Source organism: Cannabis sativa, chromosome 2 (genome assembly GCF_029168945.1).
Source record: "Cannabis sativa cultivar Pink pepper isolate KNU-18-1 chromosome 2, ASM2916894v1, whole genome shotgun sequence".
Classification (NCBI taxonomy): Eukaryota; Viridiplantae; Streptophyta; class Magnoliopsida; order Rosales; family Cannabaceae; genus Cannabis; species Cannabis sativa.
The window spans coordinates 18,858,367-18,930,455 of NC_083602.1; the positions used below are offsets into that span (position 1 = coordinate 18,858,367).

Sequence of the window (72,089 nt, forward strand, 5' to 3'; positions counted from 1 at the left end):
GTGAAAATGGGATTCGGAATCCGACTGTGAAAATGGCATTCAGATTCCCACTGTGAAAATGGCCTTCGGATCTGGGGAAGAAGGCCGGCCCGATGGGATGCAGGTCGGTCCGATGGTCCGATTGTGCGTCCGAGTATTGGTCTGATGGTCCCTTTGGGGTCGGGTCCGATGGGGTGGGGGTTCGGAGTGATCTGTATGGGCAGGGAGTTATGCCCGATGGGTCCGATCGGACTGATGGCCCGATGGGTACCCTATCGGGCCAATCGGACCCATCGGACCCGAGATAATTTTTTTTTTAAAATATTAATGATTTAGTAATTGTTTTAGGTATTAATTTATTATTATATTATTTAGTGATTGTTTTAGGTATTAATTTATTTTTAATTACTTAATAAGTATTTTTTAATTAATTATTGTTAAGTAATAATTTTTAATTTATTATTAATTATTAATTATTGTTTTAATTTTTATTGTTTTATTAATTATTGTTTTAGTATTAATTATTAATAACTATTTAGTGATTAGTCTATTTTTTTTTATTAATAATTATTTTATATTATTTATTAATTATTGTTTTATTATTAATTATTAATTTTAGTATTAATTTTTATTGTTTTATTAATTGTTGTATTTTTATTAATTATTAATTAATGTTTTATTATTAATTATTGTATTAATTTGTATTGTGTTATTATTTATTATTTTTTTACTAATTATTAGTTATTAATTAATAATTTTTATTAATTATTAATTAATATTTTATTATTAATTATTAATTATTGTATTAATTTGTATTGTTTTATTAATGATTATTTTTTTACTAATTATTAATTATTAATTATTAATTTGTATTATTTATTAATTATTATTTTATTATTAATTATTAATTTTTGTATTAATTTTTATTGTCTTATTAATTTTTTATTATTTATTGATTATTGTTTTATTATTAATGATTAATTATTGTATTATTTTTTATTGTTTTATTAATTATTAATTATTGTTATATTATTGTTTTTTTATTGTTTTATTAATTATTGTTTTTTTTATTAATTATTGTTTTATTATTAATTATTGTATTATTTTTTATTGTTTTAATAATTTTTAATTATTGTTTTATTTTTTATTATTTTTTTAATAATTAATTATTGTTTTATTAATTATTAATTATTGTTTTATCTTTTATTGTTTATTACTTATGAATTATTGTTTTAGTATAAATTAGTAATTATTTTTTTTTTTAATTTTTATTGTTTTATTGATTATTGTTTAATTATTAATTATTAATTATTAATTATGAATTATTGTTTTATTTTTTATTGTTTTATCAATTACTGGTTATGGTTTTATTATTAATTATTTATCGTTGTTGGTTTTTTTTTTCAGGGAACTGCACATCTTATAATTCCAGTGTCGGACCACTACACAGGCCGTGTGACATGGCGCGGGGGTAGTTACTACTACCCGAAGATTAAGGCTAAATTTGAAGAATTCAACCTATGGGACAGAGTGAGGGAATCTCCTTTCAAAAAAAAATTCGAGAGAGCGCCCATCCAATTCTCAGGAGCATTTTTTCATCAGTTGATGCTTCACAAAATAAAATCTGACAAGCCGGACGAGGTGCATTTCTATGTGGGAAGGAAGAGATGTAGATTTGGGAGGGTGGAGTTCGGCTTGGTGACCGGGTTAAACTTGTTGCCCGGCCCTACTGAGGAAGACATCAAACAAAATGGAAGCTCTGACCGGTTGATTCAGGAATATTTCAACGGTAGTGCTTCGATCAGCTTCGGCCAACTGCGCAGAGTTTTTGAGAGCTGCACAGAAGCTGATGATGTCTACAAGTTGGGGATGGCCTTGTTTGTTATGGGCGTCCTCACTGGTAAGGAGGAGAAGACTGTCGTTCCTCCTTTTGTGATAAGAATGGTTGATAACCTTCCATTCTTCTACGAGTACCCCTGGGGAAAGATTTCTTACACCAAGCTGATGGAAACTTGTAACAAGGATTACTTGGATGTGAAGAATAAGATGTTGAAAAAGATTGAGAAGGGAGTCACTCAGAAGGAGGCAAAATACTCAGCCTACGACTATGCTGCAGCGTTGCAGTATTGGGCATACGAGGCCATATTACAGCTGGGCAACGAGTATGCAGTGAGGAGGTCGCATCGCTTTCCGAGAATGGTCAACTGGGAGAGTAAGCCGAACACTACACTCGGGAAGGATGAAGTGACCAGATTATTTGCTAAAAATGTAAGTTTGTTACGCTTTATGTTGAATTCATGTTAATTTCCATATATTATATTAATATATTTGTTATATTTTTCAGTTGACAGTGTACTCCATGTTATGTCCTCGGCCGAACGAGATTGAGTTTGTGAGTTACATAACCGGGGGTCAGCCTCCGTTATTTGTTGACTTGGAGGAACTTGTGTTGGGTGAGGATGGGCAACCAACACAGGATGCTTTGCGAAGCCAGGCCGAAAAGCTTGCCTCCACATTGGAAGAACGAGCGGAGGCAGCCCGAATATTTAAAGACTCTACACCACCTCCACCGTCTCCACCACGTGCACCGCCTGCAGTTCCAGATGGGTCTGGTGTTGACCCATCTCCAGCTTCAGTTCCTGATGGGTCTGGTGTTGACCCATCTGCAGCTTCAGTTCCTGATGGGTCTGGTGTTGACCCACTTGCAGCATCACAGGATCCTCCTGTTCCCCCGTCAGCTTCTATTCCCAGCACCTCAGAGGCTCGCGATCCAGTATACCCTGCCATTTTGGTAAGGTTGGAGATTGTGGAGAGGGGGCAGGCCGCTCTGCTAAGAGGACAAACAGCGATTATGGATCAGTTGAAGACCATAATGACGCTCCTGCAAGATCCTGGAAGGCCGGCAGCAGCTTCACAGCCACAGCCACAGCCACAGCCACAGCCACAACCGGAAGAGGAGGCTCGAACACCGGAAGATGACTTCATTCTCCCAAATGATTACCAACCGGATGATGATGACATGTTCTGTACAGCTGAGAAGACGAATATCACCAGCATCGGGGATACTCAGGATTCTGAGGTGCAGGTGTTAGAGACAGCTCCATAAGTCATGGAGAACCGGAGGAAGAGAAGGCGGCCTAGGTGGTTCGCTGAGTACACTGAAATGAAGAAGAAGGCTAGGGCTACTTCGACACTCGTGAATGCGGACCCACTTAGAGTGGTTGATCGGAAGCTGCTCAAGACTTTTCACAATTGGGTACTCGGCCAGATTGGGAACAATTACTCGAGAGAGTGCTTCACCGGTCGATACCATTCGTCTTGGTTCCTCGAACTGCATACTCCGAAGTTTTGGCTTGGGAACAATGTAAGTTTTTTAGACTTTTTTACTGCTTTTGTTTTTAAAGACTTTATCTAACTCTTTTTTATTTAATCTCTGACATATTTAATTTTCATGTTTTAGCATTTGGATGCGGCATTCCATTTGATGAGGAGGCGGCGACACTTTTATCCCGAGGCCTACCCAAATAGATGTGTCATCATGCCGTGTATTTTCCCAGCAGGAGTTATTGCTCGGTGGAAAGCTGCGGGTGATGACCAGGCTAACTATCAGTGGGACGAGAGCATATTAGATTTGATTCGAGGGGATGAAAGTCAATTCTTGGCCAGTTGGAAGAACAAGGAGAGAATATATATGGCCCTCCACTTCGATGGAGCAAAGCATTGGGTGGCACTAGAGGTAGATTTGGATCATTGGTTGTTGAACATATTTGACTCGAGCCTCAGATCGATTTCCCCGAACGAATTGAACCGTCACCTGGCAATGTGGGAAAAATTACTACCGAATTCGCTGCTGCAGGCTGGCCTATTCGAGACTCATGACATGATCCTCGTGCCTCAACTTACCGCCTCAGAGAGCCAGGTCAGAAATTTCACTTCAAAAGTCATGGATCGGGCCGTTGTTCCACAGAAAAAGACAAGGTAACTTAATTACAATTGATTTTTTTTTGTTATTTAACTTGAACTTATTTTGCATACTTTTATTTATTTACTTTTTATTGTCTCATACAGCGGTAACTGCGGGATGTACGTGATAGAGCACATCGAGCATAGTATGCTGGAGACTACGTTTGATAATGTGCACGATGAGAATATGAAGAAATTTAGAGAGCGGTGGTGTGTAGATTTGTTTTACCAGAATTTAGCATGAACAAATGTGTTTTTTATTTGGTATTTATTAAGATAACAATGTAACTGGTTTTTTTTATTGGTATGTTTATGTTTTTTTAAGAGTTCATACAAATTTTACGCCTTTCTTTCATGCAACAAATTATAATTATTATGTAAACATAAAATATCACAAATTCTAATGTTTAAAATAGTCCAACATTAATTCAATAACAATACATAATAGTCCAATACATCACGATACAAATAAACTAAAATAACATTTTTAACCTCGGTAGTTGCAAGTGCTTCTGTTGTGCCCCTTGTCACCGCACTTGCTACAATTTCGTGATTTGATAATCCTTTCACCGTTATAAGCAGTTCGGTTGTTCTTAATTCTTCCAACCTTTTGCTTCTTGGGTCGCCCTACTGGTTGCTTCTCAACAGGCACTCCAACTGTCATGTTCTTGATGTCATCGGGCAATTCCCAATCATCCTCGTCACCAACTGCCATAATTGTTCCTTCATATGTTCTCCTCCAATATTCAGTCGTGTAATATGGCGAGCATAGTGTGTACGCGCTAATACTTCGCTCCTGAGATGCAGCACATGCATGAGGACAAGGAAACTTCATGCACTGGAACAAGCCGCAAGTGCAAGTATGTTCCTGCAAGTCCGCTACGCCACCGGTCATAACTATTCCTCTAGGGTGAACCTGCAACGTGTAAGGCCCGCATGAGTCAACGTTCAAATACCGACCTTTTTCAAAATGCAATGTCAAGTCCTCCTCCATTTCTGGTGCTAGGGGTTTCGTCCACTTGTCAGCTTTTTCTTTTCGTGAAGCAAACCACTTCTGGACTTTGGACCTCAGGAATGCTACAGCAGCAGTGATCGGGAAGCCTCTTGCATCCTTAGTTGTGTTGTTGAAGCTCTCAGCCCAGTTGCTCATCATTACATTGTAACGTACCCCTGGAAAGTACGACCGGACCCATTTTTCAAATCCAATTTCCTCAAGATATTGTGCAACCGCTGGATTCATGGCCTGAATGTTCTCAAATTCTTTGTGAAACTCTGATCTTGAATACGTGTAGGCACACGTGTAAATGTGATTCGTGAAGACGTCAGTCTTGAACTTGTGGTTGACGTTCATAATAATGTGGTGGTAGCATGCACCGTGGTGTGCATCAGGGAACACGATATCCAAAGCACGAACAATGCCTTGATGCCTATCCGAAACAAAAGCTAAGTTCTCAACATCACCAATCGTCTCTTTCAATTTTCTCATAAAATAGGTCTAGGAATTGTGGTTTTCACTGTCAACTATAGCAAAAGCTATCGGAAAGATATGACTCCCTGCATCCAAAGCCACTGCACACAACATTTGCCCACCATACCTAGTCTTCAAGAAAGATCCATCAACGCATACAGCAGGTCGACAAAACCTAAACCCCCGAATAGAAGGACCCAGAGAGAAGAAACAATACTTGGAGCGACCATCTTCTACCACAAAATCCGTGATGGTACCTGGATTCCGCAACTGTAGCATGTGCAAGTAACTAGGTAATTTCGAGTACGAATCTTCAGGTGTACCCCGAGCTAGGTGTAGTGCCTTCTCTCTGCACCTCCATGCCTTTTCGTAACTCATTTGGATCCCGTAATCCTTGTGCATACTTTTTCTTATATCAGAGGGCAACTGATCCGAGCCGTCAGTTGCGAACTTATCCTTAATTAGATGGGCAACTATTACAGGTGATGCTTGACGGTTATCTTTTCCTCGAAGATCAAGGGAACATGTATGTACATTATGAAATGTACTCACCTCAAAGATGTTAGAAAGTACGTTCTTCTTCGCTCTTTATCTCCACCCACAATCTGTATCCTTACATGTGATGTACCAAATATCAGTACAGGACTTCCTAACGTAGTAGTCAAACCCTTTCTTCATTGCATACAGGCCAACAACCATCTTTAAATGCTCTTTGTCTCTAAAAAACTTTCCCACATGTAACTCCCCGCCTGGTGTGCCACCCGTAGATATATAATGACTATGATCCTCGATGTCTTCTCTTGTATACATTTTCTCCTTGAATTTACCGTAACTTGTCGAAGAAGAAAATGGATCGCTCCATCCAGTCACATTGGTACCTCGAGCATCAGTAGGACCACTAATATCATTGGTCTCTCTACCATTATTAGAACCTGTACTTTCAGTAGTTCCTCTAGCATGACTGGTTTCGCCTGGACGACTACTACTAGTACCAGGTGTTTGGCAATTTTCTCTACGGGGCATTCTTTTCCGTGTCGGTAGCCTCGGTGGTATTTGGTACGATAGTGGAGTCAAGTTCAAAGGTACAGCAGCAGGGGCCTCTGTACCTTGGTCGTCTCTTACGCCATCATTGTGTTGGAAATTATTTTACCAGGATCTTAGATCTACTCACAAGTATGTTTATTAACATCCTAAATATGAACTTTCTAAAACGATAAATTAAACACATATAAAGTTAAGAAAACCTTACATTGATGCAGCGGAATTAATGTCTCCTTCCACTCAGATCTCTAACCCTTGATTCCTTTACGTAGCGAGTATAATCAAGATCTGAGCCCGAATGTCCTTCTTCTTCAAGTTTGATCCTTCACAGTCTTCCAATCTATGATTGAGTTACTGCTTGCTGTGTGTGGGCACTTACTCTTTCACTAGGGTCACGAAATTGATGAAGGGAAAAGAGAGAGAGGTATTTCGGCCAAGGTATAGAAAGTGGGGAAGGCTCAGTTTTTCTGAAGAGAGAAATTTCTGTCAGAAAGCTAATGAAAGCATTTTATGAGACTGAGCCATCACTTTCTATTTATAGGCAACTACTAGGTCTAGGTTTAGAATTATTTGGCATTAAAATAATGAAAATATTAATTTGAAAAATCAACATTAAGTGGCCGGCCTAGGTGTTGTAATGGGCCTCACTTAATTTTGCAATTTTATCAAATTTTATCTCTATTTTCTCAAAAATGCCAATTTTCTAATTCTAACCTTTTAAATGCCAAAACTAATTATTTAATAACTAAAATAGATTATTAAATAATATTGTCATTTAATTTAATTATTAATTAGACATATAAAGTCCATTAATAAATAAATAAACCTAGAAAACTCTTTTCTTTACAATTTCACCCCTGCTTAGTGAAAATTCATAAAATTAGACATAGTCTAACTTTAGAATTATAATTGATCAATCACGAATCAATTAATGAGTCTTACAAGCAGAATGTTCTCAACTAGAATGGGGACCATGGATCTATATGCTGAGCTTCCAATAAGTGAACCAAATTTACTAAGTAAATTCCTACTTATTAACTCTTCGTTGAATCCACTCTTAGAACTTAGAATTGCACTCTCAGACTTATATAGAGCATATTGTATGTTTCACGATACCAATATACTATCTCATTTAACCATTGTTATAATCTTATTGTGATTTAAAGATCCTCTATATAGATGATTTACATCGAGATGGGATTTCTTTACCGTTATCACCCCTCAATGTATTTTGCCCCTTAAAACACTTAGCTACCTGTAAATGGTGTTTAGTGATCTAATAATTAGTCAGTTAAACAAGAGCTCATCCATTTACTTCTATTTGCTAAGCTCGAAGGGAATCATCACTTGACTTCTATACACCAGTAGAAGCTATAGATTCCATATTTATGTTCAGCACTCCCACTCAATCATACTATCATGTTCTCGAAATATACGTATCACCCTGACCCGAAAGTAGGCTTAACTAATAAATCTAAGAACATGAATAGCACTCCTGAGTTGAGCCTAAGCATATTAGGAATTAGATTCTTTTAATCTTAAGATCAACTACTGATATTGACTTGGAAAGATATGTATAACGGTAAGTTTGTAATATCTTAACTTAGTTGCAATATCGGTCCAGTCCAATGTATACTCCATACATTCGAAACTAGCATACTTTACTAATGTCCTGGAAAGAACATAACACTTACTCCAAGTGTAAGTACACATCATCGCTGATTATCACATTAGTGTAAATCCAATAACACTGATGAAACACGGACCAAAACTTTTGATTCATATGATCACAATCACATTCCACTGTGTTGACGATACTGTAATTGTGAATAAACATATGATCTGGATTTAACTGATTTTGTGTGTATGAATGTAATAAACATATTAAACCATTAGCATGTAAAATTCATGCAAACATCAATCACTTCAAATTTCTTATATTGATAACTAATCAGATTGTAAAGAGTTTTATTTAGGGCATAAAACCCAACAAACTCCCACTTGCACTAATATAAAACAAACTGTGCAAATAGGTCAATCTGATGTCTTGATCTTCAGATCAAGTGTAGTATATTTGAATCCACCCAAACTTCTGGAAACTAGTTCATAAATACACTTATGAAACATCCTTTACTATATGCTTTACTCATCAAGGGATACTGAAATCTTTACTGTTTTAAAAGTACATCTGAATAAACAGAAGACATATCTCTCATATTTTAAAATATGTAATTGAGATAATACAGTGTAGACTTTTCTTCAGTGATATAACTTTCTGGTATTTTCGAATAGACCAAGTTATAGTTCTTCTCTGGTAGAGCTTGAATTATTATACAATAATTCCTCCACCCCCAAAGTAAGCACCATCTCATATAAATCGAAATTAGATGGTGAGATACAAAGACAACTGATACACAGTTCCTTAATATTTGACATATAGATCACTTTCATAAATCTTTCTTGAATATCTTCTAATATTTGATTACATCTCAGATAGCTCCCACTCAATAGCAGATGTCTTGTTAAATAATACTATTAACCTCTGATTGTTTAGAGAGTTACCTAGTTGTGACTTTTGTATTAGTCTTAAAACTTTAAGTTAAGACTAAGTCATCAACATAGCAGACTAGTATTTGAAGTGAAAAATACATGCCAGAGATAAAGTAATCAAAATTAAGATACCATCAAATTTTATGAGGATTAAGAATTCTTGGTTCAAGTCATTCGAATGGACTGAACTAGAGTTCTTTATCTTATTCTCATAATTCTGATAAATAGTGTTCTTAAGTACCTATCACAATTATCAACCTAATGAAGATGGGTATAGAACTTTAAAATTCTCCCACTCAATTAAGGTAGTGTGAAACTTTAACAAAGAACTTTCAAAGGTATCAAACTTTTACTTACAATAGTAAAAACGAAATGGAACATACAATCAAGATCAAGAATTTATATTGACAATAGCTGACTCATTATATTACTTCTATGTTTAAACAAGATATGTGTTTCATAGGGAATTGTGGAATGGACTCCACCCCTAAGAATATACATATAGGGTACTATGGATAACCTCCACCCCTAAGTATATAGAGATTATGATCCACCCCTAAAGGCTGTAAAGATCATGATTCTCTTAGTGTGATAGAGTTTATGTGGAGTTGAATACTATCCAGAGTTCATTAGATATAAAAGATCGTTGAACTACATAGTTTTCTTAACTTTTCTCCACCCCTATCAGATCATAAGATCCTTTTATTAAACAAATTCTTAATAATTGTATGAGAATGAACAATTATTGATAAACATAGAAATAATTTCTAGTGTTTATATAATATAACTCTATGAAGAGTTGTAAATATTATAGAATTTGCATCAATAATAAAAACACTTACACATACAAACATATAAATATAATGTGGTAATAATTGATGAAGATAAAATTAAATGAAGCTCAATCTCATAAATTGCAATAGGGAATTTCGAAAATAAAACTTTATTAATAAAAAAAATGTATTGCAACAATATGAGAGAAACAGGGATAAATATCCCTAACTAAAATTTGAAATCCAAATTGTCTTTAAACTAAAACAATTAATTCAAAAAATTGAAGAGCTTCATCTTCATCTGGACGATTTCACCCTTGGTCCAGCTTTCTGATCAACTCAATTGAGTTCAAGTAGCTTGGCCTATAAGAAGAAGAAAACAAATAAACAAAGTTAGTCCAGAATCATAAATCCAATTGGATAATAATTCACTAAAACTCTTAAAGTTTATAAATGGAAATACCTTGTTTCTTTCCAAGAAGTTTAGGACACTGGGGTTTCCAATGACCTTTTTCATTGCAGTGGAAACACTTTCCTTTAAGTGTAGCATCACCAGAAGGAGCAGCCTCTTTCATGGCTTTTGTTCGCTTCTTGGTGTTCTTCCACTTCTTCTTCGATTTGGGCTTTGAAGCAGAGGCAACATTTGCTTCAGGTTTTATCGTCCCATTACCATTCCCAGGATTGTGAGGTTTACTCCCTTTCTTCTTGGGTCCTCCAATCAAATTTTCATAAGTTTGAAGGTCATTGACTAATTCATGAAAGTCAATTTCCTTCTTATTCATGACATAATTTGATGTGTATGGTAGAAATGCTGGAGTCAGGCTATTCAAGATAAGACTAACTTGAGTAGCACTGTCCATTTCAGCACCATGATCCTGGGCTTCTTGGAAATAACTGGACATGAGGAGAACATGATCACGCACGTTTTGATGAGGTTCCATCCGTGCATTAATGTACTTCTTAGTCGCGTCAAAGCGTGACTGAAGTGATGCCTTACCGAATAGCTCATTTAACTTCGTCATAACTTCAGCAGCCTTCTCAGTTTTAGAAAACCGAGTTTTGAGGGTGTCAACCATCCTAGAAAGCATAAAGTATAGAGCTTTGTCATTTGCTTTCTGCCAACGCTCATACTTTTCTTTCACAGCTTTGGAAGCATTATCCCCAGGCACTTCAGGTGACGGCTCAGTTAAAACAAACAAGACACTTTCTCCTATGAGAGCAATATTAATGTTCTCATTCCATTTATTAAAGTTAGATCCATTCAGCTTATTTTCAGTCAACAGTGATAACATGGTATTCATTTTGATAATACAGGATACTACAAAATAATAGAAATCAACAAATAGAAATTAATAATGGTTTAACACACAAAATCAATTCAGAAATTATAAGCACATAGCAAGTAGGAATGATATGAGAAAATACTTAAAAAATTCAATCCTAAATAATTTCCAAGGTTTTCAACAAACTGATATCAGTGTCCCGTTTAGGCGAGAGTCAAAGCTACCATCCATTGAATAGAGTTGTCAGCTCATCTAAAATGTTAAACATTCTAGCAACCTTTTATTCGATCAAGATCAGAATCCAGCGTTGTCCCGTTTAGGCGAGAGTCAAGGCTATTCTATCTCATGAGCTTCTACCATTGTTTCGCAATTTGCAAGTCAAATATGGTCGCCACCATTAGGGTGATCTATACCATATAAAACACTTACAAACCACTTATCATGCGAGATTAAACGGTGCGAAATTGCTAATGAACGTTCCTCCATTAGGGAGGATTACTCACTAAAACAAACGCGGTGTAAAACCCACAATGGAGATCGAATATCTTAATAATAATAAAGCTCATTGTTTAAAATGTATTTTCTTTATTATTCTAATAAATAAATCTCATTAAATTCTATTTAAGAATTAAAATTCAAAATAAGAATTTAATATAATATTTATAAAATTATACTTAGATGGTGATTGAAATAAAATTAATTATTTCCATCTTAGTAATAATCTTAAATATAAATATTAAGGAAATTAATTTAAGTTGAATTAAATAAATAATTAGCAACTTAAAAATTTCCTTTGAGAATATATTTATTGGGTTCGAAAATTGAAAGTATATAAAAGAAATATACTATTTTCGAAAATAATAAAAATAGAAAAGAAATACTTCAAGCAAAAATATCACCTATCTAGGTATTCTTTTGACTAGTTAATTCAATTTCTAATAATATATATATATTTTAAATTTATTTATTTAAATTAATCAATTAAATGAAAAAATCATTGATTTGAGTTGGTCCAAGAATTAATTAAAATAAATAATTAATTTACAACTCAATCTATTTTTCAAAATAAAAAAAATTCGAAAATATTGCATAAATAAAATGCAATTTTCGAAATTGATTAATAAAATAAAGAAATATATATATATATTTTGAAAATTATTTAAATTTAAGTTGAAAAATTAAATTTCAACCTAAAAATAATTTTCTATTTAATTAAGTGTCATGAAAAATCAATAAATATTTAAGTATCATGATGAAAATCAACTTAGATATTTAGATTCTTCAAGTTAATTAAATGTATTAAATTCAAGAAATAATAATTAAGTGTAGAGAAGGCTTAATTATTTATTTCTAGTTTAATACTAGGAAAAATATACTCAATAAAAATGTACCAAAATACATATTTAAATAACTAATTTCACAAAGTATAATTTTCCTATTTAAATATTAGAAATAATAAGTAGTCTAGAAATTACTATCTAGAAAATATCTTATTTGACTAAGTATCTTTTCAAAATTTGAAAAATATCTAATTTAAGTTAGATAGAAAAAATCTAAAACTTAAATAATTTCAAATTTAGATTTAATTAAAATCAAAAATTAAGTTGTAATCACTTAATTTGAAGATATCTTTTAAAGTTAATATTCGAAAAGATATTAACCTAAAAAATATCTAAAATATTCCATTTTAAGTTAATATTTGAAAAGATATTAACTTAAAAAAATATCTTAAGAATCTTTAATAACTAATGCCTAGGATTCCTCAACTTGATTTAAAATTTAAATCAAATATTCAAATTTAAGTTAGTTAAGAAAAATCAGTTGATACAACTAATTTATAACTTAAATAGGAATATTTAATTAAATAAGCTCCAGAAAGAATCTTAGTTAGTTAAAATTCTATATTTAATTAAATACAAGAAAAATACAAATAGTTTGTCTAGAATTAATATCTAAACTAAAAGTGTTTTTCTTAAAATTAATTTTAAAATATTAAAATGAAAATAAATTTTCATATATTTTAAAAGTTAATTATGTTGCTAATTCAATTTTATTAGGTCAAACTAATATAATTAACCTAGTACAGTTATTCAAATCAGGCAAATGGGCCTTCACAATTGGGGTAGTTCATGTGAGGGGGTGTTGGGTTCAGTATGTCGTACCCACTTCTATGGCTCCCAACTCTCACATAAGGCCCAAAAGAGAGGAATTTAACCTTAAAATGAATAACTGTTATTAATTGAATAGGTCCAATAACTAAATGGACCTAAATAAAATCTATCATGGTGTGACATTTTATTTAGCAACAACCTATATGTATCTATATTAAAACAAAATAAACATATAGGCTCACACAGGCACACTTTGGATGAATCCTATCATGTTGCTAGGTCATACACAGATGAAAGAAGATTGTAAAATTTACCTGTTACAAATTATTAACTTGACCAAGGGAGCCTAGATCATTAGATCTGGCAAAAAGTAACCATGGCTATTTTTTTTTTTTTTTGAACTAAAGGAACTTTATATTCAAAAACCAACCAACAACAAACAAGGCACAAGGCCACACCAGCACACCACGGCTGCTGCACCAGAAAACCAGCAGCAGCCCAAAGAAACAACCTACCAACTATTTACAACATTAGTTAAATAACTGTGTCTCTTATCCTCCTTAAAAGGACCCTTACACACTACTCTCAACTGCACGATCTTTCTCACTTCCAAACTCAATTTACTAGGAACCATACAACTATAATCAAACACACATTTATTTCTGTTCTTCCACAAAAAATAAAAAACAGCAGCCATGACAGCATTTAGAATACGCTGAGTCAGGTCCTAACCATGGCTATTTGCAATCAAGTAATAATAGGTTTTTAAAAACTTACACACAAGTTTAAAACCACATACTCCTGCAACAAGGTTAGCTGGATAGTTGGAAGTAGGATTTATTTAATTTTAAATAAATAATTTCGAAAAATAAATAAAAAAAATATTTAATTAATTTCGAAAATAAAGTTTAAAAAAAATTTAATTTCGGAAAAAAATTTAAATTTCGAAATTTCTAAAAAAAATATTTAAAATTAAACCTACTATTTTGAAAAATTAGGTTTCAACCAACCTAAATATCATTTCAAAATTTGCTAACTACTTTTTAAAAAAAATTAAATGTTATTTTAAAAATAAAAATTAGAAAAGATAAATGAAATATCTTTTCAGATTTTTAAATTTAATTTAAATAAATAAAATAACAAAATTTAAAAGTTAGCAAAATATCTTATATCTATTTAAAATTACATGATTATAAATATCTTATTTTAAATTTAAATAAGGTCAAAATATCTAAAAAGATTTAATTTTAAAAAAAATCTTAAAAGATAAGATATAATTAAAAAATATCTTAAAAGATAAGATATTTTAAAATATCTTAAAAGATTTTATAAATATCTTATAAAATCTGACCTTAAATTTTCAAAAAAAAAAAGATATAATCAAATTTAAAAATAAGATAGATTTTTTAAGCAAGAAGATAGATACTAATTCTATTCAAATTCAAATTACACTAATATCTTGAATTAAATTTAAAAAATATTAAATTAATTCAAAATGATAATTAGAATTGAATTAGGAATAGTAATAGTATATATACAAAACCATACAAAAAATCGGAAGTTAATTACATGAAAAAGCATGAAAAATCGAAGAAAAACGAAAAAAATTCGAAACTGTACGGACAGATTTGCGATCGTAGGAAAATATCAGCACAGCCCCGATTTTTTCAAATCTTCAAAAAATCATAACTAATTCAAATAAAATCCAAATTAAGTTCTGTAAAAGGTTAACTTGCTTAAGTTTTTCCATACTATCCAATAAAAATAATTCCAGAGATAAAATTGCAATTATGTTTCACGAAAATTTAACAAAAATCAATCAATCATCAAATAACACTCAATACAACATGATACCATCCAAAGAACATACAAACAATCGTTTTAAAGTCCAAATTTCATGTAAGTAAATCAATTACCATGGCTCTGAGGCCAGTTGTTGGGAATTATTTTACCAGGATCTTAGATCTACTCACAAGTATGTTTATTAACATCCTAAATATGAACTTTCTAAAACGATAAATTAAACACATATAAAGTTAAGAAAACCTTACATTGATGCAGCGGAATTAATGTCTCCTTCCACTCAGATCTCTAACCCTTGATTCCTTTCTGTAGCAGAGTATAATCAAGATCTGAGCCCGAATGCCCTTCTTCTTCAAGTTTGATCATTCACAGTCTTCCAATCTATGATTGAGTTACTGCTTGCTGTGTGTGGGCACTTACTCTTTCACTAGGGTCACGAAATTGATGAAGGGAAAAGAGAGAGAGGTATTTCGGCCAAGGTATAGAAAGTGGGGAAGGCTCAGTTTTTCTGAAGAGAGAAATTTCTGTCAGAAAGCTAATGAAAGCATTTTATGAGACTGAGCCATCACTTTCTATTTATAGGCAACTACTAGGTCTAGATTTAGAATTATTTGGCATTAAAATAATGAAAATATTAATTTGAAAAATCAACATTAAGTGGCCGGCCTAGGTGTTGTAATGGGCCTCACTTAATTTTGCAATTTTATCAAATTTTATCTCTATTTTCTCAAAAATACCAATTTTCCAATTCTAACCTTTTAAATGCCAAAACTAATTATTTAATAACTAAAATAGATTATTAAATAATATTGTCATTTAATTTAATTATTAATTAGACATATAAAGTCCATTAATAAATAAATAAACCTAGAAAACTCTTTTCTTTACAATTTCACCCCTGCTTAGTGAAAATTCATAAAATTAGACATAGTCTATCTTTAGAATTATAATTGATCAATCACGAATCAATTAATGAGTCTTACAAGCAGAATGTTCTCAACTAGAATGAGGACCATGGATCTATATGCTGAGCTTCCAATAAGTGAACCAAATTTACCAAGTAAATTCCTACTTATTAATTCTTCGTTGAATCCACTCTTAGAACTTAGAATTGCACTCTCAGACTTATATAGAGCATATTGTATGTTTCACGATACCAATATACTATCTCATTTAACCATTGTTATAATCTTATTGTGATTTAAAGATCCTCTATATAGATGATTTACATCGAGATGGGATTTCTTTACCGTTCTCACCCCTCAATGTATTTTGCCCCTTAAAACACTTAGTTACCTGTAAATGGTGTTTAGTGATCTAATAATTAGTCAGTTAAACAAGAGCTCATCCATTTACTTCTATTTGCTAAGCTCGAAGGGAATCATCACTTGACTTCTATACACCAGTAGAAGCTATAGATTCCATATTTATGTTCAGCACTCCCACTCAATCATACTATCATGTTCTCGAAATATACGTATCACCCTGACCCGAAAGTAGGCTTAACTAATAAATCTAAGAACATGAATAGCACTCCTGAGTTGAGCCTAAGCATATCAGGATTTAGATTCTTTTAATCTTAAGATCAACTACTGATATTGACTTGGAAAGATATGTATAACGGTAAGTTTGTAATATCTTAACTTAGTTGCAATATCGGTCCAGTCCAATGTATACTCCATACATTCGAAACTAGCATACTTTACTAATGTCCTGGAAAAAACATAACACTTACTCCAAGTGTAAGTACACATCATCGCTGATTATCACATTAGTGTAAATCCAATAACACTGATGAAACAGGGACCAAAACTTTTGATTCATATGATCACAATCACATTCCACTGTGTTGACGATACTGTAATTGTGAATAAACATATGATCTGGATTTAACTGATTTTGTGTGTATGAATGTAATAAACATATTAAACATATTAAACCATTAGCATGTAAAATTCATGCAAACATCAATCACTTCAAATTTCTTATATTGATAACTAATCAGATTGTAAAGAGTTTTATTTAGGGCATAAAACCCAACACATTGCCCTCAACATAACATTCAGGGTCTGGACCATTAAAAAAACCATCGATGAACGGCATTTGTGCTACAATATCAGCACTCGGCATCATATTGTTTAATTCAGGTAATACATCTGCAACCAACACCTCTGGATTTGTTTCTGGAACAAAACTCCCAACCTCGCTACGATTATCCTTAACAGAACTTCGTGTGGGACTAGGATCGACGCAAACATTCTTCTTTAACAAAGTCACAAACAAAAGAGTAAATTCATCTGGCTTCTTCGCAAGTGTAGATAAAAAGTACCTTGCACGCTTATCATTTCCAATAACTTCAGGGCGATACTCAAAGCCTTTCTTATACTTGTAATGTACTTCCAATTTCAAGTCATACTCCACTTTGTCGACATCCAGTTCTTCGTACAAAACATCAACCAAACCTGAGTAGCTTAGGTTCTGATCAATGTCAAATGTCAAATTGTCGCCCCGTTTATAAACCCAATCTCTACCATCAAACTCCCAAACACCATTATACATAACACACGCATTAACAGTTGAACCTGTCACATACATTTAAAAAAACACAGTTATAATTTACAACAAAAATCTCACCGAAAAAAAATCTTAATTAATCATTAATAACAAAACAATAATAATTAATTGATAATAAAATAATAATTCATAATTCATAATAAAACAATAATTAATAATTTATAATAAAAAAATAATTAATAATAAAAAAATAATTATTAATTGATAATAAAATATAATTAATAATTATTACTCAAACCATAAAAAATATAACAATAATTAATAAAACAATAATTAATAATAATTCATAATTAATAGTTAATAAAATAACTAAAAAAAATTAATTCTTAAAACATTAACTAAAATAATAATTAATAACTAATAATTATTAATAAAAAAATAATTAATAACACAAATAATAAATCAATATAAAATAAATTAATAATAATAAATAAAAAATAATAATAAATTAAAAAAAAATCCCGTAGGGTCCAATTGGTCCGACCATCGGACCCCACCGATCGGACCTTATATTAAAAAAATTTTAAAAAAAATAAAAAAATTCAAAAAAAATTGGGTCCGATGGTCGGTCGGACCCATATGGGGACCATCGGACCCGTGTTCCGAAACATAAAAAAAAAATAAAAAAAAACCATCGGACCCGATGGGGGTCCGACCATCGGACCCAGTGATGGACCATCGGACCATCGGGTCTTCGCCCCTGCCAACAAAATTTTTTCCCACATCGGGCCAGCATTGGACCCCATCGGGCCCAACGAAAAAAAATGCAGAAAAATAGCAAAATTCCAGTTGTCACATGCAGCAAAAATTATAACAGAAAAAATAGCAAAATAACAGCAACAATCCACAGATCAATCATCTAACACAACATTCTTAATTAAATATGACAACAACAAACAAGATTTAAAAAAAAAAAAAAAATTAATTGCTTACCCATTGATGGAGCTTGTATGTGTTCTAGCTTCTAATGTGGTGGATTAGTGTGGTGGCTTGTAGTGTGGAAGGTTGTAGCTTTTAGTGATGAGTGAAGAGAAGAAAAAAAAAATTTGGTGGTTGTGGAAGCTTTCGGGTGGGGAATTCTTGTTTGTTGAATTGATGAGAAAAAGGGTTCGAGTGAGTAGATGTAAGTGGGGAGGGTATTATGGGGAAAATACAAAAAGTGTCATATATAACTAATTATGCATAATATTAGTTTAGGGGACCAATTTATAGGTTTATTAAGCATGGAAATTCAAATTTCCCTTACACTATTTACAAATTAGCAATAAGCTCTTACATTATTTTCATATAACATAATACTAACCAAATCCATTTAAAATGAAAAACCATTAGATTGAAAATAATAAATTGCCATGGCATTAATAAACTAAAGGGATTTAATTGAAAACTGAGTTACAACAACACCAATTACAATTACAGATTATCCCAAATTAGTGTGTAGTACTATTGAGTGTTTTGTGATTATGTAAAGTGTTAAAACACATCAAAAGTGAAAAGCTACGTACGTACACTTATATCATCCATTTAATCACGTATATATAGTTTTAAGGATATATTAAATTGAAGTAACTCATCACCGAATAATAATAATAATAATAATAATAATAATAATAATAATAATAATAATAATAATAATGAAAGAGGGAAAAAAAGTAAAAGTAATGTAGCCCTAGAATGTTTCAATAGCAATTTTACCTAAAAATTGCTAAAAAATACTACTGGTGTCTAGTACTCTCTTTAATGTCATACTGCTATTGGTGTAATTAAGTATCAGATCCTATATAACTTTAAAAAATAGCTTTTAAAAAATATCACTAACCAATCGTAAAACTCCACTTATAGAAAGTGTTGAACGATATCCAATAATAATGCTCTAATTTTTAGGCTGCGCATCAAGTTTAAAGTTTCAATTCAACGAATTAGTTATGCAAGAAGAGATATTGAGTTTTTCGTTTATAGAAAATTATATAAATTGTTATTTTTGGTAAAAAATTTAAGTTTATTTTTTACATTTTTATGGTATTCTATAAAGACATAAGAAAAATAAAATGAAAGTAATAGGAAAACAATCAAAAAAACATAAAAAATAATATACAAATAACAAAAAATCAACGACAAAATAATAAGAGTATAATATAAAAATACATTAAAAAACTTTATTTTATGTAAATAAAATTTTAAAAACGGTTAAAGTATTTAAAAATGCTTAAGATATTCGTACAACTCTATTTTAGTAATTTTTTTGTTCTTTTTGTATTTTTTTTTTTTTTTTTAAATTATTCCTATCATTTCCATACAGTTAGCTTTTTTTTTTTTTTTGATTAAGAAAAAAAATATCGATACAGTTAGTTTACTTTTATTTGGAAATATTTGTTAGATTTCTTGTTATAGTATTATTATAAAATATACGAGTCTACTAGCAGAATTGGGTCCATAGCTCAGTGGTAGAGCATTTGACTGCAGATCAAGAGGTCACCGGTTCGAACCCGGTTGGGCCCTTTTTAATTGATGTTCTTTTTTTTTTTTTTTTTTATACAAATATCCATAATTTATATCTTATTTTTTAAAATATTTTTCTTTTGTGAATATCAAACAGTCACGTTTCTTAATATATATTTTAATATAATAAGTTACTTAATCCTAATAGAATTCACATAAGTCAATTTAAACTAACCTTTTATATCTCTATATAAATACTATATTGTGAACATCGAATTCATATTCATTATTCTTCAGTTCATTTCCTAAACTATAGTTGAACACATTTGATTAATTAACCCTAATTATAAGTTATCCAGAAGAAACCATTGTTGGTAATACCATTTACCAAATAATACCATATCATTTTGAATCAAATCCAATAAGACAAGAATCACATAATTCTTGTTTCTTTACCATTAAATTAAATGTCAAGTTCACTCTTACTATAGATGATGAAAAATCTTATGTACTCGATGATGATATAGAAAACCCATATGTTTTTATACAATGTGTTGGGCGAATTTCATATGATACATTGATGAACAACAACAATACTCAAGCCCAAGTTACCATTCAAGACATGCTTGTTACCATTCAAGATATGCTTGTTGCGGTCTTACTTCCTCATCTCTCTTTTCTTGCTGATGAAATCATTGATTGCAGTAGAAAGATGATGAACAACATAAATTATTATAATTCAAATGAAGAAATCGGTGTTAATGTTTATATTGAAGTTTATGTTGATGAACTACCTCAACTTAATTCGGATTATAATGATGACTATGATAATGATGTTCCTATAGGTCACCGGTTCGAACCCGGTTGGGCCCTTTTTAATTGATGTTCTTTTTTTTTTTTTTTTTTTTTTTTTTTTTTTTTTTTATACAAATATCCATAATTTATATCTTATTTTTTAAAATATTTTTCTTTTGTGAATATCAAACAGTCACGTTTCTTAATATATATTTTAATATAATAAGTTACCTAATCCTAATAGAATTCAAATAAGTCAATTTAAACTAACCTTTTATATCTCTATATAAATACTACTGTGAACATCAAATTCATATTTATTATTCTTCAGTTCATTTCCTAAACTATAGCTGAACACATTTGATTAATTAACCCTAATTATGAGTTATCTAGAAGAAACCATTGTTGGTAATACCATTTACCAAATAATACCATATCATTTTGAATCAAATCCAATAAGACAAGAATCACATAATTCTTGTTTCTTTACCATTAAATTAAATGTCAAGTTCACTCTTACTATAGATGATGAAAAATCTTATGTACTCGATGATGATATAGAAAACTCATATGTTTTTATACAATGTGTTGGGCGAATTTCATATGATACATTGATGAACAACAACAATACTCAAGCCCAAGTTACCATTCAAGACATGCTTGTTACCATTCAAGACATGCTTGTTGCGGTCTTACTTCCTCATCTCTTTTTTTTTTTTTTGCTGATGAAGTCATTGATTGCAGTAGAAAGATCATGAACAACATAGATTATTATAATTCAAATGAAGAAATCGGTGTTAATGTTTATTTTGAAGTTTATGTTGATGAACTACCTCAACTTAATTCGGATTATAATGATGACTATGATAATGATGTTCCTATAGGTCACCGGTTCGAACCCGGTTGGGCCCTTTTTAATTGATGTTCTTTTTTTTTTTTTTTTTTTTTTTTACAAATATCCATAATTTATATCTTATTTTTTAAAATATTTTTCTTTTGTGAATATCAAACAGTCACGTTTCTTAATATATATTTTAATATAATAAGTTACCTAATCCTAATAGAATTCACATAAGTCAATTTAAACTAACCTTTTATATCTCTATATAAATACTATATTGTGAACATCGAATTCATATTCATTATTCTTCAGTTCATTTCCTAAACTATAGCTGAACATATTTGATTAATTAACCCTAATTATAAGTTATCCAGAAGAAACCATTGTTGGTAATACCATTTACCAAATAATACCATATCATTTTGAATCAAATCCAATAAGACAAGAATCACATAATTCTTGTTTCTTTACCATTAAATTAAATGTCAAGTTCACTCTTACTATAGATGATGAAAAATCTTATGTACTCGATGATGATATAGAAAACCCATATGTTTTTATACAATGTGTTGGGCGAATTTCATATGATACATTGATGAACAACAACAATACTCAAGCCCAAGTTACCATTCAAGACATGCTTGTTACCATTCAAGACATGCTTGTTGCGGTCTTACTTCCTCATCTCTTTTTTTTTTTTTTTGTTGATGAAGTCATTGATTGCAGTAGAAAGAACAACATAGATTATTATAATTCAAATGAAGAAATCGGTGTTAATGTTTATATTGAAGTTTATGTTGATGAACTACATCAACTTAATTCGGATTATAATGATGACTATGATAATGATGTTCCTATTTGTTTTGTGGCGGCGAGTGAAGAGTCAATTAAAAAATTAAAAAAAATGGAGGTAAAAGATAATCTAATTTTTTGTTCGATTTGTTTGGAAGATGTTTCGATTGGTTTGGAAGCTATTAAGTTACTATGCAATCACACGTATCATGAAGAATGTATTGTTAAGTGGCTACAAATTAGTAAATTTTGTCCTAATTGTAAAGTTAAAATAATTTAACAATCATCTACTTAATTTTTTTTAGTCCTATAAATATATATAAGTTATGTTTGGACCATTTTCATTATATATATTCTCATTATCTATTCCAACCGTATTGTTTAATGGTAGAGATTGATCAATTCAATTATTATAAAAGATTCATTTTTTAATTTCTTCCTAAATATTATAATTGATTATTGTGAATTTTAATTGTATAAATTTGGTGTTTTTTTTTTTTGAAAAATGCAAGTAAATGGTCCTATTTTTAACTTTATAGATAGTTAATATCCATTTTTTAAAATAATAAAGCAAATGTCTTTTTTTTTTACTTTTTAATACCTAAAATACTCTTCAATATATAAAAGGTATTATATGTTTTATTCATTTAATAGAAATTATGAAAAACAATAGATTGTTGTAAAATAATATAAAGTAGATGAGAAGAAAGAAGAAGAAGATGAAGAGAGAAAGAGAAAGTGAATGAGAATTTCTGAGTTGTTTATTCCAATGGGGTGAACCCCTATTTATACAGATACAAGAGTGAGATATTAAGAAACTAAGAAAAATGGAAACTAAGGAAAAGATGAATGTTCATTACAATTCATGGTAATAAATAAAAGATTTGGACATCCACATAATTATTAATATTTATAACACTCCCCCTTGGATGTCCATAATAACTGTCTTATTAAAAATCTTGCTGAAAACTTGATCAAAGAAAAAAGAGTATAGTGTAAACTAACTCCCCCTCATTTAGGCATTTGTGGAGATCTTCTAATCGACGAATTTTGATCTTGTCTGCCATCTTCTCAAATGTTGATGTTGGTAATAACTTTGTGAATAAGTTTGTAAGATTGACACTTGATTGAATATGTTGAACACCAATATGCATTTTCTTGAAGCGTATAAAGAAGAATTTCGTGGAATGTGTTCTAACTCTATTTCCTTCAATGTACCTCCTTTTAGTTGAACGATGCAAGCAGTATTATCCATAGAGAATTGCTTGGGTTGATACTTCTTTATTGAGTGCAATCCATATGTTTCCCGAATATGCTATGTCAATGATCTCACTCTCACACATTCTCTACTTGCTTCATAAAATGCAAGTATGTTAACATGATTTATAGTTGCCTCGTTAAAAACCTTGCCAGAAAAACCCAGTGGGACAAAATCTGAGCTAGGGAAAAGAGTACAATATATATTTCATATTCATAATTATTTGCAAGTTGCCTCGTTAAAAACCTTGCCAGGAAAACCCATTGGGACAAAACCTGAACTAAGGGAAAAAGAGTGCAACATGAATATGTCTCCCCCTCATGCACATATGATCCATAATTCTTTTGGTGATAATATATCTCATAAGATTATTGTTATCACTTTTAAAATATCACCATATATAATCTTTGATCATATATTTTCTATAACTCTTCCAGAGTATGTATGGACTTCTAAATTATAGATGAGGGGTTCGTGGAACATTAATATTTACCCAACTAATTGTATCATTCATGTGTATATACAATCTTGTTCATACTAAAATTTAACATTTCAAGTAGATATGAACATAACACATTAATGATAATATAAATTTCATTTGTGACAATGATGGTACTCCAATACCATATATTTGTTCCATCTTGTTGTATGATCTTAATTTTCATATCAAATGATCATATATCTATAATTCTTAATACATATGAAGTACTTCAGGACTTCAATACTAATGAACAAACTTTATACATTTAATATTTCTCGATATACAAAAGAAATAAAAGTTTGTTCTTCAATTAATCAAAAACTCTTCGAGAGTCTATCACAACGTATAATTTACGTATTTATACTGCATAGACAACCATACGTATTTTTTAAACAATAATTTACTTACATGTCTTTATATCATACAAAGATCTTTGTCATATAGTGCGCGCGACTTAGAATTTATATCACTTAAGACATGTATTAAATTCTTCTAGAATTTTTAGATAAGACTTATTTCAAATACTCACTATATTAGGAGCTCCAAATAAATAATCTTTTGTTGCAACATTTATGTGACGCTTATAAATCCTCATAAAATATATTCCAGGCTATAATCAAATCATGATTATATTTTCTCAATATTTAAGCCTTACTTCAATCAATCTCATGTCTATGCAAACTTTGTACAACAATTCATTATGTACAAATACATATATGCAAATTTCTCATTAGAAATATTTATTTGCACACCCTACAGGTCTTACTTCACTTTATGTGAGTAAATTTGCCTGGATTGCGTCATAATATTTTGGCCAAAAATCAAAATGTAAGTCAATGATTCTCGACAAATCTAATACCATGATCCTTGCTATCTCATGTTAGTTTATTGCATATGCAAACATTCAATATTTATTGTCGACAAAAATTTCAATAAATGATAATTTCCTCCCATATTGACATAACTTATAGAGATCTCCTTAAATTACATATTTTTCAAATATGTTTATCATTTATAGGTACCTATAACGAATCACTTCAGGGATTCAATTATGATGAAATGTGTTATGTCTAACTTCTCTTGGGAGTCTTTTCGAGTACCGTTTTCATCACGGTTATCATTTTAATACTTTATAACATTAAGGTATCTCCATGAGTACCTCTAGATTTAACAACTTCAGGGCAAATCAAATGAACATTTATTAATAATTTCTATATTGTTCATTTACGCTTCAGGCGTTTTCAACTCATTCTATCTCAACTTTGAATAATATTGATTTGCAGTTGGTATATATCATTTTGAACTATATTGTTCTTATATACTTTGTGCAAGGATCATTTTTCAAAAATTATCATCGATCCCAACTGCTTCTCTCCCCCTGATCGAGAGATTTTTTAAAAATTGTGATATCTAATAATATTAATACACCTGTAGGGATTTCAATATATCACAATGAATCAATATTTGTTTAAACTCATATATACTATATGACATTGAACTTTAGGTTCAATAAACTTTAGTTTCAAGTTCAATCCTTATGAACTTAATTCATTTCTAAGAATGAGTCATACGTGTATAATTAGAAATACATAAATTTACACATTTTGTAAATGCATGATTATATAATCTTATCACATCGATAAGAAACTATGCAATAAAAATCTAACAATAGCTCAAGATTGTTAAGGAAATATAATTTAAATATTTTTTATGTGCAAATATATGCACATTCTTCTTTTGAGCCTTATAAATTAACAATGAGAAGAATCTTCTGGTTCTTCAATAAAATTTAGTCAAATTCTTTGACAATTTATTGCATATGATTGATCATGTCAAAATAATTCAATTCATGAACTTCAGGTTCACTATAATTTGTATTTCAATGAAACTTTCACAAGGTAATGTAAAATCACTACAACATATAAGTAATCATAAAAAGTTTCATTTTTATATACACGAATAATATAATTATATTATTCTCCAAAACATATACACTCTTCAGGAGTCACTATTATGTTTATCAAACTTTATATTTCTTCAAGAATCACTATCATCAATTCAATGATGTGTATAATTTAAAAGATACATGACAACTTCATCATGTTATTGTAATGGTCAAATAGATATAACCATAATATATCATTCATTTTTCCTGGTATCTTTTTAACAAGTCGTCTAATTTATTAATAGACTATTCATCAGTCTAATTATCATGACTTGATATATTATATATTTAAATGTACAACCAGTACATATAATAAGTTATTTCTTATCACTTTTATAACTAGATAAAAGTTATACATCTAGGTACATACACATATATTTTACTACTCTAAGTAGCAATTGTATGTAAGACTTCTTCAGGAAGCTTTTCAAATAATCATTTTGTGATTCTTTATCACTTTGATTATATTGGATCACTAACAAATATTAGTAAATTATATATCCACTTTTGGGAATATGTAAACTGAATTATATAGTAACTATATATATACATATCCTGTACTAACAATAGTTTGAAACTATTGATTTCAAGAAATAATAAAATATGTATATATTAATTTGCTTCTGGCATTACCAATATATGTGAAATCTATATTCTTTGAAATAGAATTTCATGTCTATTCATTCTCTTTAGGTAATGATATTTAAATATTCTAAATGTACAATAAGTTTGTACAATTCACATTCTATTAAATAATCAAGTATACTTTTATCTTGATTATAAGTATGTCCGTACTACAGGTACGCGACCACTATTATTCAATTCCACACATGATATATAAATTTCATGCACTTTGATTATGTGTGGTATCTCATCTTTTAGTTGTTTCCACTTTTTCTGGAAATATTTGAGTAGTAAATAATGTCATTGATTATTTAAAATCATTACATTCACTTCGGGGAATGACGTTGAACAAGTAGAACATTATTATAAATTTCTTAAAAATTTATTACTTGTTCATCCATAAAAATATAAGAAATTATTCAACAATTTCTTTTACGATATTTCAAAGAATATATGAATGCAATTTTTGCATAGTCTCCAAGATGTATGCAAAATTTAATCTTTAACATATGTCAAATTCAATAATTTTCAACATTGCAAGTAATAACAATGTATAATAACATGACTAATACGAGGAATCTTTAAAAGTGATTGACTTCAATTCGTATCATTCTCTGCAGGGAATGATGAACAATAAATACTGCCTCATGTATTTAAATAACATTAGTCATGCTCATTGTTATTCTTATACTTTAATGTTTCAATGCAATTTTCTTAACATTCTTTTTAGGCATTCAAAATCCACCATAAAATTGCATCAATAATAATCATTTTTAATGATTCTTTAGTTGTATTCACATAAATACAATCATTTTTTTTTGACAAATATAAAACATTTACTTCAGGAAATGTTTGTCAAAATTTTTATCGATATTAGATTACTTTTCATTGTCCTCAAAGAATACAAGAACATATATATAAATATGTATTCATCTCTTTCATTATATATCCATCAACTATATAATGAATATTACGTTTGCATAATCTTCAGGATATATGCAAGATTTTATCGAGGACGCATAATCATCAGGATATATGCAATATTTTATCGAGGATGCATAATCTTCAGGATATATGCAATATTTTATCGAGGATGCATAATCTTCAGGATATATGCAATATTTTATCGAGGATGCATAATCTTCAGGATATATGCAATATTTTATCGAGGATGCATAATCTTCAGGATATATGCAATATTTTATCGATGATGCATAATCTTCAGGATATATGCAATATTTTATCGATGATACATAATCTTCTGGATATATGTATAATTTATATAGATTTTCTCTATCATATCATAGGCACACATATATTGTAAATATTATAAATAATAAGAACATAATATATATATGTGAATTTTATAAATAATAAGAACATAATATATACATATATGAAATCAATAATAAATATATAAAAACATATACATACATATATAATATATATATAGATAAAAAGAAAAAAGAAAACAAAGTATTCTTGAAATTGTTTCAATCAGATAAGTATATATATAAATATATATTTAGTGTATCGTGACTTTGAAACAATTCAAGAACTTTAACAAAATACTTACATTGGGACTTGGGCAGAGACTCATGCTTGAAGTTTGGGCAGAGACTCGTGCTGATAATGTGTTATAAAATAATATAAAGTAGATGAGAAGAAAGAAGAAGAAGATGAAGAGAGAAAGAGAAAGTGAATGAGAATTTCTGAGTTGTTTATTCCAATGGGGTGAACCCCTATTTATACAGATACAAGAGTGAGATATTAAGAAACTAAGAAAAATAGAAATTAAGGAAAAGAGGAATGTTCATTACAATTCATGGTAATAAATAAAAGATTTGGACATCCACATAATTATTAATATTTATAACATAGATCAAAATTTCTCTACTGAATTTTTGTCAACTATTTTTTCATTATATAAAAGGTATTATATGTTTTATTCTTTTAGATTTTGTTGTTGTTGTTGCTGTCTAATATGTTATTTAAGCATATAATTAGTTTTATTAATATATCGTATGATATACAAACAATATAACTTAAACCAATATACATATATCACAAACTTAAACTAATATACTATTAAATGAATTATTTTCCAGAATATACAGTAGCACACAAAAACTTATACCATAATCATAGAAAGATATACCATAGTCAAAAATTAATATACCACCAGCATAGTGAAAAAAAATTATATAAAAAACTTAATTTAATATTCTACAAGTTTTTTTTTTTCTTGTTCTTTCCTTCATAAAATACCAATGAACATAAAATCAATATACCTCAGTCAAATATAACTATACCTCATACTTAAGTTAATATTTAAAAGTTTTTTTTTCCTTTCTATCATTCACGATCATATCACATACAAATAATATACCTTAGACCAATATAAATATACCATAAACTTAAGAAATTTTTACATTAAAGATACAAAATATTAATTTTATTACCAAAAAACCACTACACGGTTACCCAAACATTTATACCCTTTTCTTTTAATTTTTTACATTTGTACCACATGCACACACAATAAATGCTTTCTTGATTGACACGTGAGATTGATGTACCACATCAATCTTTCTATATATCATTTCTCTCTTTTTTTTCTCTCTTCTTTTTTCTTTTTATTTTTCATTTCTTTTCAGTTTTTTTTTTTTTAATATTAACCTCCATAGCTAAACACTTCCCCCTCCACGATCCCAACTCGATTTCCCTCTTCTTTTTGTTCTTTAATTTTTTTTCAACTCCCATTACCAAATCCCATAACTGTAATGATTAAGATGATGCTCAGGAAAAAATTCATCAAGATGATGCTCAAAAAATGATTAAGATGGAGCTGGTCTTCGATCTCAGGTTTGTTTTCAGTTTCTTTTTCGTTTCCCCCCTTTTTGAAATTTTTTTCGTATTTGACATTATTGTGTTTTGTGTTTATCGATTTTACTATTTTAGGTTTTTCATTTTAACATTTCTTTTAGTTTTGTTTAGTTTTTTAGGGCTTCTATTTTTTAGTTTAATTTATTTGTTCTTTTTATGAGTTTTTCATTTTCGTTTGTTTAGTCTTAATTTCTGTTTTTTTTTTTTTTTTTTTTTCTCGTTTTTGTTTTTTCGTATGTTTTATTGTTTTTCATTTCAGTTTCTTCATTTAATTATTTCTCATTTTGTAATAGTTTTTTCATAGTTTTTTAATAGTGTAAACACCTTCTGTATGTATTTTTTTTAAATATGTTTTTTGTCTAGTTGTTTCTTGTCCATTTTTATATCATCAATGGGTAACAATGAGATTTATCATGGATGTTGATGTTCAAAGAGTTTTTCCTGTATTTTAGTTTGTATACAGTTGTTTAGTAGTTATTATAGTTTTGCTACTTGCATATGTTATTTCATTATAAAACTAATATGCAACTATTTCATTATAACTACTATTTTTTGGTCCCCGTCAAATTAAATTCATGCATAATATATAAACTATAATAAAACGATAATGCAACTATAAGCCAACCAAAACAAAAAATAAACAGACTTATACGTAACTGGTTGTACCTTAATTCGAATTTACTCTTCTTATTGTGTTTCTAAAAAAATATATTTATATTGGAAACCAGTAATCAATCAAAATGCAACTGTATATAACGTACATGTATTATTCATGAGGTTTTTTTTTTTTAAATTTTCACATCATACATTGTTTTGGATTTGGTGGGAGCTTCAGATCTGTTTGTTACAGATCTACATTTCATGAATATAGATTTCGATATTAGGGGGAGTTATTTTGATCGAATAAAACAGAAAACAAATGTGTAATTTCAGTTTCTTCACAGTTTTTCTGATTTTTTTTTTCGTCATTTTCTGTTTAGATCATTGCAGGTCTTCTTTTCCAGTTTATTTCGCCAGAATTAATAGTTGTATTTTTATCGTTTTGGTTTCATTTTGGTTGTTTTGCAGTTTTGAAACGATCGCGGTATTTTCACCTTCATGGTTCGCTCTGTACAGCTGAAGACTTAGTGCATGTGGTATTTTTGTAAATATTTATATGTGGACTGTATAAATGTTTAATGGGCCGGCCCAAAGTATTTTTGTAATTTTTTTTTCCTTTTTTGTATTTTTCTGTTTTTTTCGCTAAACTTAAACTAATATACTATTAAATGATTTTTTTTCCACGATATACAATAGCATATAAAAACTATATTCTGTAATCATAAATATAAATATTATAGTGAAAAATTAATATACCACCAGTATAGTAGAAAAAATATATATATATACCAAAAACTTAATTTAATATTTCATATCTTTTTTTTTTTTCCTTTCCTTCATGATATACTAATGAATAAAGACAATATATCCTACTGAAATATAACTATACCTCAAATTTAAACTAATATTTCACATTTTTTAATTTTCGTCTTTCGTTCATTATATATTATAGCGCATTAATAATATACTACAATCTTAAACTAATATACTATCTTTCAGTTATTTCAAATATATATATACTACAGTTTTTTTAATATATTATTGCACATAAAAACGATATATTATTGTACAAAATAACTATACTAAATACTTAATTATTCAAGGTTATAATTATAATTTCATTATCAAACTTTTATCAGAATGGATATTTTATTAATTTTTTTTTTTTAAAAAGAGACATTTATTTGTCGGGTTGTTTGAGTTTTCTCAAGTGATTCTCTCTGTTTTGTATATTGGGATATGATTTAGTTATATTGGGATAAGATTTAGAAATTGTTTGTATTGTTATATTTTTTTTTTTTTGAAAGAACATATTGTTATATGAATATCAGAATATGTGTTAAGTATAGGAGATTTTTTTTTTTCTTTCATGTGAAATGGTATTTAAGTACTGTGTTTAACTTTAGGATAATTCTATATGTTGGTGTTGATGAAGTGTTTGGTGACATGGAGAAACTTCTCTCCAAATAAAATCTTGTAATTTATGTTGTGTTGTTGATTTTCTAGAGATATTTTGTTGTTTTAATAGGAGAAAAAGAAAAATAGAGAATGCTTCATTGAATAGTTACCAATTCATTTGCATCTCTTCAGCATTTTTGTTAGTATTTGAACATGTTTATGTGAAAACTAACACAACGAATTCTCTTAGATAGACATTTATTTTATGGGTAAGATATAGTGATGGATGCAAAATCTTTGGCAAAGTCGAAAAGAGCTCATTCTCAGCAGCATAGTAAGAAACATCATCCCAATCAAAAGTTGAAATCTCCATCAACTGATGCTGTTGGAGCGGCGAACAAACCGTCTCTCAAACAAGTTAGAGAGAAAAACCTTCAGTCTAAGGCTGCATCTGCACTACCTTCCAATTGGGATCGGTACAGTGAAGAGAATGATTCTGGTTTAGAAGACCTATCAAAGAAAAACCCAGATGTTGTTTTACCAAAATCCAAAGGCGCAGACTTCCGTAACCTAATTTTTGAGGCAGAGTCTCAATCTCAATCGACTCTTTATTCGGATTCCTTCCTGTCTGTTGATGATTTTCTTGCTGGTACTTTCTTTTTTCGTATTTGTTCTTGATATTTTCTTTAATTATTTTCTAGGGATTATCTGGTTTTTTTTTTCTTTTTCTAAGAGTTTAATTTTTGATAAATTTAAAGGCATAATTGATCATTGACTATGAATGTAGAACTGGACATGAACAAGAGGATTTAGGATTAGTAATTAGGGTTGCCACAGATGTGGGTGACTACCCAATATTGCAATCACCATCATATTTAAATGAACCGATTTTGGAGGCAAATATAAAGGCACATGAACTTAATTAAGAACAAAATTAAACTTTATATTGAAAAAGAAACAGAACAAATTTGATTTTGATAATCACTGATATTTTTCTCTATTTATTGTTTAGCAGAAGTATTTTGAATTTATACTAATTGAACTGCGATATCGGAAATGTTTTTGCAACTTTTGATAGGTGAATTTAGAGAAGCAGTTGGGTCTTTGCTTTCAGTCAAGGGAGAGGGCATCTTGGCATGGTCTGGAGATGATAATTTTGTTGTGGAGGATAAATCAAGGATGCAACCTGAGGTAATATATTTTATGTATTGTATTCTAACTCCTCAAGTTGATAATAGCTAATTCCCCGGTGATGTCTTTATAAAACGATTATTATACCCAAAGATCTATCGAGATGCACATGGAAGCTCTGTCTACCCACTGACTCAACTTTTTTTGATTTGTTTATTTCAATGCTGAGAATTAATAGAAATTTGGTTCTCTATTCAGGCATCATTTATCTCGATGAATCTGCACCGTCTTGATGAACAACTTACGAAAATTGACTTATTGCAGAGACTTTTCATCGAAACAGATCTATTACCATCAGAACTGGTATGCTTCTTTCCAAGTTTTATTGGTTGTGAATTTTCTTTCTTTGCTAATGTGTTTCGATACCAACTGATTCAATCCATCTGCCTGTACTAATAAGTTCAGCAAACATATACATTTTCCCACTGTTTCTTGCTGAGAAAGATGTTTCCTTTGCTGCTTATGTTATCCTTGAAATAGTTTTATTGTTCAAATCTTCAAATTTCAAAGTAGGGTGTACCATACTTATCATAGTTTGTTGTACAGCGTGCAACGGAGATATCAGAAGCAAGCAGCTCTCGGGAAAGTGACCAAATTCCTGCAACCAATGATCGTTCAGCACTGAAAGAAATATCTGAAGATTTAATTGATTCTTTGGCGAATATTGCTGAGGTTAAAGCATCTGCCAGTCTTCATCCGTCTCTGGGATTTTGTGATTCATCAAAACAGATTGATGTTGCCAAGTACAATCATCAACCGGAAGTCTCTGAATTCACACCACGAAACACTGTAAATTCCCAGGTAGCAGTGGCAGAGGCGGAGCTCGATATGCTTCTTGACTCACTAACTAGCGTAGAGATTCTCGATTCAACTCGTTTAAGTTCAGCTCACCCCATAGAAGAAGTATCTGCAGCCAAGTTTCAACTTCCGAAAAAGAACCTGGAAGATGACCTAGATGACCTACTTAATCAGACGCCCGGTTTGATGAACCGAAGCAATAATTTATTTGAATTTAAGGTAGGAAAGAGTGAGAATTTTATTCAGTGTAATGTCTCTCAGTCTCAGGTTGGAACCAAGTCTGAAGCATTGGATGACTTTGATGCTTGGATGGATACAATTTGATTATGTTCTAATTTAATTTGGTTTTAAGTAACAAAAATTATGTTTTAGGAAGGATGTGTCATTATGTATACATATGTTTATAATTAATTTTCAAAAGGTTATTTTTTACATTTAAACGGTTTTAGTCCTTTTTTTCTCTCTTGTTTTCAGTGCCTATTATATTATGTGACCCTTTTTTTAGGATGTATTATGTGAATTTTTGCTTTTAGTTTTTTTGTATTCATTCTCAGCTGCAAAATAATATGTGCACATAAAATTCACATACAAACTTGACACACTTATGTGGCAACTAATCATTTTTATTTATGATTGGTTCCACTTATCAAAAGTTACTTACCATATTAGTGTGTGATTTATGTGTGCATATATTTATTTTTGTTTTTTAAATTAAATTATATATTTTCATTTACTTGTTTGTTTCCTATAGATTGATATAAGCTTTCTTTAGACTCTTATTTGAGTTTCAATTTTGTTGCTATTTTGATGAATGATATTAGTACCAAAGAATATAGTAATATAGTTTTGTGTTGTAGAATTTCATCTAGCTCTGAATTTTTGGCATTGATTTATATTACACATAGACTAATAATTTCAGTCATCCTTGATTTTTTTGTATGAAATATAAAGAAACTCTAATGAATCAAATTCCCAACATTCACATGGGAAACTTCGATTTGTTGTATAATTTCTCATCGCGCCTCGACAATTATTATACTTGTATTGCATGATGGGGGCTTAGGCGAGGAAGAATGATCTCCCTCCCGCAAATTTGTGTTAGTGAAATAGGCTGGCGGTTTAGGTTGAGGCAACACACTCTTATCACTTAACATAAGAACAGCGGTAGACATATTAGGCCTATCAACCAGTTTTTGTTGCACACACAAAAGGCCGATGTGGATGCAACGCAATGCTTCTTTCATGTTGTCGTGTGAATCTTTCAACAAGCACTTGTCGATGAGCTTAAATGTGTTGTCTTCTTTCATCAAGATCCATGCCTAATAAATATTACAAAATTATATTTAGAGAAAGGCAAGAGACTCAATTGTAACATTTAATAAAGTTTCTTTTATAATGTATGTACACTTACCAATCCGATGAGGTTGAGAATGCTATCTTTACCGTAAAGGTCTCTACTTTTCTTTCCACTTAAAATTTCAAGCATCAATGTACCGAAGCTAAATACGTCTGATTTCGTTGAGAAGAGGCCATTGAAAGCATATTCTGGTGCCATATAACCATTACATTTGCATAACATTTAATTATTTGCATAAAAATGGATTTAAATCAAAGAAACTATTTTTTTCAAGATGACTTACTAAATTCCTACAACTTTGTTTGTGTTTATTCCTTCTATTTGATCTCCACCAAAAGCTCTAGCCAAGCCAAAGTCTGAAATCTTGGGATTCATATCTTCATCAAGTAATACATTACTAGCTTTGAGATCTCGATGTATAATTCTCAATCTCGAATCATGATGAAGATAGAGAAGCCCCTTAGCAATTCCACATACAATTTGGAAACGCTTAGGCCAATCTAATAGTTTGTTTTGCCTTTCATCTGCAAATGTTGGCTTCAACTTTTATTAGAACAAAATTAGCAAATTACATATGTAAAACATTACATTTGTATTAAAATAGGTGAAAATTGTTACCAAAAATGAAATAATCAAGGCTTTTGTTGGGCATGTACTCATAAACCAATAGTTTCATTTCTCTATGAATGCAATAACCGAATATCTTTACAAGATTTCAATGTTGAAGCTTAGCAATTAGTTTAATTTCGTTTTTGAATTCATCAGCTCCTTGTCTTGAACACATTGATAGTCTCTTCACAGCGATTTCTTTACCTCTGTCTAGCATACCCTAATATGTCACGACGAAGATAAATATTTCGCTATCCAAATTGGGAAAAGAAAATGTTCTAAACATGTTAATGTGAACTTACTTTTTATACAGGTCCAAAACCACCATCTCCAAGCTTATTAACCTCTGAAAAATTATCAGTGGCAACACTAATTGTATGTAGATCGAAAAATGGAAGCTCCAAGTCGTCGTCTTGGCTTTTGTTTCTCTCTAAAAACAAATGAAAAACAGAACATACAATATGTTTAAAGACAATCAAACACAGCAACATACACGGTTCGGTCACCAAATCACGTTCACTAATCACATAGTACGATGAGAAAATCCTCTCGAAACTCACTCTTTACAACCTCTAGCTCCTTTTGTACTCATGTTTGTCATTGTTTCAAGATTTATGTATGTTTTATGGACGGATGATAAAACATAATTTGTAACCACGGTTTTTCTCTACCATAAGTGAGGCTCCCGAATAAAGTTTTGTAGGAAGTCAGTCTAAGATAAGTGTGTTAGACATTTATATGTATAAACTGAAACATATATGTATGTGTATATAAAATGCGGAATTAAACAAATATATACACTATATAACTTAAGGATCGAAATACCTCCAGCCATTGATTCTTGAGCTTTAGTCCCACATAAGCTTTGATCTGCAAAGGAAACTGGTTGATGTGGGTAATCGGGCTTCCTCGCTCTCTCAACTCTCTTTAGATGGAATTTGCTGTTATGAACAGAATGAGTGAGGAGCTCGGGGACCGAGACCCTATATTTATAGGTGAGATACTCCATCAGTATCTGTGCCACATTAATTGTCAGAATATTTTTACAATTAATTCAGGAAATCAAATCAGGTAATGAATATAGAAATCTGACCATATATAGAATATTACGTAATTGATTCTGTCCAGATTCAATGAATATAAAATATTCATTTATCAGAATCAATAATATTATTTTATTTCCTTAATTAGAAATATTCTAATATTCTCCCACTTGGTCAGCATTTAAACTAAAACATTCAAACCCAAACGTTCCTCATTATATAATAAACATACGAATCATAGCGACATGTCCTCATTATAAGTCGAGTATTATCTTCCATGTATTACGATATATTTATTATATAACAATGTACTTTATGTGGCAATGTACTTAAGTGAATAAACCCTAACCCTTATGTTTATTCAGGTCCTCTTACGATAATTTTCTCAGATGAAATTAAGGTGCACATAAATATGAGAAAATATCGAAATTAGAGTTTCATAAAATAATTTTTGGTTGTACAAATAAAAAAAAAAAACTGCATATGGGTTAACTGAATCCCATATTTACTTTATGATCCTTGAATTTGTGTTGCGGCATGCCTTTAGTCAAGGATCTATGCGATCACCCAATTCAGTTTGCGTGATTAATGACCACTTATCACGCCTTTTTATGGCTATATACTTAATGTCGATATGCTAGCTTCGACCAGTACTCTTATAGTTATTAGCCATAAATATTGTAGCTGAATTTATCGCAAAATTTTCTTAATGGCCTAATGAAACTGTAATTCTGAACTCTAGGCCTACTATGAAACTCTATAATACATCATACGAGATGTATCCTCAAAACAATAAATGAATCTGAATTCTATAGTGGAAATAACAATCAAGATTCTCTACAATATAACTTACTGGTAATCTTAAGGACGTAATAAAATATTGATTTACGTGAATAAATACAACCAGTGAAGTATGTTAGAATCTAATTGGTTAACTATATTTCCAGATGGTTAATTCATCTTAAAATATGTATGAATATAATTTTTAGTATCTTAAAGATACCTCATCACTTTGTATGAAAAATAAAGTGGTCTTAACTTTAGTTATTCTGATACTACTTAACGATCCTGAAACAAATGTAATGCAAAGTCTTATTCAGACTCTTAGGCATACATTAGGCTTCTAAAATAGAAGCAAATGAATGTTCTTAATTTATTCTCACTCCAGATCATTTTTTAGATGCTGGTTCGAGTTGAATTTATCACACTTAAAGATAAAAGTTATATCTGATGAATAATACATAATTTTATTTAATCAGAGATGCTGTGGCTACTCTCTAATTAATTAAAATTATATATATATTATTTATATTCCTTATCTCAAAATAATAATTTAAGATATGAATGATTTCAACTTATATAGAAAACTTTTATCATCATTTGCAAGTAACATATTGTCAACGTATAAAATAAATATTACTCCCACTAACTTTCTGGTATATAATTAATTCAATAATTCTCTTTTTCAAACCTAAAGAAAAAGATGATATAATACCAATTTGTGAGATGTTTGTTTTAATCTATAGGTAGACACTTTAAGCTTACATATGTTCACCACTATTAGAGAAAAATCTTTATGGCAGTCTATATACCTTCTCCTCTAGTTCACTATTTGGAATTAATTAATGAATTGAAACAAGCAACAAATGCCAAGGTCTATAATAGAATCTTTTATAAAAACAAGTGAGAATGTAAATCTCCTTTATTATTGATTCTTATTTCAAAAATGAACTTCTTAGCAATGAATATTCTTTTATATCTTTACGTTTCTCAATGTTGCCTAATGAATATTATTGGTGAAAAAACCTATGCTTAATTAATGTTCTCCACCCCATTGGCAACTTTACTAAAGATAAACTTTATTGCTATTTAAGATATTCATTTCTTCATTCATGGCATATTGTACTACAACTTCAATTCTTTATCATTCTATAATTTAATTTGTGTCTCAAATTAATATTGTAGTTGAACTCTTATTGTACAAAATGTAATCACTAGAAAACATTGATCTTATTGTTCTAATAAGTCTTCTTAAGGATGGACCAACAAACTCTTAAAAGAGCAAATGGTTCAATATGCATGTTATTTTTAGAAATTATAAGCAATTACTAAATAACATAACTTATTAGAATTTTATCAATGACTTGTAGATTATTAATGATTAGTTATGAATTCTTAATAATCATTAACCTTAAGGGTTGTTGTGAATCATAATTAATCTAACACTTGAGGTGGAAGTTTGAGAAAATATGAATGATCTTTCTCAGAAACTAGGTTCCTAGATAGATCACTCCCACTGATCAAGTCAATTCTTAATTCCACAGTTCTAGTGTTGTGAGATGGATAATAAAATATGTAACCCTTAAACCTTATAGCTTTTTAAATGAAATATGCTAATTTATGGTTTTGAGCCCAGATCTTCTTTGACAATTGTACTCTAACTATATATATGGGTATTTATAAAATGTGTACATGTCATCAAGTCGGTTTTCAACCTTATCACAACTCAAAATATGTTTGAGAAATAACTTTGGTTAGAACACGATTTGATATGTACACCCCCATTGAAGAGTATCAATAGACAAAGATTTAGGAAAGATTGGAGTTTGCTATGTAGGCTCCACCCCCATGTCCAAAAAATGCTTAGTTTCTTAAATCTGTCACACACTATGATTTAGGTGTACCAGGCATATGTATTGGGCAATGAATCCATACTTTTAAAGAGACTTTACAAATGGACTGGGAGTTTATCCATACTCACGAATTTTAATGTAGTATCTCCATTTTATATTTCATCTCACTATCTTAATATGCAAAATACATTATTTCTCTACTTAAGATTTAAATGTCTTTGAAACATATAAATCTATACTTTTGTAGAAAAATAATTTATGTGAGTAATCATTAAAAAAGAGATGCAAAATTTGAGTCCATGTCTTCAAAATTAATTGACTTGTATGATTTCTAATATGATAGAATTCTAATATGTACCGATTTTGACTTGTTGGAATACATATTCTTAATGAATTTCACACAAGTTCTAAATAAAGTTAGTAAAATCAGTGTAATGAATATCCCTACCATTTACTAACATTTATTATATTTATGGATATATGTTCCATAATTTTTGGTTCTATAATGTAGAAGAATTCTTATTAATAACACATTTCTTATTGTCAGATTGAACTTGCATATCTTTATGAGTAATATCATTTTATAGTAAAGACCTTTAAATATGTCTAAATCAAGTTTCAAAAGAAGCTTGGAACATAAAGATCTTTGCTAATTTTAAAACAAAGTCACTACTATATTGCCTGTTCCTTAAACTTCTAAATGTGAGAACTTATCTTGTCTGTGGAAAAGATTTGCTCACAGTTACTGACTTTCTTAGGTTTATTTGTAAACCTTTGAAGAAATTATGAATGTGGAATAACAATTTAAAATAATCCACTATGTGTTAATAATCACATTAACTATATTAGAATGAATTCATACACAATAAATTAAAATTTATTGGTGATAATAAAGTGTGATTTATTTTTCTTAATTATACAGTAAAAACTGTACATTTTAGGTGAAGTTATCAGAATAAATTTTGGAAATTTCTACTCGTATGGAAGAAATGTATGAATTTTGGAAATTTCTACTCGTATGGAAGAAGTGTATGAATAGTGATGTAATAAAATTACATATAAAGTTTTGAGGTTTAAATGAATCATGTTTTTACCAATGAATAAACATGCTTAAATATGAAATCTTATTAAACAAAAATTGCCTGTGGGCTAAATTTTTAATTTAATAAGATTAGATTTAGATGTAGATTATGATAGATTTACACAATTTATGAAAAAACTTAAAGTTTAATATTTCTATCTCAATGAAAGGTATGAAACACTTAATTATTTATAAATGTTTCAAAATTTTATACTTTTTGATAAAATTATTAAATTAAATCTACATAATTCCCTGTGGGATAAATTAAGAGAATTTAATTTAACATATTAATCATGTAAATATAATAAAATCCCTGTAGGGTAAGATTATTATGTTCACATAATTCATGTCCATTATGTGATCTTAATCCACTTAATATATATAATTTTATATAATTAAGGATGCTGTGGCTACTCCCTAATTATTTAAAATTATGTGGTTCACTAGACACTAAAGTATAAACTGAAGATTAAAATTTTACTAAATCCAAAATTGCATGTGGGCTAAATTTTAAATTTAATAAAATTAGATGAACTTTATGATAGATTTAATTAAACAATTAGTTTTGAAAAATGAAGGTTTATTATCTATCTTTAATTAAATTTGTGATAACACTATTAAATTAAATCCCCATAACTCCCTGTGGGGTAAATTAAGAGAATTTAATTTAACATATTATCCTAATTAATTATACAAATATAATAAAATCCCTGTGGGGTAAAATTATTATACCTATATAATTAATTACAAGTTATGTCCATTAAGGTGAATTTTAATTAATATATAATTTTATACAAATAAGGATGCTGTGGCTACTCCCTAATTATATAAAATTATATTTTCACTTTGACATTAGGTATTGGGCTCTACCTAAAAGTAATTTCGTTATTAACATAATAGACAATCACTGAGATTAGTGCTCCTAGTGTGGTCGTTCGAAGATCATTAAAAACCGTTCTAGATATGAGCATTTGTCCCAAGTTCATGTTTTCTTATGTCAAACCACAAAATTACTTATATTTTATTCATTTTAGGAAGTTTTATGAATATTTTATGAATAATTTTATGAAGTTTTATGAAACTTAATGTGCTATATAAAATATTCAACCTATCTTAATGTTTGAATATTTCTAAATATATCTAGCACTATAAAAGGAATTTATGTATAACATTTAGATCATACAAATCAAAATTAATTGTATTAGAAATAAGTTTGCCAAATAAATACAAATTAATTGTATGATAATAAATTAAATGCTTAATTCCATAATATATAATTAATTATGCATTTATGACCATATAATATCTTAAATATTTGCACTAATAATTAATTTGTATAAATAAGGTAAATATACAAATTAGTACAATTAATTATATGAAATGAATTAAATGCAAAATTAAAGAATGTACTTAATGGCAGGTTATCAATTAATTCAATCAGTAAATTACTTAATTGGTAAACAAATATAATAATTGCGCACTTAATTGTAGAATAATTAAATATTCACATTCTTAAAATATCACAATTATTATAATTACATGTAAAAATAAAGCATGTAACTAATTTACCAAGTTAAAAACTTTCCATAATAATTTATTACTAAATAACATATAATATATGAAGATATATGTTAAATAAGAATGAAAAGTTTAAAACAAATGTAATTTAATTGAATAAATCAACAAAAATAAGGAAATAAAATAAAATTCCAAAAATAAATCAAAATAATAAAATTTTGGAATTTTCTTAAATTTTTCTTAATTTTCCTTTTTTTTTTTTGAAAAAACTGCCCTGAAAAACGACACCGACGACCAAAATTCATGAAATCAATTCCAAAATGATCTAAATGAAAAAATTAAGCCATTCATATAGATTTCATGCATCGAAAACACGTAAAACAAAGACTTTAAAATCACCAAAAATTTCGAGTCCGATTTTTTTCTTTTCTTTTTTTTTTTTGGGAGATGTCTTTGTTTTTCAAAATGAGTTTTCATGCTTTAGAACAATCTATATTAATATATGAATGTATTGATTCAGAATGTATAATGTATATATAAACATATATATATATATACAGAAAATAAAATAATGTACCGTATGTATATATATAATCATGAAATGTATATATGTATATATTTATATATAGCATTTAGGTATAAACTGAAACATATATGTATGTGTATATAAAATGCGGAATTAAACAAATATAGACACTATATAACTTAAGGATCGAAATACCTCCAGCCATTGATTCTTGAGCTTTAGTCCCACATAAGCTTTGATCTGCAAAGGAAACTGGTTGATATGGGTAATCGGGCTTCCTCGCTCTCTCAACTCTCTTTAGATGGAATTTCCTGTTATGAACAGAATGAGTGAGGAGCTCGGGGACCGAGACCCTATATTTATAGGTGAGATACTCCATCAGTATCTGTGCCACATTAATTGTCAGAATATTTTGACAATTAATTCTACAAATCAAATCAGGTAATGAATATAGAAATCTGACCATATATAGAATATTACGTAATTGATTCTGTCCAGATTCAATGAATATAAAATATTCATTTATCAGAATCAATAATATTATTTTATTTCCTTAATTAGAAATATTCTAATAAAGTGACCTCTGTCTCTTAAAAAAATGTTACTCGAAATATTTCACAAATTTCCTATCCAATCCACAAAAACCATATCTTATGGAAAAATACTAATGTATATAAAAAAACTATCTACTCTGTATATGTGGCCTCAAACTCATTTTACAAAATATATGAGAAGTGAAGTGTGTGATAGTGTATCAGGCCATTAGCGACATAGTTCACGATTCAACCATAAACTTCATTCGATAATTCAATGGAAAGAATGAAGTAAAGGGTAGAGAGACTGTTACCATTGAAGTGTCTCCTCCTAAGAATGTAGAAGGCAATTGAAATAAACACACCAGCTAATCCAACGATGACAGCTACAAGTATCACTACTTTCTTATGATCACTTCTTGCTTTTTCATGATTCATTTTTGGAACTGAGAAAAATCAAACATAAAAGTTATAACCAAAACAGAATACTTGTGAACTTGACATAAGTTTTTTTTTACCTTTTGTTGAAAATGGTATTCGAATATATACAGTTTGTCCATCAGAACTAAGTTGTCGAATATCAAACAGATCCCCAAACCAGAGGACACAGTCACTGCCTTCATCTGACTCTGTATAACTATAAGCCATACAAGAGCAATTGCTCAAGCATTTCGCCTTGCATTCGTCTTGATTAACGCTCTTACTCAACTAAATATACTGACTATCAGGCACTTTCAAGCCCGAAAAGCCAAGCAACACATCTTTCTCTTTTGTATCACAGCTCACAGAACTGTTTCTCACACACCCTTCTGACCAAGACATCATTGAGTTCCAATTTTCTTGATTTTTCGGCTTGAAACCTTCTAAACATTTGCATACTTGATTATTTGTTATGATACATTCTGAGTTAGCTCCACAGATGCCATACTTGTCACATTTGTCTCCTGGAATTGTGTAATAAGAGGAACTCCAACTGTTTTCTTCTTCTAACCATTCGGTGTATTCAACTGTTTCGGTTAGGACAAGTCTTACAATATTTGATCCATTAAGGAGGCTGAAACTGTAGTAAACTTCATCATCATTGTTGACAAAGTTGTAAAGGCCACTGTACCAATAAACTGATACATAACCAGTACTAGAATCTCCACTGAAACTTATGCCTTCCCATGGCGCTTCGCGAAACAATTCTGCTGATCCATTTCGGATAAATAGTTGAGGGTATGTATGGTCAACTCATGGTGTGGTTCATCAAGCTCAATTCCATAAGTGAAATCTCCATGACAAGGATCATCAGAGCTCTTCCACGACGATAATCGCCTATTTAGACCTCTCTTCAAGTCCCATCCCAATTTCATTCCTGGTAACATTGTATCAGTAGGATAATCAAAGCTTTCCCATAAAAATTTTGTTGTGTTTGCATCTTTCTCATCTCTCAAAACCAAGTTACCATTATTCAAGAGCTGAATAAGTGGTTCCCGGGTTTGTTTCAAGGAGTTTGTAGACCAAATGAGCACACTCTTATTGTTCTTGCCTGAAAAAAGCACAAGATTTCCTGTGTTGTCTATAGTCAACAAGGCAGATGAATCAATGATTGGTTCACATCGATTTGCAACCCAAACAACAGTTTGAACTGCAATGTTCTTATACCAAATTCCCAAATAACGATTGTTTGATGAACTATCTGTTGGAGTAAAGAATCCCAATTCAAACTTTCCTTCTTTGGATACCAATAAAGCTGTGTTGTTATCTCTCATAAATTCTGATGGTCTAATGGTGTTAACCACAGCAAAAGCCGTTCTAGACCGAGAAGAAAGACTCAAAATAACAAGAAAAGAAAGAAACTCCAATATTAATTTTCTAGTTCATGATGATGCCAAGAATATGATCAAACTTAGGAATGATATAAGTCAAGAAAGACAGTAATGGAGTTAATGCTATTGGGGTAGGTAAGTGTTGTGATCAGTGTGTGGAAAAAAAATACAATTGAGAGTGAACTCTCTTAATCGTAACCCCACATTTGACTGACTCAATGATAAATATGCTGGCACCATTGATGCAAACAACATCATAATGCTGTTATATACAATGATAATTAAATGGTAAGAAAAAATGGTATCAATTACAGCAAAAGTTGTTCTAAATAGAAAAAAATTATTATGACATAAAAGATAAACAAGATATAATTAGTACCCCATTCATTTTTCTGGTTCATGATGGTACTGGCCAAAATTTGAAGATAGCCAGATTTGATGTTAATTGACATGTAATAAATGATCCAATTCAATTTATACATATTTATATAAATTTTTAAAAAATTATATATACATTTGATATTTTTTTATGCAATTTTTTTTTTTTGAATTTGTTATTTGTTAGTTAATTTATTTTTATTTTTTGTTGGACACATAAAACAATAATAATTTGTTTTATTTGTTGTTAGTTATATGAAAAAATAATATTTTTTAATAAATATTAAATAATTTAATATTAAAAAGTAACTAATTCAAAATTACCGAATATCATACAGATCACCAAACCAGAGGAAGAATCTCGGGTCTCCTACATCAATAGAAAAAGCCATACAAGTACAACTACTCAAGCATTTAGCCCTGCATTCCTCTAAATTCATACTCTTATTCACTCAAGAATATTGAGCAATGCCAGGAAATTTTGAGTGAAAAAATTCAAGGAACACATCATTCTCTTTGTCATTACAGCTCAGAGGACTTTTTTTCTCACACACCCTTCTGACCAGTTTTCATTAAGCTTTGGCTTAAAGTCTTTTAAACATTGGCATATTGTACCAACACATTCTAAATTAGCTCCACATATTCCATAGTAGTCACAATGATCATTTCGTGTGCTCAATTTTTTGGTGCAACAGAATTCTTGGTATCATTGATTTATTTTTCACACCGTATATGTAGTAAACTTCTTCAGCATATAAGTGTCTGTACACAAATTTGACAAGCTCAATCCCATAAGTAAAATCTCCATGACAGGAGTCATCACTACTCTTCCATGCTGATAAGCGCCATTTGAGACCTCTCCTCAAGTCACATCTCATCTCTCAAAACCAAGTTACCATTATCCAACAGCTGAACTAGTGGTTCCCGAGCTTGTTTTGACGAGTTTGTAGACCAAACAAGCACTCTCTTATTGTTATCATTCTGTCCTGAAAACAACACAAGATTTCCTGTGTCGTCTATAGTCAAAGATCCAGATGAATCGGTGATAGGTTCACAGCGGTTTGAACTGAGATTTTCTTATACAAAATTCCCAAATAACGATTCTTTGATGAACTACCTGTTGGAGTAAAGAATCCCAGTTCGAAAACTCCTTCTCTAGATACTAAAGTTGAATTGTTATCTCTCATATATTCCAAAGGTCGAATGGTATCGAACACAGCAAAAGTTGTTCCATTAATGTTCTAGCTCATTATGGTGCCAACAATATGTTCCATTTAATCAAACTTAGCTATGGAGTTAATTATACAAATACTGTTCGTAATGGAAATTTGTTACAACGAAAAGCAATGGAGCAAGCAAATGTGAATGTTGAACAAATCTGCAGAAGCTAAATTTGCAGACCATTGTTACAAACAACATCATAATACTATTATATAACTACACAAAGATAAACCAAGCGTATGAAAAAATGGAGTTTACAAACAATATTCATATGGGAGATATAGCTGTATTACATAACATTCAGACCACTATTTCTACAAACTTGTACAAAAATTTCTAAGTTCCCCAATTTATTTGAAAATAATTTGGCCAATTTCATAAGTATATATATGTTCAAACTAATTAGAAACTTAGCTCAAAGATACAATACTCCATTTCCACTTACCATTATTAGCAACCGCAGTAATAGGAAACTCATCTAAACATAAGAAAAGATACTAAATTTATGAACCAAAAGCTAAGTGAAAATAAAACCATTCCTAATTTTTAAACATGCAACTTCTAATAGTTGGTCATTAGTTCAATATATATATATAAAGTAAATGGATTAAGAAATTAGATACAAAAACCATTCACAAAGCAATAGATATGAAATCTACAAGGGTGGGTGAATGCCACTAGCTACTGATGAATCCTGAGCTCTGAAAAATAAAAATAAAAATGATGAAAATAAAAGACCAGACTCAGTAGAATGGTGGGTGAATAGATATTATAAAATACAATACAACTCAACACAATATTATACAACGTATACCAAACGGACCCTTATTGTCATAATTAGCATATTCTAGGGATCCAATAAGGAACCATACTCATCTAGGTTTAAACCAAATACACAACAAATAAAATGATGCTAAAGCTTTCAAAATTTACATGAATATTTGTGATTTGTTGTATGAATTATCGCCCCTCGATAGCTGTCATGCTTACATTACATGATTGGGGCCGATTAGAGGAGGAATAATCTGCATCCGAAGAATATGTGCTGTTGAAATAGGCTGGCGGTTTGGGATGAGGCAACGCTTTCTCACCACTCAACATCAAAACAACAGAAGACATATCAGGCCTATCAGTAGGCATTTGTTGCACACACAAGAGACCAATGTGGATGCAACGCAATGCTTCTTCCATGTTGTCATTTGGATTTTTTATGTGCCGTTTGGTAACACTTTTTTAATCAGTTTTTTGTTTTTAAAATTGAAAAAGTGAAAATATTTTTCAAAAACATGTTCTATAAAACTGTTTTTACTTTTCAATTTTTTAATTAAGAATCAAAATTTAAAAAAATAAAAAATCACTTTCAATATTTTTTTAAACACTTTTTTTTTCTTAATCAATATCTTGGACTTCGATCATGACCCGGACCCAAATCCCTCACGGTCCTGGCGCTGAACCCGGCCTCTGACTTGAACCCAAATCCGACCCCGAACCTAGACCCGACGTAAATAAAATGAAAAAATAAAAATGAAAATGAACTTTACAGAACACACTTGTGTTTTCTGTTTTTAAAATTGAAAAACAAAAGTGGTTACAGAACGCATTTTTATTTTTCAAAAGCAAAATTTTTAAAAACAAAAATTTTACTTTCATTTTGTGATTAAAAAATTAGAAAATAAAAGTGTTACCAAATGGCACCTTAGTAAACACTTCTCAATAAGCTTAATTTCACGGCCTTTCTTCATCAAAGTCCATGCCTAACAAATTATTAAATAGAACATAAATAAATAGATAACATTCGCTATTGATGTAACATTCATTAAGTATTTTCGTATGTACACTTACATATCCAACGAGATTGAGAGGACAATTTTCTTCATAAACAGATCTACTTTTTCTCCCACTTACAATTTCTAAGATCAATATGCCAAAACTGAATACATCAGACTTTATTAAGAATATGCCATCAGAGGCATATTCTGGCGCCATATAACCACTACATTTGCACCATAATATTTATTAGTATACAATAAACATATATTAGAAAAAAAAGAGCAATTTGCGGCCAAATTTTCTTATATTTTAATTTTTATACACTTAACTTTTTTATTCTCTTTTCGTGGTGAAACCCCCTTAAGTTTATTTTTCTTTACAAATTTAACACGCCAATTAAATATTATTGTTAAATATCAAATGGATGACCACTGTATACACTTGTGTATATGTAACAGTAAAATCTCGAAGTTGATACAGTAGTAATCCAGTTGATATTTAACGATAATATCTAACTGACACCTTAAATTTGCAAAGAATAATAAACTTAAGGGGGTTTTGCTACCGGAAAAAGGTAAGGGGGTTAAGTGTATAAAAATTAGAACATAAGAGTGTTTCGCCGCAAATTTCTCAAAAAAAAAAAAGAGTTTTTGAAGATGACTTACTAGGTTCCTACTACTCTGTGTGTGTTTCCTTCTATTTGGTCTCCACCAAAAGGTCTAGCCAAGCCAAAGTTCGAAATTTTGGGATTCATGTCATCGTCAAGTAACACATTACTAGCTTTGAGATCTCGATGTACAAATCTCAATCTTGAATCATGATGAAGATAGAGAAGCCCCTTAGCAATTCCGCATATAATCTGGTAGTGCTTAGGCCATTCTAATAGTATGCTTCGATTTTCATCTGCAAATGTTAGTGTTTTTCTTTTATTCGAACAAAATTGGCAAATTTTACACAGAACATTACATGTGTTAAAAGAGTGGTGAAAGAGTGTTACTAAAAATGAAATAGTCAAGGCTTTTGTTGGACATATACTCATAAATTAATAGTTTCATTTCTCTATGAGTACAATAACCAAATATCTTTACAAGATTCCGATGTTGAAACTTAGCAATTAGCTCAATTTCATTTTTGAACTCATTGACTCCTTGTCTAGAATTCATTGATAGACTCTTCACAGCAATTTCTGTACCTCCTTCCAACGTACCCTATTACATCAAATAAAAATATCCATAATTGGTAAAAAAAAAAAAATAGATTGTTCTGAAATAGGTAAATGAGAGAGAATCTTACTTTGTATACAGGTCCAAAACCACCCTGGCCCAACTTATTATCATCTGAAAAATTATTAGTGGCAGTCCTAATTGTATTTATGTAGAATAATGGAAGCTCCATTTCATCATTTTGGCTTTCATTTCTCTCGTAGAAAATATTTGGGGCTGTGAAGATTAAAACCATGAAATAATAAGAAAACACTCCTTGTACAAACAATGTCAAAATCTATCTCTTTACCATGTTCACAATTTCACAAGAAATTTTAGATAATTTATGATGTAAAAATCATGATTCAAACAATGTATTGCACGTGTGTATAGTATCGAAACAAGTACGAGTGCAATAAAATATTGGAGAATTACCTTATATATCTTTTTTTTAATTTTTTTTTTAAATTTACAGTTTAGATTGTTCCGATGACTTTTATGTACAAAAAAAAAATCTATTTTAAAGTGTAAAAATGAAAAAACTCTTAAAATATTTTGTATATATAAAAAATACTTAACAATTTTTTTTTATATAAAAGAAGATAGGAAACATGTGAAGAAACAATTATATGCAAAGTCATTAATCAACAATCCTATTATTAACTAACATAACCACTCTTAATGCTGTTCCAACTACCATTACACAAGACATGAATCAATCATTAATTCAGCCTTTCACAAGTCAAGAAGTGTATGATGCTCTAAAGTCTATGAGTCCTGACAAGAGTCCAGGTTGTGATGGAATGTCTGCAATGTTCTTTCAACATTATTGAAATATTGTAGGCACTTCAATATCTAATCTGGTACTTGGTGTTCTTAATGAAGGTCTGGATATGACGGAACTGAATAAGTCTATCATCACTTTGATTCCTAAAGTGTCTAACCCAAGTTCCATGACGGATTATCGCCCTATAAGTTTATGTAATGTTATACAAACTTATCTCCAAGACAATCGTCATCCAGTTCAAGAAGGTATTGCCCTTTGTTATCTCTGAAACACAATCAACTTTTCTCTCCAATAGATTAATCATGGAGAACATCTTAATTGCCTTTGAACTCATTCATCATCTTCGTCATAAGACACAAGGAAGAATTGGATTTTCAGCACTCAAGTTAGACATGAGTAAGGCGTTTGATAGGGTTGAATGGTAATATCTTGAGGCTATCATGCTTAAGATGGGCTTTGACTCTGTATGGACATCATTGATTATGAGGTGTATAACTATCAGCTCATTTTCTTTCTCACTAAATGGTGAAGTTGTAGGGCAAGTGCATCCTTCTTGGGGTTTACGTCAAGGTGATCCACTCTCTCCATACTTATTTCTCATATGTTCAGAGGGGCTTTCAAGACTTTTGCAATCGGAAGAACATGCTGGTTTGTTGACAGGTTTTAGATTGACAAGGAACTCTCCTTCTGTTTCACACTTGCTATTTGCAGATGATAGTTTACTATTTTGTCAATCGAATGAGCAATCTGCCAGGTCCATCAAGAGAACACTTGACACATATCACCCAATGGAGGCTTGAAGCGGGGACGTTACACTGAATAAGTACCTTTCCTGCAACTTTAACATTCAGTCCCTTTCTGGTAGATCTAGAGACTTCAGATAGGTTTTTACACTTCTCCAAAATTACTATTCCACCCCCAGAGTAATCACCATCTTATCAGCAGACTTTCTAACACAAAGGCAAGTCTTGAAATCTGATGTGGTGTAGTCTAAGAGTTTTAAACACACTCTTATTGACTAACATATAGTTCCTCTTCTTAATCTTAGATTTACTTGATTGTCTTCCAATGTTCTTCTCCTCGATTAATCTGATACCTACTCATTACTCCCACTCAACAGCAGGTGTCTGGTCTAAGGCATACTAAAGAATATATGAGACCTCTCACTGTTGATTTAAGAAATTCTTTCATGACTTTATCTTTTCTGGAATAGTTGAGACTTTTCCTTAGATAAATAAAATCTATGCCTAGAAGTCGAGAAGCTTCTATAGATTGCCATTAGAAAGAAAATGCTTCAGCATCTTACTAAAGTAAGTTGCTTGCATTAGAGTAAGTAATTACCAGGTATACCACAAGCCATAAGTTTAGATAAACTCAAACCTATAATACTAGGACCAGGAAGTTTTGTTAAGTCCATTGAATTGACTTATACACGAAATTTCCTTTTATGTCCTTGTAATAGAAAGTTTAGGTTACTCCGTGTGAATGGATTAAACCATAGTTCTATTGGCTTTTCTTCTTAGTTTCTTATCTTGACAATCCATTACTTGTTTAAACTCACAATGGATTTTAATCACTAGTGTCTTCCAAGTCATAAGAAGGTGAGTTCCTAGAAACTCTCCCACTACGACAAGGTACCGTGAATTATTTCTAAGAAAACTAAATGGTATTGACCTCTTCGGTTGTGACAAGACAACAGAGGCAGTGGGATCATCATATGTCATATAAGATGATAGAACACTTTTGGAATCAAGAAAAATATCTCCTTTATTTTCTACTTTATTTTCAGACTTAGTCATTATCTTGGAAAAGTAGTATTTGTTTAAACAAACACTTTCTTATCTATTGACTATGGGATGGTCCACCCCTAATCACTTAAAATAGCTAACAAACATGCAAACCATGGTTTACAGTTCTAGCTTTTCTTAAGATTTTGATTAGGTCATCCATGAATCTAGTAATGATTTACTTTAAGTATACAACCATTGCATCATTCTGAAATTGTATTACCATAGAAGGATTTAGGCAACGACTAGTAACTAATCATCAATATGTAAATCGAAATTTCTGGGGAGGTAAGTTTGGATATAATTCAAAAATCAAATTAATGATCTTTGAACTGCATATCTACTAACTATTTCTCCACCCCTATCAGTTCGCAAGATCTTTAACCACTTACCTTAATGGTTTTCCACCATTGCTAGAAATTAATGAAAATTTTCAAACATTTCAAATTTCTTTGCATAAGGTATAATCTAGAGTTATCGTTTTAAGAATACAACGAAAAACTCATATCCACCCCTGAATGTACATCCATCTACGAATGAGATGAACAACTTTCAGTGGATATAGGCATATTAACTCTTTGCAGAGATTGATCTTGTCAAAACCATTATGAACAAGATACAAATGCCATAGATTAAAAAAAAAGTGTGGTTGTGTCTTTTTGATGACTTAGGTTTAGTTACATCAAAGAGTCCTTAGAATAGTGCAAGTGGACCCTGGTCACAGAATACTAAACTCATATTCCATACAGTTTTAATCCATTGATAGAAAAATGGTTATTAAACACTTGTGAAAGTGTAACTGTATTGTATCCTGGAATTAGAAATATAAGAACATTTCTGTTTGGAATCTAAAATTAAAGTCAAAGACTTAAATTTATACCAAATATAATGAGTAATTCTATCTTGGACCACCACTACTAATTTAACTCTAAGTCTGATTTGCCCATACAAGTAGGAGATTTCTAAGATTGAGGACTTATATCATTGTGGAATAGAATTTCGGGATTATAATCATATGCGTCATTTATTTTCTGAAGAGAAAAAATAGAATGACATGAAATGATATATAGATCATTCATCCAATGATATGTTATTGAGCTAATTCGAAATGAATAAGCTAAGAGGAATTAGGATAATTTCGTTTATAAATAAGAATCCAACGATGCTTCGATTAGCGAGAGTCAAAGTAATCTTATTTATACAATCTTCTTGTTTCATATTGTAAAAATACTAGTCTAAGGTGTCATCAATTGATGAACAGCTAGATGTTGCATATACAATATTTATCTTTCGAGATTTAACACTATTATGTATGTCTAATGGTGAAAATCCATTAGGGATTTATCTCATTAGAAAACAAACCAAGTTAGACCAACAATGGAGATTCGAAATTAAACTACAATTTAATAACAGAAAATAACATGGTTCAATATAAATTCATACACAATTCAGAAATTATTAAACATATAGCAAGTAGGAATGACAAGTGAAAATACTAAAACATACAATCCTAAATAATTTCCAAGGTTTTCAACAAACTGATATCAGTGTCCCGTTTAGGTGAGAGTCAAAGCTACCATCAATTGAATAGAGTTGTCAGCTCATCTAAAATGTTAAACATTCTAGCAACCTTTTATTCGATCAAGATTGGAATCCAGCGTTGTCCCGTTTAGGCGAGAGTCAAGGCTATTCTATCTTATGAGCTTCTACCATTGTTTCATATTTTGCAAGTCAAATACAGTCGCCACCATTAGGGTGATCCATACCATATAAAACACTTACAAAGCTACTTATCTTTCGAGATTAAACGGTGCGAACTTGCTAATGAACGTTCCTCCATTAGGGAGGATTACTCACTAAAACAAACGCTATGTAAAACCAACAATGAAGATCGAATATCTTAATAATAATAAAGCTCATTCTTTAAAATGTATTTTCATTATTATTTATAATAAAATATATTCATTAAATATCGAATTTAGAATTAAATTCTAAATTAGAATTTAATTTAATATTTATAAAATTATACTTAGATGGTGATTTAAATAAGTTGAATTATTTCCATCTCAGTAGTAATTTTCATATATAAATATTAAGAAAATTATTTAAGTTGTATTAATTTAAATTAATTTGCAACTCAAAATAAATTTTCATGAGAATATATTTATTGTATTTTGAAAAAGAAAGTATAAAAACTTTATATTTTCGAAATACTTAAATAATAATTACTTAGAAAAATACTTCAAGCAAAAATATCACCTATCTAGATTTTCCTTTGACTAATTAATTCAATTTCTAATAATATACTTTAATTCATTTATTTTAAATTAATCAATAAATGAAAAAAATCATTGATTTAAGTTGGTCCAAGAATTAATTAAAATAAATAATTAATTTACAACTTAATCTATTTTTCAAGATAAATTCAAAATCATCTTGCATTATGAAATGCAATTTCAAAAATTGATTAATAAAATAAAAAAAAATATGTATTTTGAAAATTATTTAAATTTAAGTTGAAAAAATAAATTTCAACTAAAAATAATTTTCTATTTAATTAAGTGTCATGAAAAAGAAATATTTAAGTATCATGATGAAAATCAACTTAGATATTTAATTTTCAATTTAATTAAATGTATTAAATTCAAGAAATAAATAATTAAGTGTAGAGAAGGCTTAATTATTAATCTCTAGTTTAATACTAGGAAAAAATATACTTAAAATAAATTGTACCAAAATTAATTATTTAAATAATTAATTTCACAATGTATAATATTTTCCTATTTAATATTAGAAATAATAAGTAGTCTAGAAATAACTATCTAGAAAATATTTTATTTGACTAAGTATTTTTTTCACAAAATTTGAAAAAATATCTAATTTAAGTTGTATTAAAAAAAATCTAGAACTTAAATATTTTCAAATTTAAATTTAACTAAATATCAAAAATTAAGTTGTAACCACTTAATTTGAAAATATTCCATTTTAAGTTAATATTTGAAAAAATATCAACTTAAAAAATATCTAAAGAATCTTAATAACCAATTCCTGAAATTCCTCAACTTAATTTTGAAATTTTAAATTCAAAAGATATTCAGATTTAAGTTGATTAGTTAGAGATAACTAATTTTTAATTTAAATAGGAATATTTAATGAAAAATTCAAATTAAGCTTCAAAAAGAATCTAGTTTATTATAATTCTATATTTAATTAAATACAAGAAAATACATATAGTTTAGCTTAGAATAAAATTCTTTAAACTATGGTTTTCTTAAATTAATTTCAAAATAAATAAAATTAATTATGTTGCTAATCAATTTTATTAGGTTAAACTAATTTAATTAACCTAGTACAGTTATTCAAATCAGGCAAATGGGCCTTCACAATTAGAGTAGTTCATGTGAGGGGGGGCTGGGTTCAGTATGTCGTACCCACTACTATGGCTCCCAACTCTCACACAAGGCCCAAAAGTGAGGAATTTAACCTTAAAATGAACAACTGTTATTAATTGAATAGACCCAAAAACTAAATGGGTCTAAATAAAATCTATCAAAAACTATGATATTTTATTTAGCAACAACAACCTATATGCATCTATAGCAAAATTAAGCATATAGGCTCACACAGGCACACATTTGGATAGATCTTATCATGTTGCTAGGTCATACACAGATGAAAGAAGATTGTAAAATTTTCCTGTTACAAATTTTTTACTTGACCAATGGAACCATGAGTTAAAATCAGATCATTGGATCTGTCAACAAGTTAACCATGGCTATTTCCAATCACGCAATAATAGGTTTTATAAAACTTACATACAAGCTAAAATACATACTCCTGCAACAAGACGAATTGGATAGTTGGATGTAGGATTTATTTAATTTTAAAATTATTATTTTCGAAAAATATTTAAAATAAAAAAATATTCGGTTTTAAAATAAAATAATAAATAAAAAAAAATTAAAATTAAACCTACAATTTTTGAAAAATTAGGTTTCAACTAAGCTAAATATCATTTCAAAAATAATTACTAACTACCTTTTAAATTTTTAAAATTATTTTATAAATTAAATATATAATAAAAAAAAATAAATATTTTTCAGATTTTATAATCAATTTAAATAAAATAACAAAAAATTTAAAAAATTAGCTAAATATCTTACTTCTATTTAAAATTACATGATTATAATAATCTTATTTTAAATTTGAATGAGGTCAAATATTTAAAAAAAATTAATTTAAAAATATTTAATATCTGACCTTTAAATTTAAAGATAAGATAAAATAATCAAATTTAAAAATAAGATATAAAATCAAGCAAAAAGATAGATATTTACTTGTTTTCAAATTCAAATTACACTAATATCTAAAATTAAATTTAAAAAATTCAAATTAATTTAATTCTGATATTAGATTTGAAAATTGAAAAGTAAAAATCAAAATACAAAACTACACAAAAAATCGGAAGTTAATTCCATGAAATAGCATGAAAAATCGAAGAAAAACGAAAAAATTGCGAGCTGTACGGACAGTATGCATTGCATACTGTTCGCGCGCTAGGGAGGGTGCACGGCCTAGCAAGCTCGGCGCTGGAGGAGTCCAGCAGGATTTCCGCGCGCGAAATGGGGTTTCAGACACCCCATGCGCGTGTTCTTCGGACAAAACTTGTCCTAACACGTGTCTGGCTGAGGAAATAGGCCATCCGCGCGTGCGTGTCTCAGTGATGTCACCCTGATATTTTTTGAAACTTCGAAAAATCATAACTAATTCAAATTAAATAAAAATTGAGTTCTGTAAAAAAGTAAATTGCTTAATTTTTCCATACTATCCAATAAAAATAATTCCAGAAACAGATATTCAATTATTTTTCACGAAAATTCACAAACATGAATCAATCATCAAACAACACTCAAAACAACATGATACCATCCAAAACATCAAAGAAATCATTTTAAGTCCAAATTTCTTGCAAGCAAATCAATTACCATGGCTCTGAGGCTAGTTGTTGGAAATTATTTTACCAGGATCTTAGATCTACTCACAAGTATGTTGATTAACACCCTAAATATGAACTTCTAAAACAATTATGAAATAAACACATATAAAGTATTAGAAACCTTACATTGGGTGCAGCGGAATAATATGACTCCTTCCGTTCAGATCTCTAACCCTTGTATCCTTTCTGTCGCTGAGTATTATCAAGATCTGAACCTGGATCTCTTTCTCTGATTCTTTAGTGCTCAAACTCCTTCTTGTTGAATGTCTTTCTTCACGATCTTCCTCACTATGATTGAGGTATCACTTGCTGTGTGTGGGCACTACTCTAATCACTAAGAGGTTTCGAAATTTAAGGGAAGAAGAAAGAGAAGAAGGTGGCGTGTAACGCCCATACTTTTATAAAAATATTAATTTTATTTACAAGCGTTAAACGCAGAAAAACATAATGTCACATTTTTATTTAATACTTGAAATGTTCACAACTGGCCAGTTTTCGTACAAAAGACATAATAAATAATAACTAAAATAATTGCGACATTAATTTAATAACGTAAATAAATAAATAGAGCACCCTAGACCGCCCGCAGTTATATGGCCCTCAGCGAGTTCACACACACAAGCGTCCAAAGTTTCACTCGCCACCGACTTTCTAAACTTTCAGTTACCTTGGTCTGCACATGGTAATTTGATAAGGGTGAGCTACTAAACTCAGTAAGGAAATGTGTGTCAGGTAGTCACATAAATAAAAACAAAACTTAATTAAAATGCACAAGCACATATTTAGGCAGATAGCAAAACATAAACTTAATCATATCACTAGTCACTAATAACTAGGTTCTAAGCTAAATCACATAATAATGATTACGCTGGAGTCCAATTTTGGAAAATAAACTCGAGCTATTGGACTAAATGGCGGAGGGCTGGGTTCAGTAAAATCGTACCCACTACTAAATGGCCCCTATCTACCATATAGACCCAACAGTCAAGTATTTAACCATTATCTTCTCGGTCAAACCATGTCACATAAACTATAATCTATCTAATTTAAATAATGGCAAACTACTATACATTATTTAAATAACAAAACAATCATAACTAAATAATGTGAATCTTATAAACACACTATTTACATACATACTTAAATAACATGAATCTTATAAACATATTATTTAAATATATATCTTTAGCAATGTCCATGCTCTAATACTGTAAACATACATAAATAACATGAATCTTATAAACATATTATTTAAATATATATTATACAGTACATTAAATAACAAACAATAAAGAGTCAGGTGGAAGACCTTAGTTAACTTCTCTTTTACTATTGCCACTCCTTCTATGAATGTCATTACATACAGAAAACTTATGTTTTTCTACTTAATTTTCTTACCTCGAATGTGGAGATCCTAGCTTGATTGCAAAAGTGATCCTTGAGAACCAAAAATTATCTTATGAAAAACCTAAATTTCATATTTATTAATTAGAACATATTACAATGGTATATATAAATATATATACGAGACCTTAACATTGAATCTACAAATTTAAAATTATAGAATGATACCTTAGATTAAAAAGGAAATCTGGCATAGAAATAATGGTGGTGATGATGTTGATATATATAAGTAAATAATAGTGGGGTATATATATATATATAATGCTTAAGAGGTTGGTGGTGGTGATATGTGAGTATGACAAGAATAATCAGTTGGGAATAGTGTTGAGAGAATGGTTAAATGATAGAAAAAGAAATTGAAAAAAAATGATAGAGAAAATGATAAAGGATGATGGTATTGATGGTGGCGTGTGTTGCGATATTTAGCACACGCAAGTGTACGTATCGTTTCAAGTATTAGACTCACCAGGAGTGAGGTCGATCCCACAGGGAGTGGAGTTAAGTACGTTAAAATTAAACTTTTACTTCTATTTGATTAAATAAAAGATAGGAAACACAATAAAGTATCAGAAAAATAGTTGGAAGCAACGATTCGAGAAAATTGATAGTTAATAAACTAGGGTGTCGATTTCAATTGTTTTTATTGAATATGGCTTAATATGATTATTTTCCTAATATTAATTCCTATGCAATAGCAGGTTTACTAAGGTAATTTATAGTCTTCTCAGATATATAAATCTCAACTACATGCAAACTTTCTACTCTCGTGATAAATTTAACATGCAACAGGCATTAAACACAGAAACCCTATAAGCTATCTAAACCACATAGGTACTCTCGTCCTATATCGAAATTTAGTTCTATTCTACTATAGCATATTTGACACTCACTTCTCAGATCTCGCATCAAAATCATAGACAGTTAATTGGTGATCAGGCAATTAAAAGTAATTAAGCACAAATAAAATAGAATACATAGAAATTAGGGGGAAAATTAATCATATTAAAACCATAAAACAATGTTAAACAATATCCATCTAACCCTAATTAAAGTGTTTAGTTACTCATGTTCAATGAAGCACAAATACACATATTAACTGATGGAAAAGAGATGAAAAATAAAGAAGAGAAGAAAAGAAGAATGCTGAAAAACCCTGAGCAGTATGTCTCCAGTATTGCAGCTGATCTCTCTACTCTGTATCTGAACTCTCACTTCTTCTCTCTGAGATTGCTTGCTTAAATCAACTCTCTACTGCTCTTTATATAGGTATTCAGGTCCCTCAAAAGGTGGAAAACCGCACCTGTTTAAATTCCATTCGGATTTGAATTATTTGAAAAAAATCTCACGCCAGCTTTTCCAGATATTTCTCTCTGTTGACAAAGAGGCGGGCCGCGGCATGCTAAATCCATGCCGCGGCCCGTGTGGCCATGTGACAGCTTCCGTTGACTTCTTCCAAGTAGGCGGGTCGTGGCATGCTAATACCATGCCGCGGCCCGTGTGGATCTCTGCACCCAACTTCCACTTGTTTTTATCTTTTTCCGAATTTGACTCTGATATTTTCCACCGGGATATTTTCATTCGATATTTTATCCTTTTTCTTCTGATATTTTCTAACTCTTCATCTATTTTAAATCTGCAAAACTAAAAGATAAAAGCGTAAAACTGCTCCAACCATAATTTAAATTAAACCGAAAAATGTGCTAAAATTAACCCTAATTAAATACTAAAAATATCCTAACAAAATTCCCCCAAACTAAGCTTTTACTCGTCCTCGAGTAAAACACTCACTAAACAAGTCAATCTCCAAAACATGAGAAATTTCAAGTAGCTTCAATAACATGATTATGAAAAATTTCGCTTATACATATAATCCAGAATTTCAGTTCAATGACACCATTGACAGATTTCAATTTATTTTCATTTAGCTCGTGAAACCATAGAATGCAATTAACTAACAATTAAACCACTTTATGCATGCCAATTACAATCATCAATCCACTAACCCAAAATTCCATATGCTTGCAATACTTACTATTCTCCACTAATATAGATTAATGCACAACCAAGAATCAGAAGGTCTTTCTAGGCTTGTATTGTTAGGCTTAAGATAAAGGTAGTTGAAATGGGCATTTAGGCTTTTCTATACCATAAGCTTCTCCAATCATGTCACCCACAATATTTTTCACACAATCCCAATACCCCTTTTTGTAATCGCATGAGAGATATTTTTATTTTTTTCAACAAGATTGCAACAATTTTATGTTTTTTTTTTTTTTTTTTTTTTTTTTTTTTTTCTAGATTTGACACTGGTTGTCAGATTTTTTTTCTTTTCTCTTTTTTTTTTTTTTTCAAGTTGTTGCCAATCAAATTTTTTTATATTCTCTCAATTTTCACACCTTTTCCACACACATACAACAAACTTCCCATCCAAATTCCCCCAAACTAAAGATATACTTATGGTATAATTAGGGTTAAATTTTTTTGGATATTCATGGGTTTATCTTTTCAGGCTCAATATGTATAGAAAAAAAATAAGTTAAGGCTCAAAAAGGGTAACTAGGATAAAATTATAGGGATGGCTTGACAGGCACAATCGATCCAAAAAATTGCCTAAATCACTTTCCTAGTCATGCATAATTTATTATTTCGCCTCAAATAGTAAGCAAGCAAGTTCTAGAATTTATTTCAAACAATTTTCCACATTCCACAATCAGCATACATAAAATAATTCAATTACTAGCAAATTACCTAATATGATTCCATGTTCTTTCAAGTATAAAATTGAAATTAGTCAAGAATGTAATATCACCAAGCACACGGATGTTCCGAAAATAAGTGAACTTTTCAAATCATGCAATCTACCTACGTTCAAATTGACTCATATTAAGAAAATTGACTTAAAACAATAAAAAACTAAAAACTAAAAACTAAAATGAAATAATAAATACTAAAATAAAATAAATAAAAATTTAAGTAACCCCCCCCCCCCAAACTAAAGTGACACATTGTCCCCAATGTGACATTAAAGAAAAGAGAAAGGAAACTTACCTGAGCGCCACATCAGTATGGCGGTGGGGGTGGTGGTGGATGGTATGGCTGCCACGGTGGGGGCTGGGAGAAATGGTCAGCATCCTCTGAGTTCACTGTCCACCTCGAAAAAGCAGAATTCAATTCTTGGACTTGTCTCTGAGCAAAATGATGTTGCTGCTGAAGATATGCATTATAATACGCAGCTTGGGCCTGATGAGCCTGAACAAGATACTGGTTAGACTGAACCAGATAATGGTTTTGCCTAATGAGGTGATCCAGTCTATCATTAGTGCCCTGGGTGTGGGTGTCCAATGGTGGCTCAGGCTGGGACATAGGTGGCACTGATGCACTGGTGCCAGCGCCTGCTGCATCCTCCTCCTCAACATCAGCATCACCCTTTTGGCGTTTACGTGCGTCTTCTGGCGGCTCTAATGAGGCAAGAGGGAAGTCATAGTAGATCCGGCGAGAGATGGTCTGCATGGGCGCTTTTAAGACGTCTCCTTCAATCTCAGGAACACCCTGTTGCAAGCACAACGCAGTGATTAGGGCACTGTGCACCGGACCCGCTGTTGTCTTCATCTCAGCAAAATGGTTGACGTTTCTCAAGATAACCCAACCAATGTCGAATGTCATTCTAGCCATAATAGCATAAACTATGACGCATCGCTCATAGTCTAAGGATGAAGTGTGTGACGTCGGTAGTATTCTAGAGTTAACAAAATATGTCCAGGCTCTGGCTTCTGGGTTGAGTTGCCACCGGTAAAGGAACTTTTGGTTCTGATTCCCTTCAACATGAAATCGAGTGCCCTCCTGCCCCAACTCTTGGGCAATTGCAGCATCAGATAAGACCTCTCTATCAAGTGCTATCCTTCATCTTGATCTGCACTTAGTGTAGGAAGGCTAAAAGAGTTGTTGATGGATTCCACAGTGACTGAGACACTTACTCCCCGAACATAAACAGTGTTGTTGCCTCCTTTGTATGGGTAATTTGCAAAAAATTCACAAACTATATTCTGATTAGCTTTCCCAACATGCTCTGCATCACAAAATTTCTGCCATTCCCGTCGGGCAATCTCCCCTCTAATTACTTCATACCCCAAATCACGCTCAAAAGGTGTATCTTGATATTCAAAACCCCTTTCCCGAATTATACTCCTCTTAATCAACTTCTCATATCTTTTAGCCGCTAGGTTATTCACAAACCTTGTAAGTTGTTGATTTTGATCATCTTGAAGATTAGGGGTATGTGATGATGAACCTTGCATGCAGCAGTTAGTTAGCTCGTGTTTTTACTCTTTTGGTTGCCATACCAATCAATTAGCCAATAATAATTTTAGTGTAAAAAAAAAAAAATTTGGGCAGCACCTCCCCTGTATTTTTCTCTTTTCCCAAATTATTTTCTAGCAAAAACTCAAATGAAATCCCAACAATAATTCGACAACAATCCAACAGCCAATATATTTCTCCACAATAACCCAATAACACACAATCCAAAACTAATTACTCTTAAAACACCACTGTAATGAAGGGAAAAAACACTTACTTGAAGAATAAAAACTTGTTGCGCCACGGATTTCTCAAGGATCTTCTCTGAAATTGGTGGTTGGGTTATGGTTGTGGATGATAATGATAATGATTGGTGAACAAAATTGGTGTTTTGATGGAGAAAAATTGGAGAAAATAGGATTTTTGAGGGTGTTTTTCGTGGCTGGTTCGTTGCTGGAAAAAGAAAAGAAAAAATTTTAAAATTTTAAACACTGGGGACGAAGCCCTTTTTTCCCCTGATTTGTGCTTAGCATGCCGCGGTATGCTAAATGAAGGGTGGAGCATGCCGCGACCGGTGTCTCCTTCCAGGTATCGTCTATATGGGGCATGCCGCGGCCCGTGTTTTAGCATGTCGCGGCCCGTGTGCTTCCTTCATGTAATACAACATGTAGTTCACCTGCAGGGTTAAAGATTAAAGAATTCTTCCTAAACACTAAAAATTAATTAAATTGACTAGTTTTCACGATTTCCACGGTTTTTACACAGCTTTTTATTTTATTTTATTTATTTATTTATTATTTATTTTTTTTTAACTAAGAATGTAAAATTTAAAACTAAAGTTTACTAAGAAAAACTACCAGTAAATAATTTAAAAAGTTGAAGGTCCCCTTTACAGAGGCACCAATTGAATAACTTTCTTGGCTTCATCAATACGACCTCCCAAATAAGGCTTCAATCGTTGACCATTGACTTTGAAAGTCTCTGGTTTTTCTCCTTTAACTTCCACCGCGCCATATGGGAAAACTTGCACCACAGTGAACGGTCCTGACCACCTTGATTTCAATTTTCCAGGAAAAAGCTTCAACCTGGAATTATATAATAGAACTTGTTGGCCAGGCTGGAACTCTTTTCTGGCTAAGTGTCTATCATGCCATCTTTTAGTTTTCTCTTTATAGATCTTGGCATTTTCATAAGCCTCGTTACGAAACTCATCCATCTCATTAAGTTGTAACAACCTCTTCTCTCCTGTTGCCGCCAAGTCCATATTTAATGTCTTCATGGCCCAGAACGCCTTGTGTTCTAATTCCACTGGAAGATGACAAGCCTTACCATAGACCAACCGATAGGGAGACATTCCTATTGGTGTTTTGAACGCTGTTCTATAAGCCCATAATGCATCATCCAGCTTCTTAGCCCAATCTTTTCTTGACCGTTGAACCGTCTTCTCCAGAATTAATTTAATCTCCCTATTGGAAACTTCTGCTTGCCCATTACTCTGAGGATGATAAGGGAGTGCAGTTCTATGGCGAACTCCATATCTTGCAAGTAGAGCTTCAAACTGTTTGTTGCAAAAGTGGCTCCCTTCATCACTAATAATTGCTCTAGACGTTCCAAATCGAGTGAAAATATTTTTTTGAAGAAAGTTGAGCACTGTTTTTCCGTCATTCAAATGTGTTGCTGCTGCTTCTACCCATTTGGAGACATAATCCACAGCTAGTAGTATATAGGCATTATTGTAAGATGACGGAAAAGGTCCCATGAAATCAATGCCCCAAACATCAAAAAGTTCCACTTCCAATATTCCAGTCAAAGGCATTTCATTCCTTCTCGAGATATTCCCAGTTCTTTGACAACGATCACATGATTGGACAAATTGGTGAGAATCTTTAAATAAATTAGGCCAAAAGAATCCACTTTGTAAAATCTTTGCAGCAGTTCGATTCCCACTAAAGTGTCCCCCACATGGTAAGCTATGGCAATGAGTTAATATGGAAAACATCTCCTCTTCTGGCACACATCTTCTAATAATCTGGTCAGCACAATGCTTATAGAGGATAGGCTCCTCCCAATAGTAGTGTTTGACTTCGGAGTAGAATTTCTTCAATTGTTGCCTTGTCAAGTCTGGTGGTATAATGTCCGCAGCCAAGTAGTTCACATAATCAGCAAACCAAGGTACAGTAGAATTCAAGAGAAATAGTTGCTCATCAGGAAAGTCCTCATTAATCTGAACCTCCTTTGTATTCTGATTCTCTTCAAGTTCCAACCTTGATAAATGATCTGCCACTAAATTCTTTGTACCCTTCTTATCTTTTATTTCTAGATCAAATTCTTGCAAAAGAAGAACCCATCGAATTAGTCTTGGTTTGGCATCCTTCTTAGTCATCAAGTGTTTGATTGCTGAATGATCTGTATACACTATCACTTTATTGCCAATCAAGTAGGGTCAGAATTTGTCACATGCAAACACTATAGCCAGCATCTCTTTCTCTGTAGTAGCGTAATTCAGTTGAGCATCATTCAAGGTCCTGCTTTCATAGTAAATAGTTCTGAATACCTTGTCAACCCGTTGTCCCAACACTGCTCCAATCGCATAATCACTTGCATCACACATGATTTCAAAAGGTAATTCCCAATTTGGTGTAGTCACGATCGGTGCTGAGATTAACTTATCCTTGAGAATCTGGAATGCTTCAAGACAATTTTTCCCAAATTCAAAAGGTACTCCACTAGCGAGAAGATTAGATAAAGGTTTGGCAATTTTGGAGAAGTCTTTGATAAATCTTCTGTAGAACCCGGCATGACCCAAAAAGCTTCGAACTCCCTTAACTGAAACTGGAGGGGGCAAGTTCTCAATTGTAGATACTTTGGCTCTGTCAACCTCAATACCTTCTTTTGAGATCTTATGTCCCAACACTATTCCTTCCGTAACCATGAAATGGCATTTTTCCCAGTTCAACACCAAAGTAGAATCTTCACACCTTGTTAGTACCAATTCCAAGTTGCTTAGACATTGGTCAAATGATGAACCAAATACTGAAAAATCATCCATAAACACCTCGATGCATTTCTCTATTAGATCTGAAAATATGGCCATCATACACCTCTGGAATGTTGCTGGAGCATTACACAGCCCAAATGGCATTCGTCGAAAAGCAAAAGTACCATATGGACATGTGAATGTCGTTTTCTCTTGGTCTTCCGGTGCTATAGCTATTTGGTGATACCCTGAATACCCATCAAGGAAACAGTAGTACTCTTGGCCTGCCAACTTGTCTAACATCTGGTCAATGAATGGGAGTGGAATGTGATCTTTTCTCGTGGCTTTGTTGAGTTTCCGGTAGTCTATGCAAATTCTCCATCCTGTGACAGTTCTGGTCGGGATGAGCTCATTCTTTTCATTCTTTACCACCGTCATCCCTCCTTTCTTTGGAACAACCTGGACTGGACTTACCCATTTACTATCTGAAATAGGATACGCTACCCCAACATCTAACCACTTTAAGACTTCTTTTCTGACAACCTCCTTCATTGGTGGATTTAATCTTCGTTGTGCATCGATGGTAGGCTTCACTCCTTCCTCCATTAGGATTCTATGCATTACAGTTGAGGGGCTGATCCCTTTAATGTCTGCTAAAGTCCATCCAATGGCTTTCTTATGCTTCCTTAGAACCCGTAATAGCTTATCTGTCTCTATAGAAGATAGGGAAGATGCCACAATGACAGGAAGTGTCTTATTTTCTCCCAAATATTCGTACCTGAGATGATGCGGTAGGACTTTTAACTCTAGTTGAGGAGGCTTTTCAGTAGATGGGGCTGGCTTTGTTGGTATGACTCCTAACTCTTCATAGTATCTTCTATTCAAAGGTCCATAAGAGTCGAGCCACATAGCATACTCATAAGCTTCCTTACCGTCTTGTTCCACCACCTCCTCTTGTACCAAAGTCAGATTAAGAGGGTCTTCAATGTGCGTCTTTGTCTCCACCAACTGGTCCACCACATCAATTGCGAAACAATTGTCACTAGCCGTAGGGTAAGTCATTGCCTTGAGTACATTAAATACAACTTCATCTCCTTGTACCCTCAGCTTTAACTCTCCTTTCTGGACATCAATTAGTGCTTTCCCTGTTGCCAAGAAGGGTCTCCCCAGGATGATAGGAACATTGTTGTCTTCTTCCATGTCAAGAACTATAAAATCAGCAGGAAATATAAATTTGTCCACCTTGACAAGAACATCTTCGATTACTCCTCTTGGATGGGCTAAAGAACGATCAGCTAGCTGTAGTGTAACAGTTGTAGGTTTTGCTTCTCCTAGTTGAAGTCTCTTAAATACCGACAAGGGCATAAGGTTGATACTAGCCCCCAGATCACATAATGCATGAATATTCTCAATCTTTCCAATAGTGCATGGTATGGTAAAACTCCCAGGATCTTTCAGTTTAGGAGGGAGTTTCTTTTGAAGAATAGCACTACACTCCTCTGTTAGGGCCACTGTCTCAAAGTCTTCCATCTTTCTTTTCTTTGACAAAATCTCCTTCATGAATTTGACGTAGCTTGGCATTTGTTCAAGAGCTTCTGCAAAAGGAATGTTGATGTGCAGCTTTCTGAATACTTCAAGGAACTTACTAAACTGCTTGTCTGTATTAGTCTTGCGCAACCTCTGAGGATAGGGAATCTTTATATGATGGTCAATACTAATAGGGGGAGAAGTTTCTTTTTGCTGAAGACCATCAGTAGTCTTCTGCTTTTCTGGTGTAGGTGCTGGTTGTTCATCTTCTTCATTCTCTGGCTTGGCTTGGCTCGGGCCATCATAACTCTTTCCACTTCTCAAAGTAATTGCTTTACAGTTCTCCTTAGGATTAACTTCAGTGGTACTCGGCAGGTTTCCCTGAGGACGAGTTGCTATCTGAGTTGCTATTTGCCCCATCTGAGTTTGCAAGTCTTTAATGGAAGATCTCGTCTCTGTCATGAATTGCAATATTAAATCTGTTTGAAGACCAGAATTTCCACTATAGTTTTGAGTTTGTGGTTGAATCTGTGACTAGTTCTGATTTCTCTGTTGATAGAACCCATTATTTCTACGATTACCTCCTTGATTAAACCCATAGTTGTTGTTGTTGTTTTGAGAGTAATTTCCAATGGCTTTCGCTTCATCCATTGGCAAATCATCCACATCTGCCTGGCACTCAGAAAAGTGATGAGGACCTCCACATATCTCACAGACCACTTGAGCTTGTTTTACTTGATTGGACATCAATTTTGTTAGGGCCTCTACCTGAGCTGTCAACTTGGTAATAGCATCCACTTCATGCATACCTGCAACTTTTTTAGATGGACCTCTTTCTGTTGACCATTGTTGGTTAGTCATGGCCATCTCTTCAAGTAATTCAAAGGCCTCATTAGCACTTTTCCTCATGAAAGCTCCACCAGCAGCAGCATCTATGAGTGTTCGGGTTTCATTCATCAACCCATTGTAAAAGTTGTGCACTTGCAGCCACTTCTCAATCCCATGATTAGGGCATTTTCTCAGTAAGTCCTTGAACCTCTCCCATGCTTCATAAAGAGATTCACTGTCCTGCTGGGTTAAGTTATTGATATCAGCTCTCAGCTTGGCAATCTTTGCAGGAGGAAAGAACTTGGATAGGAATTTCAGGGCCAATTCCTCCCAAGTGTTGATAGAATGGGTTGGTAAAGAAATAAACCAACTTTTGGCTCGTTCCCTTAGTGAGAATGGGAACAACCTTAGTCTGATGGCGTCATCGCTAACTCCGTTCATCTTGAACGTTTGGCACAGTTCTTCGAAGTTGGCGAGGTGCATGTTTGGGTCTTCTGACGGCAGTCCCCCAAACTGGACTGAAGATTGGACAATCTGCAGTATGGCTGGCTTGATTTCAAAGTTGTTTGCGTCAACAGCAGGTGGCCTTATGCAGGATCGGGCCCCTGTCAAGTTAGGAAGTAAGTAGTCCCTCAGGCTACGGTCATTGTTGTTATGTCCATTAGCCTGGTCTTCTACACCTCCTCCATTGTGTCCATTGTTGCCATTATTGGCGTTTTCAGCCATTACTTCTTCTTGTTCAATCTCTAGTGCCGCTCTTTCCAATTTTCTCCTCCTTCTGTTTCTTCTACAGGTCTTTTCTATCTCAGGGTCTACAGGTAATCTGGCAATTGGACCTTGACTTCTCATAAACTATTGAACCTGAAAGCAGAATAAGATCTTGAGACAACAGAGTTAGTACTTAAATTAGAAAGAAAAATCAAATTAGAACAAAATTTAATTTTTAATAATATTAACTATCACTCCCCGGCAACGGCGCCAAAAACTTGTTGCGATATTTAGCACACGCAAGTGTACGTATCGTTTCAAGTATTAGACTCACCAGGAGTGAGGTCGATCCCACAGGGAGTGGAGTTAAGTACGTTAAAATTAAACTTTTACTTCTATTTGATTAAATAAAAGATAGGAAACACAATAAAGTATCAGAAAAATAGTTGGAAGCAACGATTCGAGAAAATTGATAGTTAATAAACTAGGATGTCGATTTCAATTGTTTTTATTGAATATGGCTTAATATGATTAATTTTTCCCCTAATTTCTATGTATTCTATTTTATTTGTGCTTAATTACTTTTAATTGCCTGATCACCAATTAACTGTCTATGATTTTGATGCGAGATCTGAGAAGTGAGTGTCAAATATGCTATAGTAGAATAGAACTGAATTTCGATATAGGACGAGAGTACCTATATGGTTTAGATAGCTTATAGAGTTTCTGTGTTTAATGCCTGTTGCATGTTAAATTTATCACGAGAGTCGAAAGTTTGCATGTAGTTGAGGTTTATATATCTGAGAAGACTATAAATTACCTTAGTAAACCTACTATTGCATAGGAATTAATATTAGGAAAATAATCATATTAAGCCATATTCAATAAAAACAATTGAAATCGACACCCTAGTTTATTAACTATCAATTTTCTCAAATTGTTGCTTCCAACTATTTTTCTGATACTTTATTGTGTTTCCTATCTTTTATTTAATCAAATAGAAGTAAAAGTTTAATTTTAACGTACTTAACTCCACTCCCTCTGGGATCGACCTCACTCCTGGTGAGTCTAATACTTGAAACGATACGTACACTTGCATGTGCTAAATATCGCAACAAGTTTTTGAGAGGCGGGCCGCGGCATGGTAAATCCATGCCGCGGCCCGTGTGGCCATGTGGTTGCTTCCGTTGACTTCTTCCAAGTAGGCGGGCCGTGGCATGCTAATACCATGCCGCGGCCCGTGTGGATCTCTGCACCCAACTTCCACTTGTTTTTATCTTTTTTCGAATTTGATTCTGATATTTTCCACCGGGATATTTTCATTCGATATTTTATCCTTTTTCTACTAATATTTTCTAACTCTTCATCTATTTTAAATCTGCAAAACTAAAAGATAAAAGCGTAAAAATGCTCCAACCATAATTTAAATTAAACCGAAAAATGTGCTAAAATTAACCCTAATTAAATACTAAAAATATCCTAGCAGCGTGAGGTAATAAGCAATGAATATTATGGCATAAAAGGCAAAATAGGAAGTAGTAGTAAGAGATGAGACAGAGAGAGTAACCTTTGATAGGTAATAGCTTAAGTGATTAGTGAAGAATGAATACCTAAAGCTCTATATATAGGCCTTTAGCTAACCTTTGATAGGTAATGTCAAATTTTGCTTGTAAATTTGTGTGGTGTTTCTATTTCTTTTGTTAAACGGTCAGCAAATTTAGTAGCTCATACGATTGCTAGAGCTGCTATTTCTTACCCTGATCGTGTTTTCAGTATGGGGGATGTCCCAACTGATCTGCTTCCTTTTTTGGTTGCTGAATTTGAAGTTTAATAAAGTTGCTGATTACTTTCTTCAAAAAAAAAAGTTAAGATCTAAAATAAATTAATAAATGAATAAACTTCCTAAATTCCCACCATACTTGGTCAACATTTGTTATTGAAGAGAAAATTTCTCTCAAATTGAATTGATAGCTTGTGACCTTAACTAATTCATGTCCCACGTGTATGATAAAGCCCATGAAATATTTATTTTAAACTAATTTTAATTGAGCTTCATTTATCTTTCCATAAAAACCTCAATACGTGTCCCCACTCATTCTATGATCAAGACTATTTCAAATCCTTCTCATAGCATTCTAACTCTACTAAATAGTAAATAGTTTTATCCTTTCTTTCATATGTCATACATCTTTTCAACATATATTATGTCATTTAAAATTGAAATTTGAAATCAATTCTACCTAGGACCTAGTAATGTACAGCTACTAATGCCCTTTGATAACAATAAAGATAATTATAACATTGAAAATAATAAAATAAAGTGAACTCATCATTTTATAATAAAACACCTAAAAGTTTTTAGAAGAAATCTAATTTAAATAAAAACGACATAATTCTCATAAATTAGAAAAATATCATTTTGTCTAACGAATTTATATGAACTTACTATATCCACATCGAGAATGCTAGACTATCGTAATAATAATCAAATATTTTGGTTATTACAATCTTCCCTTCTTACAGGAATTTCGTCCTCGAAATTTACTTACTTGAGAATAACTCGGGGTGCTGATTTTGCATGTCCTTTTCCAACTCCCATATTGCTTCTCTATCAGAACTATCACTCCACAGGATTTTGACTAATGGTATAGTCTTATTTCGTAAGACCTTTATTCCTTTTTCTATCACGCGCACAGGGCGTGCCATATAACTCATGTCCTGCTGCAAGTTTAAGTTCTCGTATTTAAGCATATGTGTCGGATCAGGTACATACTTCCGTAACATGGATATATGGAAAACATTGTGCGTTTCTGCTAATGTTGGCGGTAGGGCCAAACGGTAAGCTACCTGACCAACTCTGTCCAGTATTTCAAAAGGACCTATAAATCTTGGGCTTAACTTTCCCCTTTTTTCGAAGCGCATAATCCTCTTCATAGGTGATACCTTCAAGAACACTAAGTCCCCTACAGAAAACTCAACCTCCCGTCTTTTCAAATCTGCATAACTTTTCTGTCGACTTTGGGCGGTGAGTATCATTTGCCGTATCTTTTCAACTGCTTCTGAAGCTTCTTTTACTGCTTCTGGACCTAAGTAGCGTCTTTCTCCTACTTTATCCCAATGAAGCGGTGATCTACATTTTCGTCCATGCAACATCTCATATGGCGCCATTTTGATTGTGGCTTGATAGCTATTATTGTAGGAGAACTCCATTAGAGGTAAATATTTACTCTACGAGCCAGTGAAGTCCATTGCACACGCTCGAAGCATATCCTCGAGTATTTGGATGGTGCGTTCAGATTATCCATCTGTTTGGGGATGAAATGTTGTACTTAATTTCAATCGCGTCCCCATTGCCTTATGTAGACTCTCCCAGAACTTGGAGGTGAATACTGAACCTCTATCAGAGACTATCGTCTTTGGAACTCCATGCAACCTCAATATCTCATGTACGTACAAGTCAGCGTACTGCTCTGCGTTGTAAGTAGACTTTACTGGAACAAAGTG

At 31.3% G+C, this 72,089-nt stretch overlaps 5 protein-coding genes, 2 non-coding genes and 1 pseudogene across 7 annotated transcripts; 4 read left to right on the plus strand and 4 right to left on the minus strand.

Moving 5' to 3' along the window:
* Window positions 1-1,380: 1,380 nt before the first annotated feature.
* Window positions 1,381-4,266, plus strand: LOC133034818 (uncharacterized). Its single transcript, XM_061110233.1, has 2 exons — window positions 1,381-2,247; window positions 2,324-4,266. Exons 1-2 carry the CDS (start codon window positions 1,585-1,587, stop codon window positions 3,083-3,085), a joined length of 1,425 nt encoding a protein of 474 aa, XP_060966216.1. The 5' UTR covers window positions 1,381-1,584; the 3' UTR covers window positions 3,086-4,266.
* A 15,706-nt stretch (window positions 4,267-19,972) lies between these two features.
* On the plus strand, window positions 19,973-20,044 carry TRNAC-GCA (transfer RNA cysteine (anticodon GCA)). Its single transcript has one exon. It is a non-coding gene; the product is annotated as a tRNA-Cys (tRNA).
* An 11,337-nt stretch (window positions 20,045-31,381) lies between these two features.
* On the plus strand, window positions 31,382-34,027 carry LOC115721113 (protein ECERIFERUM 16). Its single transcript, XM_030650359.2, has 4 exons — window positions 31,382-32,253; window positions 32,683-32,795; window positions 32,994-33,098; window positions 33,342-34,027. Exons 1-4 carry the CDS (start codon window positions 31,887-31,889, stop codon window positions 33,915-33,917), a joined length of 1,161 nt encoding a protein of 386 aa, XP_030506219.2. The 5' UTR covers window positions 31,382-31,886; the 3' UTR covers window positions 33,918-34,027.
* LOC133034819 (G-type lectin S-receptor-like serine/threonine-protein kinase SD1-1) lies at window positions 32,527-44,913 on the minus strand (annotated as a pseudogene).
* LOC133034176 (receptor-like serine/threonine-protein kinase SD1-8) lies at window positions 34,607-35,148 on the minus strand. The gene is made up of 2 exons (XM_061109212.1): window positions 35,005-35,148; window positions 34,607-34,912 (listed from the first exon to the last, which is right to left on the minus strand). The coding sequence occupies exons 1-2, from the start codon at window positions 35,146-35,148 to the stop codon at window positions 34,607-34,609; spliced, it is 450 nt and encodes a 149-aa protein (XP_060965195.1).
* On the minus strand, window positions 43,602-45,960 carry LOC133034177 (S-locus-specific glycoprotein S13-like). The gene is made up of 4 exons (XM_061109213.1): window positions 45,810-45,960; window positions 45,407-45,452; window positions 44,127-44,690; window positions 43,602-43,998 (listed from the first exon to the last, which is right to left on the minus strand). The coding sequence occupies exons 1-4, from the start codon at window positions 45,958-45,960 to the stop codon at window positions 43,602-43,604; spliced, it is 1,158 nt and encodes a 385-aa protein (XP_060965196.1).
* Window positions 45,961-48,009: 2,049 nt separating this feature from the next.
* LOC133034820 (receptor-like serine/threonine-protein kinase SD1-7) lies at window positions 48,010-49,286 on the minus strand. Its single transcript, XM_061110234.1, has 2 exons — window positions 48,739-49,286; window positions 48,010-48,296 (listed from the first exon to the last, which is right to left on the minus strand). The coding sequence occupies exons 1-2, from the start codon at window positions 49,110-49,112 to the stop codon at window positions 48,029-48,031; spliced, it is 642 nt and encodes a 213-aa protein (XP_060966217.1). The 5' UTR covers window positions 49,113-49,286; the 3' UTR covers window positions 48,010-48,028.
* An 18,760-nt stretch (window positions 49,287-68,046) lies between these two features.
* Window positions 68,047-68,153, plus strand: LOC133035212 (small nucleolar RNA R71). Its single transcript, XR_009686492.1, has one exon. It is a non-coding gene; the product is annotated as a small nucleolar RNA R71 (small nucleolar RNA).
* Window positions 68,154-72,089: the final 3,936 nt, after the last annotated feature.

Excerpts from the sequence above, each read along its gene's own strand:
- LOC133034818 (XM_061110233.1), top strand. The coding sequence starts at position 1,585 with ATGCTTCACAAAATAAAATCTGACAAGCCGGACGAGGTGCATTTCTAT. Across the intron at positions 2,248-2,323 it reads CCAGATTATTTGCTAAAAAT|TTGACAGTGTACTCCATGTT; the intron begins GTAAGTTTGTTA and ends TATATTTTTCAG.
- LOC115721113 (XM_030650359.2), top strand. The coding sequence starts at position 31,887 with ATGGATGCAAAATCTTTGGCAAAGTCGAAAAGAGCTCATTCTCAGCAG. Across the intron at positions 32,796-32,993 it reads AATCAAGGATGCAACCTGAG|GCATCATTTATCTCGATGAA; the intron begins GTAATATATTTT and ends TTCTCTATTCAG. Across the intron at positions 33,099-33,341 it reads ATCTATTACCATCAGAACTG|CGTGCAACGGAGATATCAGA; the intron begins GTATGCTTCTTT and ends TTTGTTGTACAG.
- LOC133034176 (XM_061109212.1), bottom strand. The coding sequence starts at position 35,148 with ATGGCACCAGAATATGCTTTCAATGGCCTCTTCTCAACGAAATCAGAC. Across the intron at positions 34,913-35,004 it reads TTCTCAACCTCATCGGATTG|GCATGGATCTTGATGAAAGA; the intron begins GTAAGTGTACAT and ends AATATTTATTAG.
- LOC133034177 (XM_061109213.1), bottom strand. The coding sequence starts at position 45,960 with ATGAGATGTGACTTGAGGAGAGGTCTCAAATGGCGCTTATCAGCATGG. Across the intron at positions 45,453-45,809 it reads AGAAGTTTACTACATATACG|GAGACCCGAGATTCTTCCTC; the intron begins GTGTGAAAAATA and ends CTATTGATGTAG. Across the intron at positions 44,691-45,406 it reads GGTGATCTGTATGATATTCG|AACGGCTTTTGCTGTGGTTA; the intron begins GTAATTTTGAAT and ends TTCTCGGTCTAG.
- LOC133034820 (XM_061110234.1), bottom strand. The coding sequence starts at position 49,112 with ATGAGTATATGTCCAACAAAAGCCTTGACTATTTCATTTTTAGTAACA. Across the intron at positions 48,297-48,738 it reads CACAGAGTAGTAGGAACCTA|TGGTTATATGGCGCCAGAAT; the intron begins GTAAGTCATCTT and ends GTGCAAATGTAG.